The sequence below is a fragment of the Helianthus annuus genome, chromosome 6, assembly GCF_002127325.2.
Source record: "Helianthus annuus cultivar XRQ/B chromosome 6, HanXRQr2.0-SUNRISE, whole genome shotgun sequence".
NCBI classification, from domain to species: domain Eukaryota; kingdom Viridiplantae; phylum Streptophyta; class Magnoliopsida; order Asterales; family Asteraceae; genus Helianthus; species Helianthus annuus.
In genome coordinates this window covers 140,926,106-140,998,194 of record NC_035438.2, presented here as the reverse complement: position 1 = coordinate 140,998,194, position 72,089 = coordinate 140,926,106, and the positions used below count along the sequence as shown (strand labels likewise).

Below are 72,089 nucleotides of genomic sequence, written 5' to 3'. Positions count from 1 at the left end.
TTGAAACCATTTGAGAGTAGAAAGTTGGAAAGAGTTTCATACCAGGCCCTTGGTGCTTGTTTCAGGCCATACAAGGCTTTGTTTAGCATGTAGACATGATCAGGATAAAATGGATCCTCAAAGCCTGGAGGTTGACATACATACACCTCTTCTTGCAATGTACCATAGAGGAAAGCACTTTTGATATCCATCTGAAACACCTTCATGTTGTGTTTGACAGCAAAGGCCAGGAACAGTCTGATAGCTTCCAATCTTGCAACAGGGGCGAATGTTTCATCATAATCAATCCCCTCTTCCTGTCTGTAACCTTGAACCACAAGCCTGGCTTTGTTCTTGACAACAATGCCCCTTTCATCTGTTTTGTTCTTGAAGACCCACTTTGTGCCAATGGGACTAACCTCTTTTGGTAGTGGTACAAGCTCCCATACTTGTTGTCTTTTAAACTGTTGGAGCTCCTCTTGCATGGCTTCTACCCAGCTGTTGTCTTTTAGTGCCTCTTGGTACTTGACTGGTTGATGGAGAGATAGAAAGCCAGCAAAAAGACAAATGTTTTGGGTTTGGCTTCTTGTGAGCACCCCTTCATTGATGTTGCCAATGATTTGATCAGGTGGATGAGATCTCAAGAAGATTAAATCTCCTTGGTATGGTATGATGGCATTGGTTGGTGAAGGATGCAAATGTGTATCATCTGAGCTAACCACTGCTGGTGACTTTGATGACCCAGCAGTGGCTTCAAAAGGTGGTGGAATGGGTGGTAATGAAGTGAACCACTGCTGACTTTTATCCACTGTTTGAGGACTTTTGTCAGCAGTGTTTGAGGATGTGAAAGCAGTGGTAGATGGGCTACTTTGGTCAACAACTGTTGAGGTAGCAGTGGTTGAGCTTTGGCAGCTGTTTTGAACAACTGGTGCTTTTCCCTTTGTTGCAGACCTTTGAGGGATGATGATTTCATACCCATAGTCTGGTGATGTATCCTCTGATGGACCTGCACTGTTAGTCTTGATAGCAGTATTTTCAAAAGTGAATTTTTCAAGATCAAACAGATCAGCAGGATTTGCTGGGATTTTCATTGATGAAAGTTCATTGAACTTTACATCCAAAGTCTCCTCCACTACCTTGGTCCGTGCATTGAACACTTTGTAGGCCTTGGCAGTGGTTGAGTATCCCAGAAAATAACCACAATCAATTTTGGCTGCAAATTTTGAAATGGAATCTTTTAAGTTCAAATAAAGCATGGGCAGCCAAACACCTTGAAGTATGAGATCAGTGGTTTGATTTTATACAGAATTTCATAGGCAGTCTTTTTGTGCCTGGGGTTTATTAAAACTCTGTTCTGGACATAGCAAGCAGTGTTTACTGCCTCTGCCCAGAAAGTTAATGGCAAACCTGAATTTGCAAGCATAGTTCTGGCAGCCTCAATCAAAGTTCTGTTCTTTCTTTCAACAACCCCATTTTGCTCTGGTGTTCTAGGGATGTTGTACTGCCTTACAATCCCTTTCTTCACACAGAAGGCATCCAACTCCTTATTTTTAAATTATGTGCCCTTGTCACTCCTAAAGCTTTTTACTGGAAGATCAAATTGCTTTTCAACCTGTGTCACAAAGTCTTGCAAAATGCCTGCAATTTCATCTTTAGAGTGCAAAAAGAAAGTCCATGTAAACCTAGAAAAGTCATCAACTATAACCAAACAATATTTTTTCTTTTTGAGGCTCATGACTTGAACTGGGCCAAACAAATCCATGTGTAGCATTTGCAAACACTGGGTTGTTTTGGACTATTCAATGGACTTGTAAGAACTTTTATGTTGTTTTCCTTTTAAACAGGAAATGCAATGTTCAGGACATGAAAACAATTTTTGTGGTAAGCCTCTCACCAAACCATTTTTTGAAATTTCTGTTATTGTCTTAAGATTTGTGTGCCCCAGTCTTCTGTGCCAAAGTTCTGTCTCTTTGTTAGAGGCAGCTGAGAACAGACAGGCATCAGCTCTGGGATACTCTTTAGACATGTCAACAACATAAACATTGCCACTTCTTTGAGCAACAAGTTTAGTTTGACCATTTTTGATTATTGCTTCAATCTTTTTGACCATTTCTGGTCCAACAATCCTACAACAGTCTTTTGTGAAGAATGACCCAAACCCTTTGTCACTCATTTGAGATACACTCAGAAGGTTGAATTTCAGATTGTCTATTAGATTGACATTTTCAAATTTTACATTACCAGATTGCACTGTTCCAGACCCCAGAACTTTCCCTTTACTATTATTTCCAAAGGATATATCACCCCCTCCATGGATTTTAAAGTCTTTGAGGAGGGCTTTACATCCTGTCATGTGCCTGGAGCCTCCACTATCTACATACCAAAGGCTATCAAAGCATGCAGAAGCTCCCTGCACATGAAGTAAAAGGATTAGTTCATTAAGGACTCCAAAGCCAACAGGGCTTTGGATGGAGTCTCAACAGTGTCTGGTATGGATGCAGTGTGATGGGCAGTGGTTAAGTCAGGGGTTTGGACAGTTTTAGTACTGTTTCTTGCTAACCACTGTTGAGGGTCTTGCCCAATCACCTGCTGATACCCAAAAGGATGCCTATTCACTCTGGGTTTAGAGGGCTTTTGTAGACCTCATAAACGTGTGGAATCCTTTGGTAAGACTGTTTTTCCTTGCCTTTTCTGAACTGATTGGCAGGAGGTGCATCAGTAACCTGAACATCTCTTTTGACAGATGTTTGGTTCAGCTATTTTGTGACAGCTGTTTGAACTGGTACACACAGTGGTTGTTTCTTTGTGAATTTGACAGATGGTGATGATGCTGATGAACTCAACGATGTTTTAGCCATGTACTCATTCTTCTTCTCATTAAAGTTTTTGAGATACACACATGCCTGAGTTTTATGGTTTGTTTTACCACAAACACTGCAACTTTCAGCTGAAGTAGTGACACTTGTTTTAGTTAAATCATAAGCTTTTAGGTGGAAGCAATCTTTTGTTAGATGGTTCCTCTTCTCACAGAATTCACAAAACAAGTTATCAATTTTTTCTTTCTTCTTCCTCTTTTTAGACTCCTTTGCAGCAGAGGTTTTGACCACTGCTGGGATGTCCTTAAGAGGAATGACTTTAGCTTTTGGAGCTTTAACACCATCAGTTGATGTAAAGTCCATTGGCTTGAAATTTTCAAGGATATCACACTCATCAGACCATTTTGGTTTAAATTGATGATTTTCAATCTCCTCAAAAGCAGAGGGGCCCATTGGTCTATCAAGTGTGATTTTGTTACCAAGTTTGTCAGTGATTTTCACTTCTTGGCCATTCTTGTTTGTGGGGATGAACTCAGCAGTTACATCAGTGGTCGAAACAGATTTTTCAAAAGCAGTGTATTCATCATCATGTTTTCTATAACCAACCCCAAATTTCACATTGCTTTTTATCTGTTTCTCAAGCATAACTTCATACCCTTTGCATGATTCACCCATCTCTCACATGTGATCTGGGTGGATTCTAACTCCTTTTTGCAACCTTGGTATTTTTCTACCAGGGTTTGAAGTTGGGTTTTGGTTATGCTTTGCTCCTCTTTCATGCTGCAAATCTCTTTCTCTTTTTCAGCCAATTTGTTTTTAAGTTCTTTTAGAGACCTTTCAAATATGACTTCATCAGATAAGATTTTATCACGAAGGTTTTCATTCACCTCTTTGATGTTAGCAAACGCAATAATGCAATTGTCAGAACACAGTTTTTCAAGAATTTGAGGTGATACCTTTGCAACAGCCATCATTGCACAATCACATTTAGGATTTTCCTCATCTTCAGCTCTCTCTTCTATCTCACCTGTCTTTTCTTCTTCGGACCATGGATCTGTCAGTGGTTCAATCAGAGTGCCTGAACTTTCTTCCAACAGTACTTCATTAGCCACAGCAGTAACCACTTCTTCAATCACCTCATCCACTGTTTCAGAGACCAGTTGTTCCTCTTCAGATTCAACACCCTCCTGTATTGACTCTAATTGCCATCAAACAAAATTCATCATGAGAAGAAATATTAGATGCATAGAGTGCAAAATTTTCATCACTGAGGTCTTCAGGCATACTGCTCCGGTCAACAAATTCTTGAGTAAAGAAACTTTGTTGATCTGGTTGTGTTGCTACTGGAGCAGTGGTTTGTGGTGCAGGTTGCACTTGTGCCTGGGGAGCAGGGGTTTGAACATATTGGATCTGTGGAGCAGCTGTTTGGACATAATGCACTGGCACAGGAGCAACAGCATAGTGAGCAGTGTTCACATGTGCTGCTGGGGCATATTGGGCATAGTGCACAATGTTTTGATTTTGAGGTCTAGGATTTGAACTAGGGTGAGTGATTATGGGACCAGTTGTTTGACTCCTACACTCTCTAGCAAAATGTCCTAACCTGTTACACTTATAACACTTGATTTTCGATTTATCCAACCCAACCCTTAGATTCCGATGCAACCCTGGGAATTTTCGCCCTATTCTTTTATAAAACTTGCTAGTTCTAACACTTAGCAAGGCCAGTTGGTGCAGGATGTCCATTTCCTCTAGATCAGTGGGGTCAAAATGCTGTAGATCATTGAGTTCAAAGCTTAAATTGTCTGACATCTGGTTTTCATTTGCAGTGAATGCATAACATGTAGAGTGAGGATCAGGGTTGTTAAAATTTGCACCAGCAGTTATGTCAATGAAGTGATCATAACCCTGATCCTTACCACTACCACCAGATTCTTCTTGACCCAGAAGAGCAGTGTTACCGAATGAATAATCATCAACGATTTTCCCTGACTCTTCTAACGTCCTTTTCTGGTTCAACTCCCTTTCGTAGGTCAGGAGTCGACCATGGAGTTGGGTCAAGGTCAGATCCTTGAACTCAGGTGAATTTCGGGTGACAAAAGCTATTGTGTCCCATTTTTCTGGCAGTGACCTGAGGAACCTGCTGTTTTGAGTTGAGTTTGTAAAAGTGGTTTTAACAAGCCTCAGTTCACTGATGAGACAACTGAAACATGACAAAATGAAACGCTCAAATTGTTGGGTCAGTGATTCACCTTTAACATGACAAAATGTTTCATACTGTTGGTTCAGGATTTCCCTATTGTTTTCTATGACTTATTCGGTACCTCCAAACTGTTCCTTAAGCGCGTCCCACAACTCTTTGGCATTGTCACAATGTAACAATCCAGCATATATTTCGTTGGGCAGCGCTGATGCTATGATACTAAACGCTTTAGCATCTAGTTCAAAATTTTCAACAGGTTTCGGAACTTGTTTTTTAGCATCTTCAGTGCTTGGCACTGTAGGAACATGAGGACCAAAGATGATAGACTTCCAACAACCTGTGCTTTGTTGAGCGAGGATGTGACCCATCCTCCTCTGCCAGATGTTGTACTCATTTCTTTTTAGCATAGGTGGTTTAAAAAGAGAACCAATGTTGTTTTTATCGTCCTGAGATTGTGACGTCATTCTTGTTGTTTTACAGGTATTGAGAAATCAACTTTAATGGTGATTAATCCTTACTCTGTTTTTCAACGACGAACAAACGAATTTGCACCGAGAACGCTGAAACCGAAGGCGAATTAATATATATCATTACCACTATACAAACCATAATGCATAAGTTACAACAACCATTGTATCAAGATGTTTTTAAAGTACATACCAATTGCACGCAGGTGTAAAATTGACGCCCAGGATTAATATCCGTCCAAGATGTTTTTATCCCAGCTTGCCTTCCACATCTACACATAACCATTGTGAATGTAAAAAATGGATATGGATTACACTTTCTCGTACGTAATATTAGAAAAAAAAGAATCAATACGCCACTCATAGCACAATGAGATGCGTATAAAGTACAAAATCCAACCACTTTTTCAGAAAAAGTAAATACATATGCCTCACATAGTGCTATGAGGTCCGTATAAAAAAGTTAGGTGGTGTATATGCCTCACATTGACCTATACGGTCGTATACACTGCCTTTTCAGAAAAAGTAACCGGTTACCCTTTCTTTAACTAATTTACGGAGGTTAAGGCTCATGCTTAGTCAGATATTCACCCAACTAGATCCCCAAAAAGTTCTTGGACCACACGAGACCAACGTTGGACCACACGATGAAGATCCGGAAGTACACACACACGCACAGATTCTTTGTCTCTCATATTGTTATTGCTCTCGTATCGCTCCATACGCTCGGAGTATTTAAGGTTTGTTCGTATTCTGTATTTTTATGTTTAATTTTCATTTTTTCTCTGATTTTGGTGGGTTTTTGTGGTTGACGGTTGTGTTGTTTTGTGGGTGGTGGGCTGTGGTGGTTTTGGGTGGTTAGGTGGTGGTTGACAGTGGTGGTGGTGGTGGTGCTGTGTAGTCAGTGGTGGCTGTTGTGGTGTTGTGGGTGGTAGGCTGTGGTGTTTGTGGTGAGGTGGTGGGATGTGGTGGTTGAGGTGGTGGGTTGTGGTGGTTGAGGGTGGTAGGTTGTGGTGGTTGACGGTGGTGAGGTGGTGTTGTGTTGTGGGTGGTAGGCTGTAGTGGTTGAGGGTGGTAGGTTGTGGTGGTGGTGGTGTGTTGTGGTAGTTGGGATGGTGGTTTTGGTGGTGGTTAGGTTGTGGGTGGTCGGCTATGGTGGTGGGTGGTCGGTTGTGGTGGTAGTGGGTGGTCGGCTATGGTGGTAGTGGGTGGTCGGCTATGGTGGTAGTGGGTGGTCGGCTATGGTGGTGGTGGGTGGTCGGCTGTGGTGGTGGTGGTGGTGTTGGTGGTGATGGTGGTGTTGTTTGTTTATTATATTTTACAATATAATTTCTAATATCGAGTCTAACACTATAATTCTATGTTTTTTAACAGGATATCGAAAGTCGGTGTTTTGACGGTGGTGGAAACGTAATTTTTATGCAGAAGTGCACTGCGTTCATATTTCAGATTCATGCGCCGGGACGTCGGTCTAGGGTGAGGTGCTTGGCGGTGGGGGATGCATCATCCGACATCAATAGCCAAGTCACCCGGTGTAGTCTTGATAGCATCTACCGACGCGCGGCAGTTCCGTCACCGGCATCTACCGACGCCTTGTAGTTCCGTGACCACCATATACCATTACGCGTCTGAACCGGCTTTTAAACCGGACGAAATCTACGAAGAAGCTGTTCGATTTCACGGTTTGTTTGAGAACCTGATTCAGATACACAACGGTCTCTTTGCTTCGTCCACTAGAACTATTTGTGTATGCATTCTTTTGGTAGTTAACAACCAAAAGAATGCATACACAAATAGTTCTAGTGGACGAAGCAAAGAGACCGTTGTGTATCTAAATCAGGTTCTCAAACAAACCGTGAAATCGAACAGTTTCTTCGTAGATTCCGTCCGGTTTAAAAGTCGGTTCAGACGCGCGATGAAATAACCGATTCTATTCCCAACTCACGACATTGCCTTGTATTTAAAATCTCAATTGATGAAGGGTTTGTCATAAGAACAGGTTCATCAAATCGAGAATCAACTTCTTCATCATATTTTTCATGCATTTCCATTAGCCACAGTTGTACGAAGAAACTGTTCGATTTCACGGTTTGATTGAGAACCTGATTCAGATACACAACGGGTTCGTGTGAATCTAAGTAATAATATGTAATAGTTAGCGATTTAGGGTTTCGGCTATGTATTGTATTAAATTTTGTATGAAAGTGTTGTGTTTTGTGTTATTTTATCAAACAATGTTCACTTACATTTGCGTTTTGGATTATAGAGAATTTTACGTTTTATAATAACACTTGATAAAAAAATTGTAGGTCCCTTTTCGTGGAGGATAACGAACCTAAACCTTGTTATACTAACCCACTAGCAAGTGCGGAATCCAAGCTAGTAGGCAAACCGAGATGAAGCAAGAAAAGAAACAAACACACAAGAGTTCACCGATTAACACCACTGTATTAATACGTATGAAGGTTCCAGTTACAAGCACAATGTTTACAAATAGTTTGCAAACTCTCAAAGTGTGTGTGTGTGAGTTTCGGACAGAAGGCTCTCAACTCTATCTTTCTGTCTCTGTGGGAGTGTCTCTACCTTTCACACTACACTGCATGGGTATATATATACCCAGCACAGGTTGTCTATCCCGAAGGATCCGATAGATGGTCCGAAGGATCATCTATCGAGGACAAGTCATTCGAAGGATGAGCAGGGACCTCGAAGGATGATCCTTCGAGGTCTAACAGTCGAACCATATCTATCGACCATCTCGAAGGATCAACAGTATCCTTCGAGTCTATCCTTCGAGCCTATCCTTCGAGACAGACTAACATATTACAACTTATTGGCCAAGTCAAACTAGGAGGATAGTTGACTTGGTCAACTTACAGACTAACTTAGGACATCGTTTACATACAGACCCAATACAGACAAAGTACAGACACAAGTGCACCAACAAACTCCCCCTTGGCTGTAGCTTTGTCTTTATCTTCTATAGTTGTAGACTCGTCTCGAACTTCGACGGTCTTTGGTCTTCGAGTTACCAAAACTCTGATGTCCTTACAAGTCTTCAATGTCGGAGGATCTTCAAAGTCTTCACGTCTTGAAAGCAGAGAGTGTATCAACAAACTACCCGTATCATGTAGGAAGTGCGTTGACAAACTCCCCCTTAACATAAGCTCCCCCTTGAGTTATGCTCGTGAAATACTTTAACTTTATGAAGTGAGATCCTTGTGGTGTTGATGATTGTCAGCGGCTACTCGATCATCTTCATCTCTTGAGCGCCTTCTCGTCGTGTCTTCATTCCAAAGTTTGTCATCGACCATGTTCTCCTAGCCTTTAGAATCTGCACATGCAAGAAATCTAAACGCGTAATGAGAACAACTGCTTGGAATATAGTATAAACAAATGACACACGAATGACCATGTCACAATCAAACACCGTCCGACAGTTTGAAAGTTTAATAAATTTCTCAACTTTAGACTTAACTTTCAAAACTTGCAAATTTCGACCGTTTATGAAGATTTAGTCAGTTCGGTTTTCAGTCAGGTTTCAGGTAACGAAGACTCGAGCTCCAACATCGTACGATCGAAAATAAAGAAGAAATAAAATCTTTTTGGTTTTTTTATAAAGTTTATATTAAAACACGGATTTTAGGCGTGTTTTTGAAATTAAAAGACAATAAGTTAAAATCCTTTGAGTGTTATCAAACGACATCACCGCTAATGTCGTGCTGATATGCACCAAACGACGAAACTGTTTAAAAGAAAAACAATAAAAGTTAAGCAGTAAATAAATAAATATATACAAACATTCTTTTTGCGAGTTTCGAGGGTAAGAGAATCATATCAGTGTACGGTCATGCCAAAACACTCTTGTTGTTCAGTTAGTTAACATTAAGATAAGCATCCTATAACAATTATCGGTATTGTTGTCCACTTAAGCTCAACTTATCAGATGTAATCATGGCGAGGGGATACGTTAAGGTATGATTTATACTTACCGACCGGTGTTCATCCACATCACGACACATTCCCGTATCAAGGTATGCACGAGGGTTCATCTTACCGGTGAGTATACCGATTATCATCTGTTTGACCGTATAAATTGTGAGATACTCACTTATTTTGATTTGAAAACAAGCCCTATGTGATATAATCACTTATTGATGAGGAACTTGATTTTCATATGCATGAGGGCACAGGTGCAAGTCCGTGAACAGGTCAGTACTTCCGTACAGCAGAGAGACGAACTTGACACCCGGATAAATGTGATATTTTTATCACTTATTTGTTTTGGACATGTGATTGTTTATCACTTATTGAGGTCGATGCAGTATGTAATATGTACACGTATGTATAGTATCATGGAAGATCTAGACTTGCGTCCCCGTTATTTTTCGGTAAAAGATACAACCATGATACCCAGATGATAAGCAGCATAAAGACCGAATATCTCAGAACCTCGGCAATCTATCAAACGAAATTTCGGTACTAAGACCATATGCCAATGAATGGTTCCCACCTGGTCTTCAGTCGATTAAGATTTATATCACCCTGCACACTTTAAAATGATTGTGAGCCTACCGATACATCTTATATAGAGCTGCTTATCGTTTTTCATTTAAGGTTTAAAGAGGTTTGGATAGACCACTGATGTACTATCATTTTCTCTTTTGCTCTCCAGGAAACTCATTTTTGTTTTTCTATTGTTTTTGTGTTTTTGAAATTTTTTGATGTTTTTGGATTTTCCAATTTTAGGATTTACTCCCCCTAAAATCAATAAACTAAGATAAATTTAAAAAAAACACACAAAGATATTTACAAAAATGATTTTCCGATGTTGGTTTACTCTTGCTTGACCTTAATGCCATTTACCAATAATAAGAAGTCAAATCTAGATTTGTCAAAAGCTTTGGTAAATAAGTCGGCACGTTGGTCATCGGTGTGGACCTTAACAACATCGATTAGCCTTTTCTCAAAGCAATCACGTATGAAGTGATATTTGATTTCGATGTGTTTGGTCTTTGAATGCTGCACAGGATTTTTAGTGATATCTAAAGCAGCAGAATTATCAACGTAAATAGGAGTAGTTAGGAATTCAAAACCGTAGTCCCGCAATTGTTGTTGGATCCAAAGAACTTGGGAGCAACAACTTGAGGCAGCAATGTATTCAGCTTCGCATGTTGATGTAGCGACACACGTCTGCTTCTTGCACTGCCATGTGACTAGGTGATTTCCTAAAAACTGACATCCAGCCGTTGTGGATTTGCCGTCGATTTTACATCCGCCAAAATCAGAATCACTGAATGCGACCAAGTCAAAGTTATTATCCCTAGGATACCACAGACTGGTGTCGGGGTAAGCCTTCAAATAACGAAAAATCCTTTTGACAGCTGCAAGATGTGAGGCCTTCGGGTTAACTTGATATCTGGCAAGCAGGCACGTTGGGTACATTATATCTGGCCTTGATGCTGTGAGGTACATAAGGGATCCGATCATCGCGCGATAGTATGAAGGGCTAACAGGTTCACCCTTCAAGTCAGGAGTTATTCCGTGATTAGTTGGCAGTGGGGTACCAATGGGCGTTGCATCGGACATCTGGAACCGGCTCAAGATGTCTCCAACATATTTAGTCTGATGGATGAATATCCCAGACTCTGTTTGTTGAACTTGTAGGCCCAAGAAGAAAGTCATTTCCCCCATAGCACTCATCTCGAATTTATCCTGCATAATGCGCTCGAATTCCCTACACAAGACATCATTAGTAGAACCAAAAATAATATCATCAACATATACCTGTACCAGAAGAAGATCTCCATCTTGTTCTTTGATGAAGAGAGTACAATCGATAAGACCTCTTCGAAAACCGTTCTCCAACAGATATGTAGATAAGGTTGCATACCAAGCTCGTGGCGCTTGATGAAGACCATAGAGAGCTTTGTTGAGCAACCAAACCCGATCGGGATGGACAGGATCTTCAAAACCTGGAGGCTGTTCGACATATACCTGTTCTTCAACCACACCATGTAGAAATGCACTTTTGACGTCCATCTGGTAAACCTTGAATCCTTTGAATGAGGCATAAGCCAGAAAGATCCGAATAGCTTCCAGACGTGCAACTGGTGCATAGACTTCGTTGTAGTCGATCCCCTCTATCTGACGAAAACCTTGAACGACTAAACGAGCTTTGTTCCGAATAACCACTCCACGGTCATCTTTCTTGCATTTGAAGACCCATCGAGTGCCAATCTTCTTGTAGTTCTCAGGCTTTTCAACGAGCTTCCAAACTCCAAGCTTGTGAAATTGCTGTAATTCTTCCTGCATGGCTTCAACCCAAGCACTATCTTTCAATGCTTCTTTCCACGACTTTGGTTCTTCTTGTGACACGTAACACGCGAAGGACCAGTCATTCTGTTGGCCAGATTCTCTTATAGCTGAATACAAACCAGCATTCCGGTTGTTTCTCAGCTGATTACGCGTCTGCACACCGCGATGGACATCTCCTATGATATTCTGCTAGGGATGGGTATCGTGAATCCTCATTTCAGGATTATCCGGTACACGAGCATTGATACCCAAATTATTCAGATTAAGATCAACAACCAACTCCACACCAGGAATGTGGGTAGAGGTGGATGCATTCCCTTCAGCAGTATCTATATTCTGCGTATGAGGTGTATCACCAGAGGCACCTTGAACAGGAGCAGCTGGAGCTGAAGATCCTTCGGCTGCATCATGATATTCATCATCTTCAGAAGAGTCATTATAATCAGCAGCATCTTCATAAACTTCATTTTGAACCATATTGTTGACTGACGAAGAAGCTTGAGGGTCAACAACAATAGGTCTAACCAATGGCGAGACAGCAGCGTTGTCACTTTCCAATAACATCCGAGCCGCTGCTGATTCTTCATCAAAGGTTGGCAGATTGAAGGAGTCAAATAGCCCATCATAATCGAACATCCACGGATCACCCGGAGCCCTAACAGGACTCGTGTACCTTTGAACCCTAACTTCACTCCATAGCTCAATCTTTTTGGTAGCTAGATTCCAAACACGAAAATTCGGAGTAGCATATCCAAGGAAGAAACCCTCGATAGCTCTTGCACCAAACTTTCCATCTGGCTCAATCATAGTACACGGAGCACCAAACGGTTCAAGGTAAGAAAGATCCGGTTTCCTTTTCTGAAGGAGTTCGAAGCAAGTCTTGCCATGTCTCTTAACTGTAAGAACTCTGTTCAACGTGTAGCAAGCAGCCGATACAGCCTCTCCCCAGAATTGAATAGGGAGTTCCGACTCTACTAGCATTGTTCTTGCAGTTTCTATGATCGTCCGATTCTTCCTCTCAGCGACACCATTTTGTTGTGGAGTATAACGAGAACTGTACTCATGAAGAATGCCTTTAGAAGTACAAAACTCATCCATAACTTGATTCTTGAATTCAGTTCCATTGTCGCTTCGGATCCTTTTCACTTTCAACGTATAGAGATTTTCCAACATTGTAAGAAGATCCTTGAGGATGCCAGGAGTTTCACTCTTGTGTGCCATAAAAGATACCCAAGAAAATCTAGAGTAGTCATCAGTAACTACTAAACAATAAGCATCACCAAACGTTGTCTTGTGCTTCATAGGTCCAAATAGGTCCATATGAAGACGTTCGAGAGGCATGCTGACAGTGTTGATTTTCTTCAAAGGGTGAGACTTCTTTGTTTGCTTCCCTTTTTGGCACGAGACACAGATATCTTGTAGATGAAAACTTCTAACAGGCACACCATTCACAAGATTATTTTTCACCAAATGGTTCATCTTTCTCAAGTGAATGTGTCCCATTCTTCTGTGCTAAGATATAGACTCCTTTTCTGTGGCTTTTGAGACAAAACAAGTGACTTGTGCAGATGTAGTAATCGCCTGGCTCATATCAAGAATATAAAGATCATTAACTCTCGGAGCCGATAAGAGAATCCATTCTTGTGGAATTTTGAATCCAGGTTTCAGCACATAGCAGCCAGCATCATCAAAAATCACTGAGAACTTTTTATCGCAGATTTGCGACACACTCAGAAGATTGTGATCAATTTGCTTCACATAATTGATCTTATCAAAGCACACGATACCATTGGAGATACTTCCTTCTCCAGTGATGTACCCACCTTTATCACCCGCAAAAGCAACATACCCTCCTCTAATATTTCTCATGTCGTATAGGAGCCGTAAGTCGCCAGTCATGTGCCTGGATGCTCCACTATCAACAATCCAATGACTATTAATAGTTCCTCCTAGAACATCCTGCACATGTCAATTAAAACATCAGTTGAGAATGGGGACCCAAGCCTTAGTGGTCTTGGGTCGTCCCTTGGCATCACGAAACGTGAGCTCTATCTCTTGATGGTTTTCAAGAATAACTGCTCCCCCTGAATTGTCACCCGACTTAGGTAACCAAGTTTGTCTGTGCCTACCAGTTTTTGAAGATTCTGGTTTTACAGGTTGTGACATTCTTGGTTCCTTCTGAACTGTTTTAACTTCAGATTTTAAAGCTTTTTCAACAGTTTTTATGTTCTTACGTCGTTGTTTAGTTTCTTGTTCTTTTACAGTTCGTTTATCTTGTTTAGGTGAAACTGACCGACGTTGAGGGTGAACTGTTTCAGGTGGAGTTTTCTCAACAAATTTCTTCTTTGGAGCATTTGGGCAATTTCTGATAATGTGCCCAATTTCTCCACATTTGAAACAAGTTCTCCTTTCAACAGACTTAGGAGAACTTGATCGACTACCAGATGTTGAGCCTGTAGAACCTGAGGTACTTGCTCTTTCATCACACCCGTTTGTGTGTTGGGTGTAATTGTTGTCACTGTTACGTTTCAAAATCTTGACTTGTTGTACAAAATCAGTGTTTGATTTGTTTTCAAAAGTCTCAATTTTATCTGTACCTTTTGATGCTACAAACTTAACATCTTTTCCTTTCTTCACGTAACGAGCTCCTTTTGATTCAACCTTAGCCTTTGGCTTTGGAGCTCGTTGTTGTTGTTTACCCTTAGAAGCAGTCGGTTGTTGAGTGGTTGGAGATTTTTGATTACCAAATTGTTTCCTAATCTCAGCCTTAGGAATTGGATCACATTGTGTTACCACAATTCCCGGAAGTGTTTTTCCCAAAAATTTGTTAGTATTATCTTCAAAGACTTTATCAATCAAAGATTTATTTACATTTTTAATTGGAAAAACATGATCTGAGTAGATTTTATTATCTCCAACCAAAGTGTACAACACATTACTGCTTTTAACAGTAGACACATCTTTCTTATCAACCTTGACAGGATCAATCACTTGCTTTTTGACAGATGGAACCTCAGGAGTATCAGGATCACAAAGGATGTGATTCTCTCGTGGAATATCTACTCCTTTCATCTTGCTAAGTGATTTATCCTGATCACTTGCAGCCACTTCTGATTCATCATCCGATGTCTCATAGTCCTCGATAATTGGAGGACTTTGCTTCATGGATGGTGAAGTTTCTTGTTCCTTAGAGGCTGTGTTTGAAGAATTGTCCGGTTTGAACACAAGGCCAGTAGTAAACTCCTCAACATCAAGAGGCACACTGGGTTCATACCGAGGCATTTCTTCCTCATCAGGCATCTTGGTATAGTTGTTCATCAAAGGGGGCGGACATTTGTTATACCCTATGCCTTTCTGATTTCCTTTTAGTTGTTGAACATCGATGATGTGATCAAGCACAAATTTGGAGTTAGAATAACTATCCAATTTCTGTTTGATCGCATCATGTTCGCATTGGGCAATGGCTAATTGCTTTTTAGTTTCTTCCACAAGGTTAATATATTCATTTATACTTACTTGCTTGTGGTAAACTACTTTGTTAACCTCGGATACATTTTTCTTTAAAGTTTCTATTACAGATTTAAATTCTTTTTCATTCCGGGTTAAAGCCATGTTTGCCTCTTTGCATTTCGATAGTTCAATAACCAAATTCTGGTTATGACTATGAAGCTTTTCTGATTCAAGCTTCATCTCAGCACATGAGCTACAAATACTAGGGGCAGGAGATTCAGAATTTACCTGACTAGTAGAGGCTGAACCATTTGCCATAAAGGCAGTTTGAAAAGAAAAAGCTCCATCTTCAGAAAATAGTTTTTCCATTTCCGTTGATGTAGCAGCAGCCTTCCTAATCAGAATTGATTTCTGACATTTAAGCTCATCAGCTTCATTCAGTAGCTCCTGTATATCATCATCTCCTTCTTCATTCACATCAGGCTCTGAGTGATTATCCCCAGAAACAGAGCCTTCTTCATCCGAACTTCCAGAATAACCAGAACTGTCATCGCTTCCAGAAGATTCTTCTTTTTGAACCTGCTCGATGACCTTAGCATACAAAGCAGTTCCATTTCCCTGATCACCTTCACCAAACTGCACTGACCAGTCACATCCTTCATCAGCTTGAACAGCCAAAGCCCGATTGTGATTGGTAGTTCCAGGCTGTCCCTGATTGTTATTCACTGCCACCATCCTCCGTTCACGGTTTTCTTGTTGGGCATTCACATTTGTCTGGTTTCTGAAAGGGTTGTGATTGCCGTGTTTTGTTGGTCGAGTGCACTCACGTTTAAAGTGCCCTTTTTCGCCACAATTAAAGCACGTGACAGCATTAATATCAAACCCATACTTCGTGTTTTTCTTTCCTTCCAACGAAGTTCTTCCAGTTCGTGCCATGAAATCTTTTGCCCTTCTAACCGCACTAGCAAAAGCCCATTTAATATCCATCAACTCCATTTCTTCCTTGTCGATCTGATCATAATCTTCATTGGTCATGTTGATGTTTCCAAGCTGACCTGCTACCAAACCACAGTATGCACTGACCATGGTGTTGATAATTTCCATATGTTCCTTAGCAACTTCAATGCTAAGGTGTGAAAGATTTGAGTTGTCGACTCGGATTGTGTGATGACTTTGGGGTTGAGGTTGAGGATTGCTTGTATAGTGAGCTTGCTGTTGTTGTTGTTGAGGTTGTGGTTGTGGCTGAGTTGGAACAGGAATATAGGACCTCGGATCGAATTGAGGTTGTGGTGGAGTAGCTGTTGACTGAGGAAACAGAAAGGAACTTGAACTTGTATTGGACACAAATGCAGTCTGCAGCTTAGGTTGCTGTTGCTGAGCTGCAGCGGATCTTGCCAAAACATCGAATCCTGGAAGATACATTTCGGTATTCTGAGGAGCTGGAGCACGCCTCGCTTTCCTAATTTCTTCATCATTTTTATGTTCCAGCTTTTGAATGAACTCATAGATGTTGACTTGATCTAGAGTTCCAGTATGTTTCAACAGTTCAATGAAAGAACTCCACTTTGGAGGTAAGGCGTCAGCAAATCTACTCACCATTTCTTGTTGAGTAGCGACAACTCCATAAGCACACATCTCACTAATCAAATGATAGAAACGTGTGATCATATCATTCAGAGTCTCGTTTTCCAAAAACTGAAAGGATTCAAACTCTTTCTTCAACAAATCATGCCGAGATTTTCGAGCAGCTGCATTGCCTTCTCCTCTAGCAACTAAGGCATCCCACAATGCTTTCGTGGTCTTGCAATATGAGAACTGATGGTAGATGTCTTTGTTGAGTGCTTGAGTAAGTGTGGCAAAGGCCTTTTTCTCCAATTCATAAGCCTTCTTGTCATTTTCAAGCATATTTGCATAACCTTCTGAAGTTGACGCAGCAGTTTCAAGATTAGTATTGAACGCATTGATGAAACACGTCCAAAGATCAGTGCTTTGCCCTTGAACATATGTGTGAAAACGGTTTTTCCATGATGGAAAATCGTTCATATGGTTCAACTTAGGTGGACGATTGTTGCTGCCAGTTTCACTCTCACTAATCAGAAGGTTCTGAAGACTTTGACTTTGATTGGATACCAAAGCCCATTGACTTGGACTGATTGATGGCTGTGGAATCATACTCTTTGCCCAATCTGCAGCAGTCACTAACTCTTGATTGGTTCGTGAGTCCAAACTCCAATCCCATGGACTTGTACAACTCATTTTGATCAGATATTAATTGAGATCCTTCACAAACACAAACTGTTAAGTTTGAACAGACAAGAATTGAAAGATAAAAACCTGTTCGAAAGATCAAGACTAGTTCGAATGATCAACAGTGATCGAAAGATTACTGTTGAGTTTCGAGCAAAGTCTTCGAAAGATTCACAATGAAAGATCCTTATCTTTCGACCAAATATCACGAAAGATTCACAGTTCGAAAGATATTTATCTTTCGAATACTGATCTCGAAAGATTCACAATGAAAGATCCTTATCTTTCGAGATGAATCCTTATCTTTCGGACTACTATCTTTCGAAAAGATTCCAGAAACGAAGGATGATCCTTAGACTTCGAAAGACTACTCGAAAGATGCTAATCTTTCGAGCTGTCCCTAATCGAAAGATGAACTTTCGATATCGAAGGATATCTTTCGGAAGATTCTGACACAACTGACACAAGGTTGACGGGTAGGTGGGAAAGGTGATGGGTTGGTGCACAACTTTCGGCAGAAGGTATGTGCAGACCTGACTTTTCACCAACTTTTTGGACTTTCAAAAAGTTTACCCAAAATAGACACAATCTTATCCAAACCAGTCACCGGAATATATGATCGGAAAATGACCGGAAAAATCAAAGTCTCTTAAAAACAAGTTTTCAAGTTACCCAACCCAACCTTGAACACTCCCGAAGGTTTAGAAACCGTTTTTCAGTTTAGAAAAGCAAGAAAAACCACCAAAACGGGTGCTAAACCTAGTGTCCAAACACACCAAGAACTCGAACAACCCGGTTTTAAACAAGGTAAAGAGCCAAGCTCTGATACCACTTGTAGGTCCCTTTTCGTGGAGGATAACGAACCTAAACCTTGTTATACTAACCCACTAGCAAGTGCGGAATCCAAGCTAGTAGGCAAACCGAGATGAAGCAAGAAAAGAAACAAACACACAAGAGTTCACCGATTAACACCACTGTATTAATACGTATGAAGGTTCCAGTTACAAGCACAATGTTTACAAATAGTTTGCAAACTCTCAAAGTGTGTGTGTGAGTTTCGGACAGAAGGCTCTCAACTCTATCTTTCTGTCTCTGTGGGAGTGTCTCTACCTTTCACACTACACTGCATGGGTATATATATACCCAGCACAGGTTGTCTATCCCGAAGGATCCGATAGATGGTCCGAAGGATCATCTATCGAGGACAAGTCATTCGAAGGATGAGCAGGGACCTCGAAGGATGATCCTTCGAGGTCTAACAGTCGAACCATATCTATCGACCATCTCGAAGGATCAACAGTATCCTTCGAGTCTATCCTTCGAGCCTATCCTTCGAGACAGACTAACATATTACAACTTATTGGCCAAGTCAAACTAGGAGGATAGTTGACTTGGTCAACTTACAGACTAACTTAGGACATCGTTTACATACAGACCGAATACAGACAAAGTACAGACACAAGTGCACCAACAAAAATGTAGAAGTTTTATAATACTAATTAAAAAATGGTGACGTTTTATAATAACACTTGATAAAAAAATGTAGAAGTTTTATAATACTAATTAAAAAAAATGGTGACGTTTTATAATAACACTTGATAAAAAAAAATGTAGAAGTTTTATAATACTAATTAAAAAAAATGGTGACGTTTTATACTAAGAGTTGATAAAAAATGTAGAAGTTTTATAATACTAATTTAAAAAAGTTGACGTTTTATACTAACACTTGATAAAAAATGTAGAAGTTTTATAATATTAATTATAAAAAATATTGACGTTTTATAATAATAATTAACTAATAAAAATGTTGCCATTTTTCTAAATATATTAAATAAAAAATGACATTCACATACCTTCCTTTTATAACAATAAATAATAATAAATATAAATGTTTATATTTTTTTTATTTTAACAACAATTTAAAAAAAATATATATAAAGTTTTTCTAAATAATATTTCATCCCAATGAAAACCCACACATCCCCCCCAATTTTATTCCACACAAAAGAGCCAATGATTGGGCAATCATTGGCTGACACCCAATCATTGACAATTAATAGGATGTGTGAAAAAGTAACCAAAAAGTAAACGTATAGGGCAATGAGGGGCTTATCAGGTGGGTCCATTTTCAGGCGTATAGGGCAATGAGGGGTGTATAGGGTTAGGGGATGTGTGGATAAATTTAGGGGATGTGTGGATAACCAGAACTGAACACACCATCCATAGTATTCCTTTCAATAACAAGCAAATACATAAACCCATCTACAGCTACTGTAAAATAGTTAAATTCAATTGACTTATTAAAAGGGAGATTGGTGCTATATGGAGTTCTCCAAGCCCCTGTGCTTGATGTAAAAATCTCCACTTGCCAAGGGATGCAACTTATACTTTCCATGTCGCTAAACCTTTTAATATGAGTAACCTTGACAATCTTAGGCTCAATAGTCTCACGACAAACCCCAAAACCTAGAACTGTTTCATACATACCACATCCAACATTAGGCACAGCAACAGCAACAACCTTTCTAATTGAAAGATTCCATAGAAAAGCTATGTCTATTCCAGAGTAGGGACCACCAAGGCCCTCTTGATAATTATAGTATAAACACAACAAGCCATGAGAGATGCCGATTATGCTAGCATAATTAAGCATGTTCATCGGTGGAGGAATGGTGGGGGAAACTTTTTGTTCAGGGAAAGTATGATCATCAACAACGGGAACATATTTTTGCTCAAATTTATGACTATACCATACAAGTAGATGTTGTTCCTGTGTGTGTCGACCGCTATATTCAACAATAAACTGAGAGCTATCGATCAGAGATTTCCATGCTTTTGAGACAGTTCTGAATTGAACCAACGATTTCGCAGGAAGCTTTTTCATGATTTCCGCTTGGATTTCGAATGGTATGTTGTCTGACATTTTGATTTTGATCTCGAAGATCGTATGAATTTCTAGGGTTGACGAGAGATGGAATGAAAGATTTGGGGCAGCTATTTTTGGAGGAATTTAATATTTTTAGATGTGATAAGATTTGTCATTATTTGTAGTAAATTTTAGAATCGTTTCAAGCGAAAAATTGCTTGAAAGCAACAAGTTTGGGCCTGTGTTGTAGTAAACCCATGTTACCTTATTGGGCCATGCTCAGGAATATTAATGAAATCTGATAATCTTGACTCGAAAAGGAAAATGCCACCCTTTTTTTCAGATTTATTTAACTTAATAATGTGAATATTGATTTTAAATTACTTTCATTTTGTCCTAAACCAGTATTGACCCAACCCAAACCATCATTCATTTATCAACCTATATTTGTAGCTATTATGGTGTAGTAAACAGATTTGAAATCAAAATCTAAAAGCACAAGTGCATCAAGACACCTATCAACTGATATGAAGAATCATAATATACACCCAGGAACTAAGATTCCTAAGTTTCTATTATCATTTGTAATTGGACCAGCAGAAGTTCTACCATCAGTTTAGGTGTGCATAAATTGATGGAATGGTTAGCTAGGTGATGACTTGATTTTAATACACATTGTCATCTTACGATCCTTTGTCTGTTATAATATTTCTTGAAACATGCGCTTGAAACACCATAAGACACTTGAATATTTGTAAGATATAAAAGACTACATTCCCAAGTTCTTCACCCGCAATATCAAATAGCATAACAGTTCATCAATCAAACATTTGTTGAGGAAAAGTGTGATCAAACACAACGCTTACAAGTTACAAGGAAAAGACCTAGAGTTGAATTGGAATTCAAATTCAAATATAAAATATAGAATAACTAAAATCCAGTTCTTGCTCTCCACTTTCAAATGTCATTAGTTGTAAGATCTGGTTGATCAAGCAGAAGTAATGTTTCCATGTAAGAATACACAGAAAACGAACACAACCATCCACTAATACCAAGATCACTGATGAGTTTTGAGCGGGGTTCACAAACAGAAAGTGAAGTAACATATTCATGTGCGCCACAAGAATCATCTACAGTTTGAATTATAGGTTCACCACTCTTCCTAAATTCCGGTACTGATAGAACTTTTGTACCTGGTGTGCAAACAGTGAATATCTTTGTAAACGATTTTGGAACGCCATCCTCCATCATCCATACACGGAAAACACCATCATTGATCTCTCCACAGCTTTGAACCACAACAAGAGACTCCTTTAGTTTAGATATGGACAACTTATAAGGTTGGTGGTGTGCTAAAGCATCCGGGAGGTTGATTTCTCTAAATTTTTCACTTGTTATATCAAATGAAATAATCACATTGTATGACTGAATTCCACCATCTATAGTAACCCTATCAGTAGCACACCAGTAAAGAAACTGATCAACAAATACCTGCTCCAAGCGAAATTCAATTGATTTACGTGGGAGATTGCTGCTATATGGACTTCTCCAAGCCCTGGTGCTTAATGTAAACACCTCAACTTGCCAAGGGATGCTATCGGATGTACTTTCAATATCCCTCTGACTATTAATATATATAATCTTGACGATCTTAGGATCACAAGTCTCATCACAAACCCCAAAACCTAGAATTGTTCTATATTTCTGATATGCAACATTAGGCACATCAATGGCAACAGCTTTTCTAAGTGAAACATTCCAAAGAACAGCCATTTCATCACGATCATAATAACCGAACAAACACAATAAGCCATGAGAGCTGCTAATTATGCTAGAAAGCTCAAGCCTGCTAACTAGTAAGGGAATAGTGGGAGAAACTTTCTGTCTCGGGAAAGTATCATCGTCAACGAGTGAAACATATTCTGGCTCATCATAAAGATAATCACGGTCATACCTTACAAGTAGATGTTGGTGTCCGCTATCAGTGTTGTAAAAGTCGGATTACTCGGCCGAGTACTCGGCGAGTACTCGGTCCTCGGACCCCCTCCGAGGCGACTTCCTCCTAGGCGGTCTCAATTAGTCGGCCTCGGGATTACTCGGGAGTACTCGGTGCCTAGTCGGCCTAGTCGGTGCCTAGTCGGACGTAGTCGGACGTAGTCGGCCTAGTCGGTCTAGGCGGTCAACATGGTTTGTTGACTTTTAATCGGTCAAACTCGGTCAAAATCGGCCTACTCGGCCTTGTACTCGGACTACTCGGCCTTGTACTCAGACTAGTCGGACTTGTATTCAGAATATTTGAACTTTAAACATGTTTCATTTTAAATTATACTCAGTTGACATAAATTATGCTTATTTTAACACATAAATAATATATAACAATTAATTTTCTTTATATTTACCATGCCCGCGTACTCCCCGAGTACTCTCCGACTACTCCGATTACTCCCAACTCCCCAGTCGGCCGACTAGGGACCGCCTAGCGACTTTTACAACACTGTCCGCTATAATGCTTAATAAAATCAGGGCTATCGATGAGAGACATCCATGGTTTGGAGACCGAGCGGAATTGAATCAACGATTTCACAGGAAGCCTTTTCATTATTTCCTCTTGGATTTCGAGTGGAAGGTAATCAGACATTTTGGTTTTGAATAAGGGATGCTTGCTGACGATATGAATTTTCTAGGGTTTTTTACAACAAGAGAGGCTCCAATTTGGGCCGTCTACTTGCACCGATTCCAACACATTCAGATCCCAGCATCATTAAACAATTCTGTGCCGGACTAAAGTAAAATAAAAAATACCACATGATCTGATAAAATAACACATTTTGCATTTGGTGACAATATATTTTTGACAAATTTTCGTTGGAAATTATTTGTTTAAAAAGGAAAAAAATGCTAATCTAATAAAATAACACATTTTATTTTAGATTATTTTTTATCACTTTTGCCTTTAATACTTTTGGCTCCCTAGCGCCAGAAGCCATTAACTTCTTGACGAGGGTTCAACGGGTTATCCATAGCAATTGTTCGACCCCAAGGGGGCAGGGGTTTGTGTTCGGGAGGTTGGGGTTTGCAATTCAGAAAGGGTTGGCGGCGCAGCTTGTTGCCCGTCTACCTTCTGTTTTGATGTAACTTAACAAGTTTTCTGGTTATATCAATCGTTAATTACTACTTAAAAAAAAAAAATTTACAAAACAAAAAAAAATTACAAAACAAAAAAAAAAAAAAAAAACATTTTGTTTGCACTTTTAGGATATATATTTTGTTTTCGGATTATTTATAACTAATTTGTTATAAAAAGTGGAACTAAAGTTGTAAAAGACTATATAATTTGGTGTAATGTAATACACGTGTAACATCTTATAATGAATTTTGATTGTTGTTTTTTACTCTAAACTCATGAAAAGAGACATGATTCCTTATAACAAAAAAAGGATAGAGACAATTGTAGACATTCTTAGGGTGTGTTTGTTCGACTTAAAGAGAGTGACATTAATCTTAATCTTATTAATCTTTTTGAAGAGATATTCACTGGACACGAACATGATGTGATGCCTCAACACTTGTTATTAGTGTTGTGACATCGACAATTGTTTAAAGTTATAAATTTAACACTCTAAATTATTTGGAGGTCTACATTATTTCTTTTAACTTTTATATTGAGACACAACTTACTATGCCTTTATAAAGGGTGAGGGTATTGGTACATCCTCCAAAAGTAATGACACCCCCCCCCCTCCCCCAGCAGCCCCGTATAAGGCAATGAGGGTTGTATAGGGTTTGAGTGCATTAATTATGTCAGAAAAAGTAAAGTTATACGACCCTCATTGCCCTATGAGCGCTGTATTAGAAAGGTGGTAGTTGGAGCATTAAACCCTATACGCCTCTCATTGCATTATACACTGCTCATTGGTACTATAATCTCTGAATTTAAGGTATATTGCTGACAAGACAGCTGAGTTCAGACTGAAAAGGCTGAAAAGGTGATCCGCATATACGCGCTCATGGCCCTATACGCTGCGTATTGTTTCGAATTTTTTCCTTTAACCCCAAGCTTACGGGATTTATGTAATACAAATGTTCACAAATCCCAAAAAAGGGATGAAAATGATAAAAATTTTCAAATAAACGGTCTGGTTAAATTAGATTCGAATCACGATGTCAAATTGGGACTTTGGATATTTTTTTGGTGAAATTTCGAAAGAGTCATATGTCTCCGAAAGCGTTTGGTTACCCGGCGTTGATCGAGGTGAGGAGGAGGTGGTTTCCGTGCGTCCGCAACACGCCGGAACTTACCATTCGCATCAGGAAGGGAGTGTGCGGTCCGTGGTGCCTGATTTGAACCAGGTAAAAAAATCATATTGTCGTTTTGGTTATTTTAGTATAACCATTAAGTTGTTTCAGGTCGTAGAGGAGGCGGGACCATCTTACGTGGCTCAAAGCTATCCGCAACAGGAAAAACATGCATACGGGACTTACCATTCCCATCAGGAAAAACAACGCAAGCTGAAAAAGTCCGAGGAAGGTGCTTTTGACATCGAGGAAGACGAGAACGAAATCGAGAAAGGTGTTACACACTTCGAGGAAAGTGATCAAGACGAGGAAGATGGTGGTGGCTGGGACGATGGTGGTGGCTGGGACGATGGTGGTGGCGGGACGATGGTGGTGAAAAGGACGATGGTGCTAATGACCCGAAAAAACAAGGAAAGGTATAACATTACCGTCACTTACGTGTTATTCGTTATGTATAATGTTTATTAAATTTTCGACAATTTTGATTTTGTATACGTGTTATTCGTTATGTATAGGTTTATTAGAAGGGTGCCTATTAGAATTTAGAAAAAGTTGATTTTGTTTACGTGTTATTCGTTATGTATAAGGTTTATTAGATTTTAAACAAATATAATTTTAAACATAGTTTTAAATTACCGTTGTTTCAGGTATTTACGACACTTCACGAGTTAAAGAATTGGGCTTATAAAACAGAAATTGCGAAAGGTTACGTCATTGTGACCCAACGAACGGTAACAAAAGGTGAAGATTCGTCAGCAAGGACAGTGAAGATATGGTTGCAATGCGACCGTGGAGGCACATGCAAAAGTAAAGCAATAGTTGGGCGTTCTGGTAGCAAGAAGATTGGGTGTCCTTTTAAAATGAGAGGGAAACTAGACGCAAGTAGTGGCAATTGGAGCTTAGTGGTGAAGCAAAAGGATCATAACCATGAGCCTGCGGTATTTCTCGAGGGTCACGCGTTTGCAAGAAGGTTGACCCCAGACGAAGAATTATTGGTAGAGAGACTTTATATTCAAAACATGGAGCCTACGAACATACATTTAACCATAAGAAAACAAAACCCACAGAGCGTGTGCATTCTACGAGACATACAAAACGTGATAAAAAAGATTAAAGTCAAAATGTACGGTGATCGGACTCCAATGCAGATATTGGAGCAAATGTTGCATGAAGGAAGGTATGTTTACCACACCCGTGTGAATCCCGAAACAAATGCGGTCGAGGAGGTTTTTTTTGTTCATCGGTACTCGTACGATATGTGGTGTGCTTTCCCACACGTGTTGATGATTGATACCACTTACAAAACTAATGAGTATAGACTTCCGTTTGTTCAAATTGTGGGTGTGACATCGACACACAAGTCGTTTTGTGTCGCTCATGCTTTTATCTCTAAAGAAAAACAGGATAACTTCTTGTGGGTCCTACAGAACCTCAAAGGATTGTTGGAAGAGGGTATGGAACCGCGCGTGATAGTAACAGATTGCGATAAAGCTTTGATGAATGCTTGCGATAAACTATTCCCAAAAGCATCCAAATTGCTATGTCGGTGGCACATCTCACAAAATATTCTGAAACACACCAAGGCAAAATTTGCAACGGCTGAAGAATGGAAAATATTCAAGCTTTCTTGGTCTCGATTGTGTAATTCTCCCACTAAGACGCTATACAATTATAACTTTGAGCGGCTATTTACGCGACTGACTGACGACCATAGATCAGGTACGTATTATATTACAAACTATAGGGTCCTATTTTGACATTTTATGAAACTATAAGTTGAGGGACTTGTTTGTCATTGTTTGAAACTTGCTTAAAAATGGTTAAAACCAAGTCCAGGGACTAAACTGTCATTTATTGAAAGTTATAGTCTAGGGGTTATTTGACATTATTTAAAAGTACAAAGTATTGGGCATAAAATGTAATTATTGAAATCTAAAGTAAAAGGGTTGAAATAGCCTTGTTTGAAACTTATTTTAACTCTAAAATCTTAACCAAGTTAAATGTTGAATAAGAAATCCTTAAAAAAAATTAACTTAGTTAACTATGTTAATTAGAATAACAAAAATGGTTAAAACCAAGTCCAGGGACTAAACTGTCATTTATTGAAAGTTATAGTCTAGGGGTTATTTTGACATTATTTAAAACTACAAAGTATTTGGGCATAAAATGTAATTATTGAAATCTATAGTATAAGGGTTGAAATTGCCTTGTTTGAAACTTATTTTAACTCTAAAATATTAACCAAGTTAAATGTTGAATAAGAAATCCTTTAAAAAAAATTAACTTAGTTAACTATGTTAGTTAGAATAACAAAAAAGGGGGGTTTCTTGTATAACCCGCCCCTTAGCAAGGATCGAACCCGGACCACTCGTGTAAAAGCACCCCTTCTTTACCAGTTTATCCTCCTGTCCAGGAGCTAATATATACCCTAACATTAGTTGTTTTATACTTTAAAAAAGAAGTTAACTTAGTTAACAACGTTAATTAGAATAACAAAAAAGGGGGGGTTTCTTGTATAACCCGCCCCTTAGCAAGGATCGAACCCGGACTACTCGTGTAAAAGCACCCCTTCTTTACCAGTTTATCCTCCTGTCCAGGAGCTGATATATACCCTAACATTAGTTATTTTATACACTTCTTAAAATCCAACCGGGCACACACCTTTTATTTTATTTTGTACGTTTTTTATCGCTTTTATAAAAACTAACATTTTTATAAACTCATATACATCAAACCTGTTTTACTAAAAATATAAACTATAATTATTTCCGGTTTTATCTAATTATTATGAATTAAGTTAGTTTTAATCTTATTAAATTCAATAAAAATAGTAAACTAATTTTATAAAACCTGAAAATTTTTATATAATTATTTTAACATCAGAACGATGTTCGAAAATATAAAATTGATATTTTTCCCAAAATTCGATTTTTAACCAATTTAATCCAATAATTACATAGTTGTATTTGTTTAATTAATTATTTAAAAATAGTTAATTTATCAGAAAAATTTTGTTTCAGCCTTTGGTTGGGGTGTTACAATACAAACATTACAAATCGTTATATTCTGTTTTTTTTTTCAGGAGTTTTGGACTATTTGTATACTGTCTGGCTACTACCCTATAAAGAAAAGTTTGTTACAGCCTGGACTAACACAAGCCCTAACTTTGGTCAACATACAACCAACAGAGTTGAAAGCCAACATGCTAAGTTTAAGAGATACCTTAAGGGGCCAAACAGCTCGCTCCATAGACTTGTGTGGCTTGTTGACAAAGTTGTAGAGTCACAACGCATACAAATAAACCTCACTTTTCAGGATAGCCGGTCCTTGAAAATGGGGGACCACATGATATCATTCTTTGATAACCTACGTGGTAATGTTTCCCTTAAAGCACTAGATTTGTTGCTTGTGGAGAAGAAAAAGATACGTACGTTGCTCGCAGCAGGGGGGACTTGTGGTCATGTGCTTTTTACGAGTTGTGGGTTGCCATGTGCTTGTCGGATGGAGTGGTGGGAAAATACAAGTAATAAAAACAGGCTTCAACCGCTTATTCTACTTCATATGAATACCCACCCCCCGCCCTCATTTCTAACTATTGTTTTTGAAATACAGATTGCAAAATTCCTCTTGCCGCCGTAGACAAATTCTGGACAAAACTAGATTTCAATGCTGAAGAACTTAAGGAAGACGATAATAATCTTCGGGAGGAAATGGACAGAGTCATGCAACAACTGAAGGCGCAACCACCGATAGTGTTAAAAAGTATGTTGTCGAAGATAAAGGAGGTGGTGAATCCAAGTATGACTGACCATCAACCGCCTGAGGTACAACAAGATACTCGGGGGCGCCCAACCTCTAAAGCACAACAAAAAAAGAAGGAGGAGGTTGCGAGACGTAAAGATACCCGGTCCGAAGCAAAAGGCAAAAGCCAAAAGAAGGACGAGGACGCTCAAAAGCCAGCAGTGCAACGCAGTCGTTCAAAGAAAAATAAGGCTAAAAAGACAGTTGAAATTATAGATGAAGATTTTCCACTGTTGGTGGGGGATAGGTACGTCAACAATCATTGACCTATATAATATATTACGTACTTCCATACATACATTTTCCCTGATAAAGATTTTCCACAATATATTTTACAATTACAGGTACAAAAACATGATCGATCGTTTTAAGGACTGGCTTCCATCTATGTATCGAAGATACATAACACATATGGAAGATGCCCAGCCTGACGGTAACTGTGGGTTTCGATCGGTGGCTATGGGTTTGGGGTTGGACCAGAATGCTTGGATGTGGGTCCGCCAAGAGCTACTGGATGAGATGTTCATTAACAAAGCCCGGTGGATGCCTCTTCTTGACTCTTTTGATCCGGGATTTTACACTACAGTATATCGATCAATAAACTGGTTGCACGTGGAACCTGCACCAATGGCATGCTGGATGTTCTTGCCATACGCCGGATTGTTGGTGGCTCAAAAATTTGGTGTGGTTGTTCAACATTTAAGCAATGGTGTTTGTCAAACATACTTTCCAATGTTTGATGGTCCGGCGGTGGGCCATTCTGTTCTTTCGATTGCCTATGTGGAAAATGGCCATTTCATCATGGTTAAGTTAACGGATGATGGTCCGATGCCTCCACCGAATGGACTATGGAATATGTATCGAAATACTGAAGCTATGGAGTGGGAGACAATGTACATGTCTCGTCTTTCAGAGGGTAAGAAGTTACTTCGTAGTAATAGAAGTGTACGAAGAGACTTTATTAACTTGTTGTAGGTTCTCGTTGTAACACGTAAAACTGTTTAATCGTATTATTATGTTTTATTTTTTTTATTTTACATTCTATTATCTTTTGAATATAGTGTAAGCAACATTTATTTTATAAAAAATGTTAATTACATTGTTTTATAATGTAAAAACACTTATTTACATCACTATTTTTATTAAAAGAAAGGCATCATATGAAGCATATTGGGCAATGAGAGGTGTATACCAGCCTCTATATGCCGCTCATAGCACAATAAGCGGCTGCTGGTAAGCAATCTATAAGCCACGTATTGGCCAATGAGGAGTGTATACCAACACAAACAACATTTCAGCTCACTAAAGAGGGAAAACTAGATCAAAATCAATTCAAACACACACACACCAAAAACACACACAACTCTCTCCCGTATACCATTTCTATCCCGTATCGAACCATACGGTGCGAATTTCCACAAGAGGTTAGTAACATCTTCATCTTTCCTTTTTGTTATTATTTTTTTACGGTTTTTTTTTTGTTTATTCTGAAATATTTTGGTTGTGGTGTTTGGCGGTAGAGGTGTTTGACGGTGGTGGTTGTTAGAGTGGTTTAGGTTAGGACGGTGGTGGTTGTTAGAGTGGTTGAGGTTAGGACGGTGGTGGTTGTATCTATGGGTTAGGGTTTGACGGTGGTTGTGGGTGGGCTGTGGTGGTTGTGGGTTGGCTGTGGTGTTTGTGGGTTGTCGTAATTTTATTAATATTCTGACAAAATATTAACTTTTAATTGTTGCAGATATGTCGTCAGATGAGGAACAACAGGCACCAAATGGTGGTCCGGTATTCAATCCGATGGCCGGGGGTAATTGTGAGCAGTACGATTTTTTAGACTTCCCCCAGCGCAGTATGGAATACAGACGTTTTGCCAAGTTCCGGGGTATGAGAGTGAGGCAGCAGAGGGCGTTGTGTTGGGACGCGTTACGGGAGTGTGACGAGGAGCAGAGGGCCCGGGGTATAATCGGGGAAAATAACCCGTGGGATCGTATGTTTTTTTATGCGGCTGGGCCTTCTTATAGGCCTATGGTGGTGGAGTTCCTCTCCACGTTTATCTATCGACCACGGCCTGCTGAGCAGCCTAACTCAGATATGGACGATCCGATGGTGGAACCACCCCCTGCCGAGGTAACTTTCTGTTTATTCGGGGAGCGACAGAATATGTCGCTGCGTCAGTTTGCTTTGGCCACCGGATTCTACACTGATGAGGAGTTGGTTCAGGATATTTATACCACCGCGATCACATCTATGCCTGATGATCAGTTGCTTGCTTGGTGGCCCACCCTCTGTGATGTACCCTTCGGTCATAAGGCCCGTGTCTCGTTGATTACTGACCCACTCGTTCGCTACATACACCGTTGCATTGCCACGTCGATATCTGGGCGTGGCAAAAGCAACGAGTGGGTCACGAAAAACGACCTGTTCTATCTTTACTGTTTATTCACGGGGACGCCGTGCGCCCTCCATCGCTGCCTGGCGGAGTATTTCGCCTCATTTTCCCGACGTCAGAAGCGTGGCGGATTGCACGGAGGGGCGTTCATCACGCGTATTTCCCAGCATTGCGGTCGGTATTTTCCATTCATCGGTGAGTTGCCACCGCCTGCCCCTTTCGAGTATTTGGGTATTAGGACGATGAGAGGGATGAACTTGGCGGTGAACTTTCCGGGCATTGGTTATCGGTTTGTCGGTGAGAACGATCAGATTTTCGTAGCCCAGCCGTTAGTACATCAACATCTGTTGGACGCTGCGGAGGTGGATATGCCTCATGTTGTTGATGAGCCTGTTGGAGAGGGTGACGTCGAGCCTGAGGTTGAGCAGGGGCATCCGCAGGAGCCGCCACAGCATCCTCGGCGCGTCTATCATGCGGTGAGGTTGCCTCAGTCCACTCAGCGTCTCCTCGAGAGGCTTGTGGCGGGTCAGACGGCTGTGATGGGGAGGTTAGCGCTGCAGGATCGGCGGATGGACCGGATGGAGGATATGATGGAGTGGATGATGGCTAGCGAGACTGATAGGCGTAGTGAGGCGGGGTTGCCGGTTCGAGACCCGCCACAACCACGAGTGTATCCGGGGTCCGACTCGGAAGCCGGCCTGTCCCGCACGCAGGCAGGCCCTTCCGGCACGCAGGAAAGCCCGTCCGGCACGCAGGCAGGTCCGTCTGACACGCAGATGCAGTTGATACGTTATGAGGATAGTGGTTCTGATGACGGTGACGAGGAAATGGCTTAGGAGTAGTATTTATCTGTTTCGTTTGGTTGTATTTTGACGTTTAATGTGGTTGTACGAACAAATATTTATTGGTCTTTTGTTATTTATGTTTAGTTGTATGCCCGGTTGTTTTTGTATAAACCTTTAATCTTTTATCGCATGTATGGATGGTAACATGTTTAATATTTTATCAGCATCTATGTTGTATTTTGGGTTTAATGTGGTTGTACGAACAAATAGGTATTGGGATTCTTATAACGAAGGGGTATATTGGTCTTTTTTAAAGGTATTGGGATTCTTATAACGAAGGGGTATATTGGTCTTTTTTAAAAATGCTAAGCATGTGCAGAAGGGGTATAAACGGTTATAAGAATTTCAGGGACTGAATTTGAAAAATTAGAATTACAGTTAGTTTTTAATAACTGTGCAGGGACTGTTCTTGTGCAAAACAAACCTCAGGGACTGGATTTGAAAAATTATAATTACACAAAAAAAGGGAGGGGTCCTTCTGTATCGGACCGGCCTCCCATGGGATTCGAACTCATACACCTCGCATAGAACACACAAGCCTTAACCAGTTTATCCTCCTGTACAGGAGCTGATAAATTGGTTATAGTATTTCATTTATACACTTCATACACTTTAAGGTGCTCATTGAACCATACGACTCTCATTGAACACAAACACTTTCCCAACTTCAATAAAGGGGTAAACTAGATCTAAAATTTGAAAACTTACCCTAAAACACCAAGAACACACACAAACGCTCTGGACCACACGATTTTCACAAGACAAACTCTGGACCACACGATGAAGGTTAGTTTATATTTCAAATTTTATTGCTTAATCTTCAAACTTTTTTATATTTTGGTTTTATTTCCGCCGTTTGTGGTGGTGTAGGGGTTCACGGTGGTGGGGGATTGGTGGCGGTGGGGATTGACGATGGTGGGGGATTGACTGTGGTAGGGAATGGTCGTGGTTGTGGTGGTGGTGGTGGTGGTTGACGGTTGTGGTGGTGGTGATGGTTGTGGTGGTGGTGGTGGTAGTGGTTATGGTTGTGGTGGTGGTGGTTGTGGTGGTGGTGGTAGTGGTAGTGGTTATGGTTGTGGTGGTGGTGGTTGTGGTGGTGCTGGTGGTGGTTGTGGTGATTGACGGCTGTAGTGGTGGTGGTGATGATGGTTGTGGTAGTGGTTATGGTTGTTGTGGTGGTAGTTGTGGTGGTGGTGGTAGTGGTAGTGGTTATGGTTGTGGTGGTGGTGGTTGTGGTAGTGGTTATGGTTGTGGTGGTGGTGGTTGTGGTGGTGGTGGTGGTTGTGGTGGTGGTGGTGGTTGTGGTGATTGACGGCTGTGGTGGTGGTGGTGGTGATTGACGGCTGTGGTGGTGGTGGTGGTTGTGGTGGTGGTGGTGGTGATGGACGGCTATGGTGGTGGTGGTGGTGGTTGTGGTGGTAGCGTAACCCTACCCAACTCCCAGCCCGACACGTTTGTCGGGTCTAGACTTATATCATCGTTTTTTTTAAATGTGCATATGTTATTTTTATTATTATATTTATTATTTTTAACAATATATTTTCGGATGTCGGGTCTAATGCTATAATTGTATGTTTTATTAACAGGATATCGAAAGTCGGTGTTTTGACGGTGGTGGTAACGTAATTCTTATGAAGAAGTACACTGCGTTCATATTTCAGATTCAAACGCTTAACTGCGTTCGTATTCCAGATTCATGCACCGGAACGTCCACCAACGACAATGCTTCTGCACCCACAGTCTGTGACGGTGGAAGTAGATATTTACCGGTGACTGTGAGGGTGAACTGAAATGTTCTTCCACCTCTACCAATGACAATGCTTCTGCATCAGCAACCTCGAGGGGTTCTTCATGTTCTGGAACCGGTTACTGAGAATTCTTCAGCAACAACGAGGGAGTGCCAGATCAGGTCGAAGGTTTACCATGGAACACATCATTAAACTTGATAGTAGCAATATGGTGACCGAATAGAGATCTGAATAACCGATACAGTTTGCAAGAATTTAATAATATGTAACAGTTAGCGATTTAGGGTTTAGGGTTTAGGGTTTAGGGTTCAGGGTTTAGTCGTTACATTTTGTATTAAAATGACATGTTTTGTGTATTAATATAAAACGGTGTTTCGTGTTTTGTGTACCCAATAATTAAAGACATTATAATAATTGGTAAATAAAAATTTGACATTTTATAATACACAAAATTCATTTCATAAGATATAACATCGTTTTTTTAAATGTGCATATGTTTTATTTTTATAAGTTGCATAAACTCTCAAGACATAACATTCCGCTAAATAACCAAAATACGAGAGTCATTACATTCGTTTACATAAGTTGCATAAACTTAAATACGGCAAACGACAAATACAAATACGGACAAAAAAAACAAAATCCAACAGATTATCAAACAGGTGTCCCTATTAAGAACGAACCTTGGATTTTTATTTTCCATTTCTGCTACTTGCTCTTTATACACTCGAACCTCCTCTCTCAAAAACTTGACTTCGTTTTCAAGTAATGCTTTCGTATCCATCAAACCTCGGATGACTTGAACTGACCGAGGACACATGGGAGGGTCGATCCACGCAAAGAATTTGCACCGAGAACGCTGAAACCGAAGGCGAATTAATATATATCATTACCACTATACAAACCATAATGCATAAGTTACAACAACCATTGTGTCAAGATGTTTTTAAAGTACATACCAATTGCACGCAGGTGTAAAATTGACGCCCAGGATTAATATCCGTCCAAGATGTTTTTATCCCAGCTTGCCTTCCACATCTACACATAACCATTGTGAATGTAAAAATGGATATGGATTACACTTTCTCGTACGTAATATTAGAAAAAAAAAGAATCAATACGCCACTCATAGCACAATGAGATGCGTATAAAGTACAAAATCCAACCACTTTTTCAGAAAAAGTAAATACATATGCCTCACATAGTGCTATGAGGTCCGTATAAAAAAGTTAGGTGGTGTATATGCCTCACATTGACCTATACGGTCGTATACACTGCCTTTTCAGAAAAAGTAACCGGTTACCCTTTCTTTAACTAATTTACGGAGGTTAAGGCTCATGCTTAGTCAGATATTCACCCAACTAGATCCCCAAAAAGTTCTTGGACCACACGAGACCAACGTTGGACCACACGATGAAGATCCGGAAGTACACACACACGCACAGATTATTTGTCTCTCATATTGTTATTGCTCTCGTATCGCTCCATACGCTCGGAGTATTTAAGGTTTGTTCGTATTCTGTATTTTTATGTTTAATTTTCATTTTTTCTCTGATTTTGGTGGGTTTTTGTGGTTGACGGTTGTGTTGTTTTGTGGGTGGTGGGCTGTGGTGGTTTTGGGTGGTTAGGTGGTGGTTGACAGTGGTGGTGGTGGTGGTGTTGTGTAGTCAGTGGTGGCTGTTGTGGTGTTGTGGGTGGTAGGCTGTGGTGTTTGTGGTGAGGTGGTGGGATGTGGTGGTTGAGGTGGTGGGTTGTGGTGGTTGAGGGTGGTAGGTTGTGGTGGTTGACGGTGGTGAGGTGGTGTTGTGTTGTGGGTGGTAGGCTGTGGTGGTTGAGGGTGGTAGGTTGTGGTGGTGGTGGTGGTGTGTTGTGGTAGTTGGGATGGTGGTTTTGGTGGTGGTTAGGTTGTGGGTGGTCGGCTATGGTGGTGGGTGGTCGGTTGTGGTGGTAGTGGGTGGTCGGCTATGGTGGTAGTGGGTGGTCGGCTATGGTGGTGGTGGGTGGTCGGCTGTGGTGGTGGTGGTGGTGTTGGTGGTGATGGTGGTGTTGTTTGTTTATTATATTTTACAATATAATTTCTAATATCGAGTCTAACACTATAATTCTATGTTTTTTAACAGGATATCGAAAGTCGGTGTTTTGACGGTGGTGGAAACGTAATTTTTATGGAGAAGTGCACTGCGTTCATATTTCAGATTCATGAGCCGGGACGTCGGTCTAGGGTGAGGTGCTTGGCGGTGGGGGATGCATCATCCGACATCAATAGCCAAGTCACCCGGTGTAGTCTTGATAGCATCTACCGACGCGCGGCAGTTCCGTCACCGGCATCTACCGACGCCTTGTAGTTCCGTGACCACCATATACCATTACGCGTCTGAACCGGCTTTTAAACCGGACGAAATCTACGAAGAAGCTGTTCGATTTCACGGTTTGTTTGAGAACCTGATTCAGATACACAACGGTCTCTTTGCTTCGTCCACTAGAACTATTTGTGTATGCATTCTTTTGGTAGTTAACAACCAAAAGAATGCATACACAAATAGTTCTAGTGGACGAAGCAAAGAGACCGTTGTGTATCTAAATCAGGTTCTCAAACAAACCGTGAAATCGAACAGTTTCTTCGTAGATTCCGTCCGGTTTAAAAGTCGGTTCAGACGCGCGATGAAATAACCGATTCTATTCCCAACTCACGACATTGCCTTGTATTTAAAATCTCAATTGATGAAGGGTTTGTCATAAGAACAGGTTCATCAAATCGAGAATCAACTTCTTCATCATATTTTTCATGCATTTCCATTAGCCACAGTTGTACGAAGAAACTGTTCGATTTCACGGTTTGATTGAGAACCTGATTCAGATACACAACGGGTTCGTGTGAATCTAAGTAATAATATGTAATAGTTAGCGATTTAGGGTTTCGGCTATGTATTGTATTAAATTTTGTATGAAAGTGTTGTGTTTTGTGTTATTTTATCAAACAATGTTCACTTACATTTGCGTTTTGGATTATAGAGAATTTTACGTTTTATAATAACACTTGATAAAAAAATGTAGAAGTTTTATAATACTAATTAAAAAAATGGTGACGTTTTATAATAACACTTGATAAAAAAATGTAGAAGTTTTATAATACTAATTAAAAAAAATGGTGACGTTTTATAATAATACTTGATAAAAAAATGTAGAAGTTTTATAATACTAATTAAAAAAAATGGTGACGTTTTATACTAAGAGTTGATAAAAAATGTAGAAGTTTTATAATACTAATTTAAAAAAGTTGACGTTTTATACTAACACTTGATAAAAATGTAGAAGTTTTATAATATTAATTATAAAAAATATTGACGTTTTATAATAATAATTAACTAATAAAAATGTTGCCATTTTTCTAAGTATATTAAATAAAAAATGACATTCATATACCTTCCTTTTATAACAATAAATAATAATAAATATAAATGTTTATATTTTTTTTATTTTAACAACAATTTAAAAAAAAATATATATAAAGTTTTTCTAAATAATATTTCATCAATGAAAACCCACACATCCCCCCCCCCCAATTTTATTCCACACAAAAGAGCCAATGATTGGGCAATCATTGGCTGACACCCAATCATTGACAATTAATAGGATGTGTGAAAAAGTAACCAAAAAGTAAACGTATAGGGCAATGAGGGGCTTATCAGGTGGGTCCATTTTCAGGCGTATAGGGCAATGAGGGGTGTATAGGGTTAGGGGATGTGTGGATAAATTTAGGGGATGTGTGGATAACCAGAACTGAACACACCATCCATAGTATTCCTTTCAATAACAAGCAAATACATAAACCCATCTACAGCTACTGTAAAACAGTTAAATTCAATTGACTTATTAAAAGGGAGATTGGTGCTATATGGAGTTCTCCAAGCCCCTGTGCTTGATGTAAAAATCTCCACTTGCCAAGGGATGCAACTTATACTTTCCATGTCGCTAAACCTTTTAATATGAGTAACCTTGACAATCTTAGGCTCAATAGTCTCACGACAAACCCCAAAACCTAGAACTGTTTCATACATACCACATCCAACATTAGGCACAGCAACAGCAACAACCTTTCTAATTGAAAGATTCCATAGAAAAGCTATGTCTGTTCCAGAGTAGGGACCACCAAGGCCCTCTTGATAATTATAGTATAAACACAACAAGCCATGAGAGATGCCGATTATGCTAGCATAATTAAGCATGTTCATCGGTGGAGGAATGGTGGGGGAAACTTTTTGTTCAGGGAAAGTATGATCATCAACAATTGGAACATATTTTTGCTCAAATTTATGACTATACCATACAAGTAGATGTTGTTCCTGTGTGTGTCGACCGCTATATTCAACAATAAACTGAGAGCTATCGATCAGAGATTTCCATGCTTTTGAGACAGTTCTGAATTGAACCAACGATTTCGCAGGAAGCTTTTTCATGATTTCCGCTTGGATTTCGAATGGTATGTTGTCTGACATTTTGATTTTGATCTCGAAGATCGTATGAATTTCTAGGGTTGACGAGAGATGGAATGAAAGATTTGGGGCAGCTATTTTTGGAGGAATTTAATATTTTTAGATGTGATAAGATTTGTCATTATTTGTAGTAAATTTTAGAATCGTTTCAAGAAAGCAACAAGTTTGGGCCTGTGTTGTAGTAAACCCATGTTACCTTATTGGGCCATGCTCAGGAATATTAATGAAATCTGATAATCTTGACTCGAAAAGGAAAATGCCACCCTTTTTTTCAGATTTATTTAACTTAATAATGTGAATATTGATTTTAAATTACTTTCATTTTGTCCTAAACCAGTATTGACCCAACCCAAACCATCATTCATTTATCAACCTATATTTGTAGCTATTATGGTGTAGTAAACAGATTTGAAATCAAAATCTAAAAGCACAAGTGCATCAAGACACCTATCAACTGATATGAAGAATCATAATATACACCCAGGAACTAAGATTCCTAAGTTTCTATTATCATTTGTAATTGGACCGGCAGAAGTTCTACCATCAGTTTAGGTGTGCATAAATTGATGGAATGGTTAGCTAGGTGATGACTTGATTTTAATACACATTGTCATCTTACGATCCTTTGTCTGTTATAATATTTCTTGAAACATGCGCTTGAAACACCATAAGACACTTGAATATTTGTAAGATATAAAAGACTACATTCCCAAGTTCTTCACCCGCAATATCAAATAGCATAACAGTTCATCAATCAAACATTTGTTGAGGAAAAGTGTGATCAAACACAACGCTTACAAGTTACAAGGAAAAGACCTAGAGTTGAATTGGAATTCAAATTCAAATATAAAATATAGAATAACTAAAATCCAGTTCTTGCTCTCCACTTTCAAATGTCATTAGTTGTAAGATCTGGTTGATCAAGCAGAAGTAATGTTTCCATGTAAGAATACACAGAAAACGAACACAACCATCCACTAATACCAAGATCACTGATGAGTTTTGAGCGGGGTTCACAAACAGAAAGTGAAGTAACATATTCATGTGCGCCACAAGAATCATCTACAGTTTGAATTATAGGTTCACCACTCTTTCTAAATTCCGGTACTGATAGAACTTTTGTACCTGGTGTGCAAACAGTGAATATCTTTGTAAACGATTTTGGAACGCCATCCTCCATCATCCATACACGGAAAACACCATCATTGATCTCTCCACAGCTTTGAACCACAACAAGAGACTCCTTTAGTTTAGATATGGACAACTTATAAGGTTGGTGGTGTGCTAAAGCATCCGGGAGGTTGATTTCTCTAAATTTTTCACTTGTTATATCAAATGAAATAATCACATTGTAAGACTGAATTCCACCATCTATAGTAACCCTATCAGTAGCACACCAGTAAAGAAACTGATCAACAAATACCTGCTCCAAGCGAAATTCAATTGATTTACGTGGGAGATTGCTGCTATATGGACTTCTCCAAGCCCTGGTGCTTAATGTAAACACCTCAACTTGCCAAGGGATGCTATCGGATGTACTTTCAATATCCCTCTGACTATTAATATATATAATCTTGACGATCTTAGGATCACAAGTCTCATCACAAACCCCAAAACCTAGAATTGTTCTATATTTCTGATATGCAACATTAGGCACATCAATGGCAACAGCTTTTCTAAGTGAAACATTCCAAAGAACAGCCATTTCATCACGATCATAATAACCGAACAAACACAATAAGCCATGAGAGCTGCTAATTATGCTAGAAAGCTCAAGCCTGCTAACTAGTAAGGGAATAGTGGGAGAAACTTTCTGTCTCGGGAAAGTATCATCGTCAACGAATGAAACATATTCTGGCTCATCATAAAGATAATCACGGTCATACCTTACAAGTAGATGTTGGTGTCCGCTATAATGCTTAATAAAATCAGGGCTATCGATGAGAGACATCCATGGTTTGGAGACCGAGCGGAATTGAATCAACGATTTCACAGGAAGCCTTTTCATTATTTCCTCTTGGATTTCGAGTGGAAGGTAATCAGACATTTTGGTTTTGAATAAGGGATGCTTGCTGACGATATGATTTTTCTAGGGTTTTTTACAACAAGAGAGGCTCCAATTTGGGCCGTCTACTTGCACCGATTCCAACACATTCAGATCCCAGCATCATTAAACAATTCTGTGCCGGACTAAAGTAAAATAAAAAATACCACATGATCTGATAAAATAACACATTTTGCATTTGGTGACAATATATTTTTGACAAATTTTCGTTGGAAATTATTTGTTTAAAAAGGAAAAAAATGCTAATCTAATAAAATAACACATTTTATTTTAGATTATTTTTTACATTTACAAAACAAAAAAAAAAAAAACATTTTGTTTGCACTTTTAGGATATATATTTTGTTTTCGGATTATTTATAACTAATTTGTTATAAAAAGTGGAACTAAAGTTGTAAAAGACTATATAATTAGGTGTAATGTAATACACATGTAACATCTTATAATGAATTTTGATTGTTGTTATTTACTCTAAACTCATGAAAAGAGACATGATTCCTTATAACAAAAAAGGATAGAGACAATTGTAGACATTCTTAGGGTGTGTTTGTTCGACTTAAAGAGAGTGACATTAATCTTAATCTTATTAATCTTTTTGAAGAGATATTCACTGGACACGAACATGATGTGATGCCTCAACACTTGTTATTAGTGTTGTGACATCGACAATTGTTTAAAGTTATAAATTTAACACTCTAAATTATTTGGAGGTCTACATTATTTCTTTTAACTTTTATATTGAGACACAACTTACTATGCCTTTATAAAATATGACTAATTAACTATGAAAATGTTAGCTTAGAGAAACAATGAATTGTGAAAGTCTTAATTTGTTTTGCGAGTTATGAACGGTTGTAATACTCAACTTTAATGAGTATGTATATTCGCTATCCCTATGTGGTGCATAAGATGCATGATGAGGAAGGGTAGATGAATCTTGATAGGACATAAACATTGCTATGACGTCATGGGCTGTAGCATGAATCACCTAAAGCAAGACCCATTTTTTAGCTCCAAGCTTTTCTTATGTCCTTGACTTTAGAGGGATATACAATAACCCATTTTCTAAATATTATTTGATAATGCAACATTTTCGGTTTCTAGAGAGAAAAGAAGAAAACTTTGATATAGTGAACATCATTTTATGAGTTGCTATGTTTTTCTTTTCTATGTTGAGAAGTTGATTGCTCAGAAGCAATCCTTACCTCCCTCATCAAAGAACTATCCATGTTGACATATCCAAATATTGGTAGGATTATGTCCTAAATCCACCATCTCCAAAAGTTGTCATATAAAGAGATTAATTTAGGCTCAATCTATTCACACACCCTAACTACCTATTTGTACATTTTTGGTGCCCTAGACGCCTTGTATAGGCTTAGACGGGGGCGTCTAGGCACTGAAATTAAGGGGCTCTGATTTGGATATGGTAACATGGATAGTTCTTTGATGAGGGAGGTAAGGATTGCTTCTGAGCAATCAACTTCTCAACATAGAAAAGAAAAACATAGCAACTCATAAAATGATGTTCACTATATCAAAGTTTTCTTCTTTTCTCTCTAGAAATCGTAAATGTTGCATTATCAAATAATATTTAGAAAATGGGTTATTGTATATCCCTCTAAAGTCAAGGACAAGGAGAAGATGCGAATAGTCGCGAGGGAGGTGGATTATCTTGCTTGCATGGGGAAGCCTAGAAGGCGGCGCCTGAAACATTTGGGGCTTGGGGAGTTGAAGTTGAGTGGTCCCTGTGTGTTCACTTTTTCGTCACCCCAGAAAGAAAGATGGTGAAATTAGTGCGCCAGTAGGTCCCTCCTTTAAGGAAGCATGGGCTAAAAATATACACCAGGCTCCAGGAGTGAAGACCCATTTCAATGGGATGATATCTTGGACTTAGGGGGGGGGGGGGGGGGGGCAGGTAAGGTGTTGGGCTTTAATGAAGGGTTTAATGGGTGTTAAGCCTACAGAGCCCAATGGAATGGATTTAAACAATTCACCTGAGGCTTCTAGTAATATGTTGATAATTGGGGCTTATCGACGGGACTTGTGTGGAGATATCGATATAGATTCTGTGGAGACGGATACTACTGTTCTTGGTATAATTGTAAGAACAAATTTGCTGACCATTCAAGAAGAGGTGAAAGCAACGATTATAGAAGAAGGCACAAATGGGTTATCTGTGAATATCCATTCGATTAAAGTTAGGGGTTTCGGGGTGGAGAAAAAAGTTGCGTGGATTAGTGAGATTTAGGCTATGGAGAAGGTTTCTTTCATCTCGTTTCAGGAAACAAACAACTCTAAATAGAAGGAGGTCGTCAATCCTGATGGTCGATTGGAGGCATTCTCTGCGTTTGGGACCCTGGGGGGGGGGGGGTAAGGTGTTGGGCTTTAATGAAGGGTTTAATGGGTGTTAAGCCTACAGAGCCCAGTGGAATGGATTTAAACAATTCACCTGAGGCTTCTAGTAATATGTTGATTATTGGGGCTTATCGACGGGACTTGTGTGGAGATATCGATATAGATTCAGTGGAGACGGATACTACTGATCTTGGTATAATTGTAAGAACAAATTTGGAGACCATTCAAGAAGAGGTGAAAGCAACGATTATAGAGAAGGCACTAATGGGTTATCAGTGAATATCCATTCGATTAACGTTAGGGGTTTCGGGGTGGAGAAAAAAGTTGCGTGGATTAGTGAGATTTAGGCTATGGAGAAGGTTTCTTTCATCTCGTTTCAGGAAACAAACAACTCTAAATAGAAGGAGGTCGTCAATCCTGATGGTCGATTGGAGGCATTCTCTGCGTTTGGGACCCTGGTTCGGTTTCTCTTAATTCGTGTGTGAAAGACTCCACCTTCTTGTTACTTTGCAGGTCAATTAAGGGAAGCGAAGTGGGTGTCAATATCCTTAGCGTGTATGCTCCGCAGAAGGTGGTTGACAAACGAAGTTTATGGTCCCGCATTCTGGCAGCGATGGAGGGGGTTCAGGAGTTATGGGTGGTTGTTGGTGATTTTAACATGGTCAGGGCTCCGTATGAGCGAAAGAATTCTAAATCTAAAACGCGTTGTGCAAGGAATTTTAACGAGTTCATTTATGCTACTGGCCTTAATGAGTACACTATGAAGGACAGTAAATTCACGTTCATGGTCGATTCGAAGAAAGGTAAAAAAATCAGTAAGATTGACAGGTTATTTGTGTTTGATGAGTTCCTTAATCGACGGCCAGAAGTGTCCTTTCAGGCTCTCCTGTGAAGGCATTTGGACCATAACCCCATTAGCCGCTCCTACTTTCTGTGGCGGACATTAAATTTGGTCCGAACCTTTTCAGTTCTTTAGTTCGTGGCTTGATCGGCCAGAGCTGGAGAAGCTGGTGGTTAATGCTTTGTCATCAGCTGGCTGACTTCGAAGGACCGCCTGACATGGTGCTCATGTTGAAATTCAAGCGTCTGAGGCAGTTTATCAAAGTTAAATATCACATCATGCAAGCAATAAAAACCACTGCAATATAATTAAAACCATATTGCTTGAAACACAAGTTGATAGTTCATCTACACAATTAAGTTACAACCATGTTCTTAACAGAAATAAATAAAGCATATCAGCTACATCTCTAAACTTGAGTAATAGTCTTCTAGAGTTCTCCTGACTGCATTATAAAAAAGAAAGTTGGTTATTAGAAAAAAACTATAGGAGAGTCAAAACACCCCATATAAATTAACATCTACTACTCCAAATTGACACATTCATATGTTGTTTCATCACTAAAGTCTTAATCACATCGTTTATATGAGTCATCCGTCTTGGTTCAAATACAAAGATTCCATGATTTTTCCAGATTATTTTGGCTAAATGATGTGAACCAGCGTTTTCCCGGCCTAAACAACCATTTTGCATCCTCCTGTTACAGAATACATGCCCTACAATACCTCCCACTTCAATAGCAATGTAATGTTTGCCTCTATTACTTGAATCTATTTATACCGTTAATCGAAGTTGGTATGCAAAGAATAATAATTAATATTTAAAAGCACATGTGCATCAAGACGAGATCAAGAATCATGTACTAAACATATCTTGAACACAAGATGGATCATAAATTTAGGACATTTTTTTTTGTTTCATGGCTTAACTTGGACCCATAGATGAATATTGAATGCACAACATAATCATAAAAACCACTATACAAGGTTTCTTCTTTCATTTTCTTTTTGTATCAAAATCCAGAACGTATTTTTTGATATGTATTTTAACTTACATAAGATTAAAGAAGGGTCTACATATTCCCACACCTTAATGCCTATTTCCACACCCTTGAAGACGCCTCGTATAGACCTATACGAGGCGTATAGGGTTTCTTTTCCCGACCAGCTTCTGCACCTCGTACAACGTCACATCAATCACATCAGACGGGGAGTCTAGGCCTGTACGAGGGACCAATACGAGGGTACTTAGACGCCTCGTATAGTTCTATACGAGGCGTCTTGCTGACTGATTTGACTATGATGAGACTATGTCTCTCACGTGACTTAAAGGCATACGGGGAGTAAAGAGCTATACGAGGCGTCTATATCTCCCATAAAATGCAACATACAGTGCATTCTTGGTCCACACCCGAGCATTCAACAAACACTCACATTCACACATTCTGTTCGGTCCACACTCGAGCATTCAACAAACACTCACATTCACACATTCTGTTTCTTCTTGTATTTATTCGAAAGACACTCTTGTTGTTTGTATTTGCGTTCTTATCATCCCGGAGTGTTGAAATGTCATCATATTGGGACGACAACTATATCTTCCGGCAGTATTCTAGCGAAAACTGGGGGCACGAAAGCGTTCCGGTAACAGTTATTAGCTTAAATGTTTTAATTACTTGTTGTTTTAGTTTATTATTTACTAATGATGATACGGTTGTCTATTTTGGAGGAGTCTGTCGTTCCCGATTCTTTTGAGCAAGATGAGGTTGTGTCTAGTGTACAAGGAAAACAAAACAACCCGTTTCTAGATTTGAACAAGCATCCTCCTGTTGATGAAACAGCCCCTGTAGATGACTCATACCATGCTAGTGGATACGGAGGACACGGTGGATACGGAGGAGACAGTGGATACGGAGGAGACGGTGGATACGGAGGAGACGGTGGATATGGTGGATACGGTGGATACGGTGATCATCAGCAATTCATTTCCCCGGGCACTCCTTACGTTCATCAAAACAATCCGGACGTTGGAGGATATGGTGGTTATGGTGGATATGGTAGATATGGTGGTGAGGCACCTCCCATCCTGGACAGTCTATACTTAAAAAAGCAGGTATAAATTACTATTTTATTATTATTATTATTATTTTATTATTATTATTATTATTATTATTATTATTATTTTATTATTAATATTATTATTATTATTATTATTATTATTATTATTATTAATATTGTCGATGTTACAGGTTTTCAACACTTTAGATGAACTAAAGAAACGGATACAAGAAATAGCAAACGCGGATGGTTTCGTTATTGTCACCCGTCGATCAAAGAAAATCGGGGGAAGAACCGGGAAGGTATGGCTTGAATGTGATCGTGGTGGTGAGCACCAGGGTACAGCAACACTTAGAAAAGCTGGAAGCAAAAAAACCGGTTGCCCGTTTTACCTGCTGGCTGTCCGAAACCACCCGTATGAAACCTGGGAGATAAAAGACGGAACAATTGAACATAACCACGAACTTTGTGAGGACCTGTCGGCCCACGCGTTTGTGCGAAAGTTTACTCCAAGCGAAATGAAACTGATCGAGCAGCTGACAGCTCAAAACATGGAGCCGCGCAAAATATTTCAAACGATAAGGAAGCAGGACCCCGACAGGTTTCATGTTCAGAAAGACGTTCAAAACGTTGTAGCGAAGATTAGAGCCGAACAAAGACAAGGATTGAGTCCCATGCGGTCACTAGAAAACGTGCTGATAAACAACGACTTTATTTACGAGGCACGGGAGGAACCCGAAACAGAGCTCGTAACAGAGATCGTCTTTCTTCATCGGGACTCGAGAGTCATGTGGCGTGCATTCCCCCACGTCATGCTGATCGATGCGACGTACAAGACAAACATATACAATATGCCCTTTATCCAGATTGTTGGTATGACGCCTACCAACAAATCGTTTATTATCGTGCATGCCGTTGTTAGTAAAGAACGGGGTGATAACTTTGTGTGGGTGCTTGAGAGGGTTAAGTCAATGTTGGATGAATGTATGGAGGCACGTGTGATTTTAACGGATAGAGACCTAGCCCTTATGGGCGCGTGTGCTAAAGTATTTCCGGACGCCTCCAGGCTTCTTTGCAGGTGGCACATACAACAGAATGTTATGAAGCACTGCAAGGGTGCCTTCACAGACGAAGACTGGAAGAAATTTTTGTCATTCTGGGGGACATTGATTGAGTCTCCATCCATATCCATCTACTAGTACCACTTGCGCAACATGCGAAAGCGACTTGTGGAGTGCAAACGTTCTAGTAAGTTTTTCTAATAACATACGACTCACCTATGCAAATTTTATTAAATTATTTTTACTTTTTAGGAGTCTTCAAATATGTGTACGATAACTGGCTAAAAGACTATAAGGAGATGTTCGTCTTTGCGTGGACTGATAAGAGGCGCAACTTTGGTAATCGTACCACAAACAGAGTTGAGAGCCAACACGCCAACTTAAAGAGATACGTCCTAGATAGGAGCTCGCTGGACCGTGTAGTTGGTTGTGTCCGGGATATAGTTGAGACACAGTTCGGTGAAATAAGGAAGACTTTTCGAGAAAGCATCGAAAAAACAATGAAACACCACAAACACCCGATGTTTCAACACCTACTTGGAAAAGTATCCCATACAGCCCTTGACTTGTTGCATGGAGAGGCAATTAGGAAGCTAGATGTCTTGGAGCGCTTTCATTCATCATGTGGTTGCCAAATGTGGCACCGCTGTGGGTTGCTCTATGCTTGTAGGATAGAAAAGTACATGCGTGAAGGTAATAATTGTTAAACGTACAACACTTGTGTGATATATTTCCTTTTTTTCATTTTACGTAAACAATGTTGTTTTTAACCGTGCAGAGCGTCCGATTCAACTCGAAGACATAGACGTCTTCTGGCGGAAACTTAACTTCCAAAGTTGTAAATTGATAGACGATGATGTTGACGTGGTCGAAGAGCTAAATATTGTTAGACAACAATTAGAGTCGCACCCCCCAGCTCAGCAAAAAAGCCTGATGTCAAAGATTAAAGTTGTGTTGACTCCAAAGAAATCTACCAAGAAACCACCGTTTGTCCAACAAAATACTCGTGGCCGACCAACAACAAAGCAGGTACAAGAAAGGTTGGATGAGGCCTCTCGTATAGATGAAGAATTGAGGAGAAGCTCCTTCGGTGATGCAAACACGTGCTTTGAAGGTTCACGACAAAGTAAGTACGATAAACCTCGCCACAGCTCGTACATTCCGTCACATGCCTCTCAACAGTCGGTTATAAGGTCCCAAAAACCCAAAGCGAGCCTAAGCCGTTCAAAGAGTTCTAAGAAGAAAGAGATACGAGATGATCACGGTTTTCCTTTAATCATTGGGGACGAGTACGTGGGAATCATCGAACGGTTTAAGTTTGCCATTTCGCCAGTGTTCCATCCGTACGTCTCGTGCATATGAGATGTGATGTCGGACGGTCATTTAGCCCCTGATATGCCCCCAATCTAGGCTTATTTCAGGGGCTAAAAAGTCATTCTACTTTCTCCAGACGCCTCGTATAGAGCTATACACGTCGTCTATTTGAGCGGGTTTTTGAAAATTTGAATTTTGAATATTTGAATATTAGAATTTGAATTTTTTGAAAAAGGACGATTCGTATAGACCTATACGTGTCGTCTATTGGGGCGGCAACAATTCTTTTTTTTTTAAATTTGAATTTTGAAAATATTTTATGTTCATTACTAATATACCCCTGAAAGTCCCCAGTATAGCCCTTTAACAGGGGCTTAAAGTTAATTTAACAACTTGGACGACTCGTATAGGTCTGTACGACCCATACATCTGAGGCGGCAACTTTTACACTTTTTCCTTTTTTAATTATTAATAAATGTTTATTAATGACCATTTTGCCCCTGTAAAGCCCCCAGTATAGGCATTATTCAGGGGCAAAATGGTAATTAACCACTCCAGAAATATCTTTTTGGTTTGTTTAATTACCATTTTGCCCCTGAAAAATGCCTATACTGTGGGCTATACAGGGGCAAAATAGTCATTTAATAAAAAGAAAAGACGACTCGTATAGGTCTGTACGAGTCGTTTATGCCTCGTATAAGATTGGGGGGCCTAGACGACACTGGTTGTCACCCCCAAACAAACAAAACACACATATACGGAGCAGACGATTCTATACGCCTCGTACGTATTTCGACCGTATTTTTGAAGATTTGAAGAATCACTGGTACGTATTTCATCCCGTAGTTTAGTATTTTTGCCTCGTTTTTGCCTTTAGACCGTAGGTTTGCCCAGAAATTTGGTTTTTGTTGGGTTTTGGGGGTTTGAATGAAAGGTTGAAGATGAAGCACTAGAACAGGACGCCGAGTATAGCCCTATACGAGGGCTATACGAGGCTCTGAATTTTTTTTTTAGTAATGTTATTATTATTGTTATTATTATTCTTTTTATTATTATTATTATTATTATTATTATTATTATTATTATTATTATTATTATTATTATTATTATTATTATTATTATTATTATTATTATTATTATTATTATTATTATTGTTAATAATATTATTATTATTATTAATATTGTTATTATTATTATTGTTAATAATATTATTATTATTATTAATATTATTATTATTATTATTATTATTTATTATTGTTATTAATATTATCATTATTAATATTATTATTATTATTGTTATTATTATTATTATTGTTATTATTATTATTATTATTATTATTATTATCATTATTATTTATTATTGTTATTAATATTATCATTATTAATATTATTATTATTTTTATTATTATTATTGTTATTATTATTATTGTTAATATTATTATTATTATTATTTATTAATTTTTATTATTATAAATATTATTATTATTTATTAATTATTATTATTGTTATTATTATTATTGTTAATATTATTATTATTATTATTATTAATATTTTTATTATTATTATTGTTAATATTATTATTATTATTATTGTTATTAATATTATCATTATTAATATTATTATTACTAATATTGTTATTATTATTATTGTTAATATTATTATTATTATTAATATTATTATTATTTATAATTGTTATTAATATTATCATTATTAATATTATTGTTATTTTTATTATTATTGTTATTATTATTATTATTGTTAATATTATTATTATTATTAATATTATTATTATTAATGTTATTATTATTGTTGTTTTTATACGTATACAGTATTTATTTGCAGATTGATTATGGAGGACGATCTGCTTCAGGTCGATGACATTCACGTAGAGCCGGTTCAGCAGGGTCCACGACGGAAACGGCGGCCGCATGTGGATTCGCTGCAGGGGCATCCGTATCTAGAGTTTCCCGACGGCACCGATGCCGCCCGTCATTGCCAGAAGCTTAGGAGGATGTACATTGGATCGCATGCAGCGATCGACTGGGATGCGATAGATGGGATTGCTGAGACGCCGACAGTGCGTCGGTTTATACCTGTCGATTCGCCGTGGCATCGTCTTTTTGATTTGGCGCACACGACGACCTACAGGGAGCTGCTGGTCGAGTTCCTTTCGTCATTCACATTGCACCCTCCTGGGTCCAGTGCCGCTTCCGCACCCAGGTGCTCCCCCTCCGCCTGAGGTATCTTTCAGGCTTGCTAGCGTTATGCGTTTGATGACGCTAGCAGAGTTTGCGGTGCATTGTGGTTTATACATGCAGGGGGAGATCGAGACTGAGATTTACACAGCGGGGCTAGTGGTGGTTGAAAAACCCACTCTTGTAGGGTTTTGGTAGGTGATTGCGGGGGCGAATCATTGGGAGCACGACAAGTCGAAGGGGAGGGTGTCGTTTGTTAGGGACCCACTGTACAGGTATGTACGTTTATTATGGCAATTATTGTGATTATATGCATTGTTTATTAATCTTTGTTTTTGTATTTCGCTAACACTATCTGCAGGTATCTGCACCATTTGCTCGCTACTTCTATTTCAGCGCGCGGCTACAGCCGTGAGTGGTGTACGACCACAGATCTTTTTTTCCTTTATTGTTTGTTGTATAGGAGGCCGTACGCGCTAGCACACGGTCTAGCCCAGTACTACGCCTCCGCCCATCACCGGCAGGAGCGCGGATTTTTGTTTGGCGGGGCGTACGTGACCGTCATTGCCCGTTCATTGGGCCTCGTACCACACCAGGACCCACATCTACGGACGCCGGCAATCATGCCGACGCGGATGGTTTTCAGTCGCTGTGGGGGATGAAGGTAATCAAGAGGTTCCCCGTTGGCCCGCGGTTTAAAAACCGCGAAGGGGGCGTATGGACAGAGGAGCCCCTACCAGAGCATTTCAAGGCCGTTCATCCTCCTGCAGATCCTACTGATGCAGTGCCCGTGGAGGACCCTCCGGAGGATGTAGACGGTGCAGCGGTGCCACAGCCACCGCCACTTGCCGAGGCACCTCAGTTTCCATGTCACATTATTCCAGGTCATGCCCCAGGAGCTGCGCTACATCCGGATGTACGAGCCGAGCTTGACAGGCTCAACGATTTGGTAGGTTGGCTGGTACGGGCCGAGCATGATAGACGAGAGAGAGATAGGGATTACCCCTGATACCGCTTCCACCGGCTCGAGCACCACATCAGCAGCAGCAGCCGCAGCAGCAGCATCAGGATTCGGATTCAGATTTGGATTTGGATGCATAGACCTGTTGTTGTTTTTATTTTTATTATGGATGTACAAACTTATCTTATATATTTTTGTTATGGATGTAAAAAGTTATCTTATATATGTCATATTTATGTTTGTTTTCAGTTATTCGGTTACTTAATGATTGTTGTCTTAAATTTAGATAATACGGGAACAAAATATGTTTTGAATATAATACGGAAACAATATATCCCCTGAAACAATATATCCCCTGAATATAATACGCAAACAATATTTGAAAGAGATAAAATTTTAATCGAAAGAATAATATTTAAAAAAGTAAAATGTTAAAAAACAATATAATATTTAATCGATATAATATATTTAAAGTGCCCATTTTTAAAATAGTTGATTTTTAAAAAACAAAAACTTTTTATAGTGTAAAAAACCTAAAAAAAAACAAAACTTTTTTTAAAACCAAAAAAAATTTCAACAAAAAAACACATCTTCAAAAACTATCCAAAAAACCATACCAAAACCCACCAAACCCCCCCTCATTTCAGCCAAAAAAAAAACCCAAGCTTAGACGCCTCGTATAGGGCTGTACCCTTCGTATAGGGTTCCTTAAACGTTGTGCCTGACACCCTCTGAGACCCCCTTGAATTCAGTGTATATACGCCTCGTGTAGCTCTATACGAGGCGTCTAGGGCACAAAAAGTGTGAAAATAGGCGCAGAGGGTGTCCAAATAGATCCAGCCTTAAACAAAATGAATAAGATAATATATGTACCTTGCATGTATGCTTCAAAAGCCTTATGTCTCACCTCTTCACTTTGAATGTAGCGTTTACCTTTGTCAAAAGTAATAAAATTTGGTTGATCAAGAAGAAGAAGTGTTTCCATGTAGGGATACACAAAACATGAACAACCCATTCCATTAATCCCAAGATTATTGAGGGACTTTGAGTAGGGTTCATAAACAGCAAGTTGTCCATTGGAGTCATTCTGATTTTGTAAGCTTTCAACTATGGGTTCACCTGTCTTCCTGAATCCCCTTACTAAACATCCGAATCCATCTGGTGTTTGAAAATCAATAGTGAATAGCTTTGTAAAAAAATTTGAAACACCATCCTCCATCATCCATACATAGTAAACTAGTTGATTCGGGTCTCCACCGAATTCCAGCACAACAAGGGACTCGTTTCGTTTAGACATAGACAGATTAATATAAAACTGGTGGGCTATACTATCGGGAAGGTTTACTTCTCTAAACTCTTCACTTGTCATATCGAATGAAATAATCAAATTACAAGAACTGAACACACTATCCATGGTATTTCTTTCAATAACAAGCCAATAGATAAACCCATCTACAGTTACTGTAAAATAGTTAAATTCAATTGACTTATTAAAAGGGAGATTGGTGCTATATGGAGTTCTCCAAGCCCCTGTGTTTAATGTAAAAATCTCAACTTGCCAAGGGATGCAACTTATACTTTCCATATCGCTAAACCTTTTAATATGAGTAACCTTGACAATCTTAGGCTCAATAGTCTCACGACAAACCCCAAAACCTAGAACTGTTTCATACATACCACATCCCACATTAGGCACAGCAACAGCAACAACCTTTCCAATTGAAAGATTCCAAAGAAAAGCCATGTTCGTTATAGAGTAGGGACCACCAAGGCCCTCTTGATAATTATAGTATAAACACAACAAGCCGTGAGAGATGCCGATTATGCTAGCATAATTAAGCATGTTCACCGGTGGAGGAATGGTGGGGGAAACTTTTTGTTCAGGGAAAGTATGATCATCAACAATTGAAACATATTTTTGCTCAAATTTATGACTATACCTTACAAGTAGATGCTCCTGTGTGTGTCGACCGCTATACTCAACAATAAATTGAGAGGTATCGATCAGAGACTTCCATGCTTTGGAGACAGTTCTGAATTGAACCAACAATTTTGCAGGAAGCTTTTTCATGATTTCCGCTTGGATTTCGAATGGTATGTTGTCTGACATTTTGATTTTGATCTTGAAGATCGTATGAATTTCTAGGGTTGACGAGAGATGAAATGAATGATTTGGGGCAGTTATTTTTGGAGGAAATTAATATTTTTAGATGTGATAAGATTTGTCATCATTTGTAGTAAATTTTAGAATTTTTTCAAGCGAAAAACTGTTTGAAAGCAACAAGTTTGGGCCTGTGTTATAGTAAACCCATGTTACCTTATTGGGCCAAGCGTAGGAATATTAATGAAATCTGATAATATTAGAGCTTCTAAACTTATTTGTAACGCAATTGCTCAGTTAATTAATTTGTGAAAAGTTAGAACCTATTTGATTATCTAAATTTAGAGTATTTCATATCAGAAATATATATGTTGATTCTCAAGCACTTGTAATTGAAGATTATAATAATTAAACCAAAATCTCCGAACTTGATAAGCATGATAGAGCTATATTGAGAATTCCTTGCGGAAAGACCTAGCCTTGTACTGCAGCCCCTTTCTGGATCTGGGTCCTTTTCCCGAGACTTACGGAACCAAAGCCAAAGGAATACCAAAATTGATAACTGGTCTGGTTCCATATTCCGCCCCTTTATCGGTTTCGTCCCTCAGGTCAGTTCGGTCTTCTGCAGGTTCATCTATTCTGCTCAGCCCTATTACCAGGGAAAGTTCTATAGTGTAATCAAAACATTTAAAAAGTATAGACAACATCAACAGCCATTAAGGAGAGATCAAAACGCACCTTCTAACATACACCATAAAGCGGTCATTGATTTTGTTTTATCCTAACATGGATAAAATCAGCAGAACACTTTTAGTCACCATCTTGACTCGAAAAGGAAAATGCCACCCTTTTTTTCAAATTCATTTAAGTTAATAATGTGAATATTGATTTTAAATGACTTTCATTTTGACCTGAACCAGTATTGACCCAACCCAAACCATCATTCATTTATCAACCTATATTTGTAGCTATTATGGTATAGTGAAATATAGTAAATAGATATGAAATCAAAATCTAAAAGCAACCTACCAACTGATATGAAGAATCATGAACTAAGATTCAGCAGCAGTATATAATTCACCAAAAAAGACAGAATTACTCTTATTTTACGTATATGTTAGTAAGTAAAACCTCTTAAAGGAAGGAAGAGTATAAATTGTCAAAGCATTCTCAGGTATCAGTCTATTATATATGGTTTGATGAAAATATTCCATTTAGTGAATTCATCTTCTGAAACAGGAAGAATGACTAGGATCGTATGAATAGGAGGGAATAGTCAGATATAAATATATGAGCTTCATCTTCATGAATAACAAACATCTCAGAAGTGTTGAGTTTGCGTATTCAAATACAATAATGATAGAAGAGCAATACCTGATGACTTGAATCTGAAAATTGAAATTCAATCTCTATATACCAAATAACTAGGATCGTATCAATAGGGAATAGTCAGAGAAGAATCGGATCATCATCAAACCTATTGCAAGTTGATGTTCAGATGGAGACGGATCGGAGAGAAAGGAAGCCGTTATCGCTTGGATTTCCAAAGCTAATGTTGCCTCGTATTTTGATTTTTATTTCAAATGAATTTCTAGGGTTTAAAAAAGGGAAGAATTCGAGGAGATATCACTTTTGGGGCGATTTAATAAAACCAACCAAAACTAAGGCCGTTCAAACCGCTCGTCGCTCGTCGCTCACTCTACGGTCGTTCGGAAATTGCTTGGAAAATGCTCGTTTGGTTTGATTTGACGCTCGGTTGTAAACGAGCCGTTCTGCTCAGTTCGGTTTGTAAACGAGCCAAGCTTGAGCAAAGGTCCGCTAAGCTCGGTTCGGCTCGAATTATTAATTTTTAATTAGTATACATATACACATACATATATAAACATGTATATACACACACCTATATATGCACACAGGGTTAGGTTCATTTATGGACAACCCCCTTGATTGTGAACACTAATGAACTAATCCTAGCCTTTAATTATCAATACACAAGTGTAAATCAATGGCCAGAATTTGTTTACTCAGTTCACAAATACACTAGTGTTAACTCTAGAACTCCACCCTATACACACGTACCTATATGCTTATAAATTAAGGGTATGAGTTCGCTACAATGCCATTTTTTCCTACAAAGTGTAGGAAGTCACATACATGTGACATGTGGCAATTGGAGTTTTTAATCAAAAGGGTATTAAGGTAATTTAATTATAATTGTAATTATGGATTATATTAATAGATTAACAAACTAAGAAGATAATTAAGGAAAGTAGATATCTCATTGAAATCAAATCAATAGTTTCGTTTAAATTATACAATTGATACAACATATTCCCAGAGCATCCATATTGCATCTGGTTCTTCATAACATCTTTACTAATCAAAATCATGGTGTCAAATGTTATGGTTGATTGTGGTGATGGTAAATTTTTATGATATTACATAACTTGAATTTTTGTTTGATGTGTTGTAGCAATTGTATGATTTATCTAACAATTATTACGGTATTGAATTAATGTTGAAGGATTTCTTGACAGTGTGTTTTAACAACAAGCGGACTAATATCGTTGTGCTTTAGGAGTTTATAATTGGATTAATTAGAGGATTTGTTGTCGGTGTGTTTTAAACATTCACAATGTAACATGTGTTTTACCAGCTGCAATCCTTTATGAACAATTTCTTGACGGTGTGTTTTACCAGCTGCAATCCTTCATGAATAATTTCTTGATGATGTGTTTTACCAATTACAAGTTAATTCACAGTGTGTTATAGCAGTTTATGTTTTAGGAAGGAGATGTATTTTGTAATTATTAACGTGTTTTTAGGAAGGAGATGTATTTATAATTTCTTGACGTTGTGTTTTACTAGTTACAGGTTAATTCACAACGTGTTATACCAGTTATGATTCACAAATGACATGTTTTTTGTGGTTTCTTGATCTTGTGTTATATAATTTTTAGGTTCTTCACGATGTGTTATATTGTCTAACACACCATACAAGTTAAATGACGTTGTGTTATATTGTATGATTCACGATATATTTTCTTGGGTTTCTTCACGATGTGTGATGTTGTATGATTCATGATGTGTTTTCTTAGCGTTGTGTTTCTTCACGAAGGAGAGAAAGAAAGAGAGAGAGAGAGAGAGAGAGTGAGAGAGAGAGAAAGAGAGAGAATCGCTAGAAATGTGGAGTGATTTATGAGATGACTATTATTTCCATGTTTAAAACAAGCTAAATGACACATCTACCCCTAATTAATTAAATCATCCTATTTTAAGACACACATATTACCAAAATGCCACCAAGATGATCTCAACCATCAAACACACTCATCCAATGGTCAAGATAGCTTCCTACACTTTGTAGGAAAAACACACTTTGTAGAGGAACCTCACCCTATAAATTAAACTTATAGATTTATATATACCACTCTACTATTAGATTTTGGTCCACTATATACAAATTACAATTATATCTATACGTACTAGCCCAATTACGCTAATAAAAATTAATATCAAACTACACCAATAAATGACAGTCTGCTCATCGCCTCAATGTTTCATGACGTTACCTTGAGTCGATCGTCTCCTGCTCTCAAGTCTCAACGTCATTATTCATGCAATATAATCATCGCCTCGTCGGCCACAAGATTGTTATTCATAAGAAAAATATTATGTTATGAAATGTGTCTGTTTTTTAAAACATAAAAACTTGAGACACGATTGTCCAAATCGCTCGAACTTCGCTCGACGCTCGCTCAAAATATTTACTGCTTGGAAAATGCTCGCTTGATTTGAGGCTCGGTTTTAAATGAGCTGCTCCGCTCAGTTCGATTTTTAAACGAGCAAAGGTCTGCTCAGTTCGGCTCAGCTCATGAACAGCCCTAACAAAAACGATGCCACAAGCATGTAAAATTAAAGGTATTGGTCTCTTCTTTCAGGTGCCGTAAACGGAGTACATGGCACTATATCTCTATATATCTCTTCTGACATCATCATCATCATCATCGTGTTCGTTATGCTCATCGTTCAGGTGCCGTAAACGGAGTACGTCACGCCGGTCTCTTCTGACGTCATCATCTCCGTTTTCATTATGTTCATCGATCCGATTCTCGATCTGATTATCAATTTTTTCTTCGATCCGATTCTCGATCTGATTATCAATCTGTTCTACGTTTCGATTCTTGATCCGTTCGTTCGTTATAACGTCATCATCATCATCTTCATCGTAGTACCAGCGTGACCTAACTTGATCTCAAAACTCCTGATCTTCATCAGTGACGATATAGTTACCGTTATCCCAACCGTCGAGCTCAATATGGAGATAATTGTTATCACCCCAATCGTCTGTCGTACGATCGAAATCAGGCGAAGGTGGAGGCGGCTCGTCGTCTTCACGCACCGCTTGATCAATCACCGGAGAACTTGAACAAACTCATTACCGAATGAATGCTGGAGTCTCTTTATTGCTAACTAAAACTGAGATCGATTCACCGAATCCGTTTTTGCACTCGAAACAGACAACGTTGGGGTTGTTAGGTACGGTCGCCGGTGGTGGTAGTGGTGAATCTGGAGTGTTGGATACGGTCGCCGATGGTGGTGGGATTACATGGATGTTTTGAAGAAAACAAATCCAACATCAACATTTGTTACGAGACAATGCAGGTTTTTATATATACATATAATGCCACGCATGTTTTCATATATACATATAGTGCAACGTAATCGCCATGTAATCATGTCCATGTAAGCTAGGTGGTGACACGTAGGATTAGAAACTAACATTGTTAGTAATTTGTTAACAGAGTGGTGCCAGCACAAACTAAAAGTCAAGTTGGGGGTGTCGGGTGTCAAGGTGTTAGTTGAGGGTGGCAACGGCCAAAGGTCGATAGTTGGGGGTGATAAAATCCAATAACCCTTTTTATTAGTCATAATCCACAAGCTACTTAGCAAGCACATTTTCCACAAACTCCATGGGTTCGACACCCGTTACCACTATCTAATTAGTGTATTTGGTTTATTTTTTAGTGAAACTTCAACTTCGCGTCAGGAAGCTGGCGCACGTTGAATGGATCCACGTGTCCTGACGACTGTCCTTGTTGCCTAGTCTGTCATCAGCAGCTAATTGGAGATCATGGAGAATTGGTCGGCGCATACTGATTGGTGCCACGTATACGTCCTTGTGTACCTTTTTGTCTCATGTACGATTGTCCATCATGCAGCACGATCGGATACAGCCCGTTGAGCGTTTATTGGCCCACTGCTCTGCCACTTGTACCTTTCATACTTGTCTGATGTTTACCTGCGCTTCTTGCCTCTGCGAGACCCCGGGTAAATCCCGTGCAGTCGGCGCAAGGTCAAGGAAGCCAGGGGTTTTATCCAAGGAGTTAAGTGTCAAATCTGATCTTGTGTTGGTCCTGACCTTGCGTGCGACTTGGAACACATCTGATTAGTCGATGCAAGGTTGGGAAAAGTTACCATTTAGGTTTAATATGGGTATGGTCTCGTGTGCAACTTGAGGCTGACTCGTATGGTCGGCGCAAGATTTAGGACCATACCCCTTCAATTATATATATAATTTAACAAGTTGTTAGCTACGCTGCTACTAAAGAAATTTACAAAAAGGACCTCAACACACAGAAGCCTTAGTTTTATATTTATTTGTTAGAATGCCATTAACTCAATTCATCATACAGGTTACATTTGTCTTTTTTTCCCTTCTGCCTTACATTCATGGACACATCTGTAGGTCGATTACATCCCTTTGCTCATCGGGGATCTCAATCATCAGGTGGGTGAAACATCGAGTAAGTCACCGTATTGCTACTTATGTACTTAATATCAGTGCTATATCAGTCATATCGGTTGTCACACCTCAACCGATGGTGGAATCATCGGGGCGCGGCACTAGGCGAATCAGATTGCTCAAGAGAATCCATAACAACTATATTACGATAATATTTATTACATTTGTTATCCCATACTAACAAACAATACAGTCAGATAAGTTATCACAGATTTCTTGTCCTCTCGAACAATTCAAATCCGACAACCTAGCTTTTAGGTGAGTTTCTAGACTTCCTAGCTTGATTTGATGTAGACTTCGACTAAACCTGCAACATACGTTAAAATATTGTCAATACAAAAGTATTGGCGAGTATACAGGTTTGATATGTAATAGTATAGTAGATTAGAAGTGCTGCGAATTTCCACATGCATAAACGTAATACACGAGATATATACTCACAAAACTGATACTACCAGCTAAGTCCTCGATGCTCGATTCTTCGATGGCATAACTAGACCCCGTCGGGCGCAATAGTACTATACTAGTCGTGGTGGGACATCACGAGTATAAGTCCTAGCATACATGCAAATAGCATCACGTATATCTATGCAAATAGTTATCCGCAAGTGAAAAGTTTACTAATTAAATCATTCGTTTGATAGGTTCGATTTATAAGGAACGTATGTTACACCCAAAATTCGATAAAAAGGGGTCAAGTATACTCACAATGCATATTCGGTTGGATTGACGGGATAATGCCTGAGAATGCCCTGATTTCAGACCAATTTCATGAGTATTGGATAGCGCGTCAAATGATAACGGAATACACGAAAACGGATGGTAATTAGATCAAAGGCTGGCCCGTTCGAAGGGGCTTTCCGATCTGCTAGCCTGTCCGATCGGCTGGCCTTTCCGATCGGCTAATCTGTCCGATCGGCTGGCCTGTCCTGTCCGATAGGCTGGCCTATTCGATAGGCTGGCCTGTCCTGTCCGATAGGCTGGCCTGTCCTGTCCGATAGGTTGGCCTGTTCGATAGGCTGGCCTGTCCTGTCCGATAAGCTGGCATGTTCTGTCCGATAGGCTGGCCTGTTCGATAGGCAGGGCTGTCCTGTCCGATAGGCTGGGCTGTTCTGTCCGATAGGCTGGCCTGTTCAATAGGCTGGTATGTCCTGTCCGATAGGCTGGCCTGTTCTATCCGATAGGCTGGCCTGTTCGTCCAATAGGCTGGCCTGTCCAGCTGTATTCGACAATTTGCAAGTTTTTCGGTGGTTTTGGTCGAGGCGTTTGCTGGGACGCGTTAAACAACTGAAGTTCCACGAAAACCGGCTTGTTCTATCGGCCGGAATCACCCCGTTCCATCAGAACTCGCCGTTCTTGGCGGTTTTCCCTTGTTTAACCTGAAATTGGTTGTTTCATCGCTAGGAATCAGATCTTTGACCAACACGGCACTAAGAATGAGTAGAAGGTCGGTTTAAGCTCCGATTCCACCGTTTTTGAATACTCTGAGAGTAAAAGAGTTGAAAGAAACTTGGAAAACCATCCTTCAATCCTTTTATTCGTGTTTAGGTGTAGATCTGATGTGAAAATCTTGTTGATTCTTGTGGAAATCCTTTAGATCTGAGTTGTTCTTGGTGGAATGAGGCCAACACTTGAAGTTCATAAGAACTCCCTGATGACATCATCCTAGAACACCTCAAATCCGTTGATTTCACGGTTAAAAGTTGGAATTTGAAAGATAGAAAGGTGGAGGAATGCATAAAGATCAAGGAAGTACAAGATTTGAGTTGAAAACTTACAAGAATCGCGAGAAATCGAGAGATAAAGGGGTTGGAACTTCTGGTCGAGCAACAACAGTGACACAAGTGTGTTGGAGGTGAATGAGGGGTATTTATAGGCAAGGAGGAAGGAAAGGAGGGCTGGCTGGCCTGTCCGATCGGTTGACCCAGCCGTTCGGCTGGCCTGTCCGATCGGTTGGCCCAGTCGTTCGGCTGGCCCATTCGATCGGTTGGCCCAGCCGTTCGGCTGGCCCATCCGTACGGAGGCCTTTCGATCCTCGTTTTTTTTTGGGTGCGTTGCGATAGTTTGGTTACACATTTTCATATACTTATATTATTATTTATTTATTTATGATAATTAATCACAAAAGGGTCGTATATACGTATCTATATATCCAATATTCGGTGCGATGATCGAGTTACGCGTGCCTTCGAGTGCGTTCTTCGATGTGATGTGCCACAAGGATTATCGGGGCATTACTTGCTCGTATTGCCGTCATCGTCACGATAGCTGGAGTCATGGTACTCGCCCGAAAGTCCTTGTTAGCGTTGATTGTTTACGTTTTGAAACCTCACATCGAGGAGGGTAGATTAAGCCCTCACTCAACATCATCGTGAGTGTTATGATTTATGAAAATAGCTTTGTAATAGTGGTAGAACATGCGTGATTATTCGATTATACTTTGATTTAGCGATATATCTGATATAGTTACATTATGATCCGAATCTCTGGTGCTAGGCGTAACGAGTGTATCGAGTAGTAACAACGCACGAAGGTGCGGGTTGTTACAGTCTCCCCTGCTTTAGGAAATTTCGTCCCGAAATTAATCCATTAGTAGGGTCGTAAGAGTTGATGCGAATGAAGGTAGCGATTAAAAGTGTCTAGATGAGCGAGCGATCGTTTAAGACTCGACGAGCGAGAGCGGTGAAAAGATACAATTCGAACAACCAAAAGCGATAACACACACAAAAGCGATTCCATAGCGTCTTAAACTTACCGATAATCGATTAATCTTCAAAGATATTTAGGAAAATCCCCTCATGGCGCGGCGCTAACTGCATCGATATCCACACCAGCGCTATGGGAAGGGTTTTTGTTAGTTTGACAACAGATTTTGAGTCATACATTTTAAAAGAATTCGGTGGCAAAATAAGTTTTAAGAAAGCTTTCCTACAACGTGGGTTCGAGCTGAAACTCGATTGTCGAACCATCGTTTTCGGGAAGATTTCTTTTTGTCATTGCAAAAGTTTTAAGGAAATACTAGACTTATGAAACTTCCATTGGGCACAGAGCTGAACTGATTTGATGTTCCCTCCATGTCATAAGAAAATTTCACTTGTCCAACGGTTTCAATCAAAATTTTATAAAAATTGGTTTTCTTTAACAGTACAGAAAAATAATTTACATCGAGCCCCTACGTGGCACTTTCCCACGAAAGTTTGTTAATATGATTAAAACACTTATATATAGGAAGTACCAGCGGCGTATCCACCATGTTTTGCCCATATTACCTCTGTTTCGTGAGGCGGTGTCACGCATGCCGATAAGACACAGATATAATTTTGTTCCCTCGGTCCAAGCGATAGGATGCTAGACCGAGTCGTGAATAGATGCGGGTCGAATGCAAACAAAGCATAGATAGCGGTGCGAGTAGTTCGATCATATGAAACATTGATATGGCACACTGGGTTAGACGGCGATTAATAAGCGATGCCGAATGACGCGATTTTTTATTCGATTCCACATAAAACCCACATGGCATGTTTCCACGAGAGTTGCTAATACGGCAAACACCACGTTTCCCATATTAGTTTTGTCTCGTGAAGCGATGTCATGTACCCTAATACTACACAACTGCTACGACTCCCAAGCGATGAGCGATGATTTGTATAGCGATAAGCAATTCGACCCCAAATAATTGATAAGTGACGATTGTTGCGTTGCGAGTGATATGCGATTCGATTGAGTTGAATACACCACAACCATTAACTAATATTAGCCCGCATGGCCTTTTTCCACGAAAGTCTGCCAATATGGTTAAAACATCACCATGTTTCAGCCCTATTAGTTTTGTCTCGTGAAGCGAGGTCGTGCGTGCTAACATAACACAGAAAACACGTACATCGATAAGTGGTAGCGACATGCGATAAGAGTGTCGAGTTGATGAAATAGGCGCGAAATGTGTTTAAGCGAAAAGTGGCGAGTGATTTTCGATACTCGTCTAGCGATCCACAATAAGCGATCCACACCAGGCGGTAGGAGTTCACACAACGGTTGATAACCAGCGGTAGAGATTGCGAGATAAACACAAGATGCGATTCCGATTTCGAGCCACATATCGAGTGATTTTGATTGCGAGATAGATCTAGCAAAACTGCGATTTGAGTTACGATGTAGACTTACAACCAGTCTTGCGTTGCTCCAATTGCTCTTCGGGGTGAACTTACCCAAGTCCATTGATGTGGCAATTGCGTTGCGTACGCAGACTTGCGTGAAGTCTCGCAGTGATGCGACTTAGTTTTGTTACGCCTTGCGATCGATTTGTATTGTGTCGAAAATAACCGTTATAATATAATAGGTCTAATAACGTCCAACTCCACATGGCACTTTCTTCACGAAGCTTCGGTAGTATGGTAAAGCACACCTTGCGTTACCCCTACTACTTATGCCCCGTGCTTTGGTGTCACACTTTGTTGACATGGCCAAGACCCTTGACCATGCTTTTAAACGTTATGGCACCATTAGAACTTCACTACGATCTCCGTGCACTGACCAAAATAATCCCGTGTGCACCCGCGATTAGTTATTCCTTGCACGTACATCATACCTCATTCTAAGAGTGTTGTAAGGGTAAAATACATTATATAGTACATAGTGCCAGCGTTTAGATGGTGCTCGAGTATAAGAGAAATAGAGTCCACATGCGACGATCGATGAATAAGTTCCACACATAAAAGAAAACGATAGCGATAAGTTGTATTATTACAACAACATTAGAAGCAAAATAACGTTGCTGTGGAGGGCACTTGCGGAGACTGTGGTTGTTGCTGACTTCCTTCAAAGTTGTGGTCCTGCGCGGCAGCGCTGTGTATGATGACCATACCAGTTGCAATTTGTGCAATTGCGACAATTTGCTTCTGGCGGGTGATGATACGTGCACGTGAAACACAGGGGATGAGGCCCATTGTAAGCACGTTTCGGTTGAACTGGGACTGATCGGAGAGGTTCGGGTTGCGGGAGCCCAGTTGTTGAAGAGTCTGGGCTCACGGTCTTTCATTTGCGGCTAGGTTGGGCTTCCTGAGATGATGCAGTGTCGTTGTCGGATTCGCCTGATGATTTGACGGAGACATTGTCGGAGCAATCCTTAGAAGAACCTTCAGAGGAGCTGTCAGATGAACAATCGACCGATTCTCCAGAGGAATCGTCAGATGAGTTGATGATGATTGCTTGATGAGCTTGTTTGATAGGCTTCTTGGAGAAGAACCCGTCCAAGACTCGTTTGCTGTTGATCTCTGCGGCTAAACGGTAGGCTTCTTCGATGGTAGCAGGTCTTGCAGCTTCGACAAAATCACCCACACACTCGGGCAAGCCGCGAATGTATTTTGCGATGGCTTTCCTTGGAGTGTCAACTTGACTTGGGCAGATTGCACTACGCTGCTTGAACCTTGCTGTATAGCCAGCATTGTCACCTTCGGTTTGCTTGGTTTCCCAAAATTCATTTTCTAGCTTCTGGACTTCGTGAGGAGGACAATATTCTTCCTTCATGAGTTCCTTCAACTCGTCCCATGAGAGGGCGTAAGCTGCGGAGATCCCACGTTTGTTGCGTTCGGTGGTCCACCAGTCGAGTGCTCGCGATTGAAATACTCCGGTAGCGCAAGTAGTATGGAAGCTATCGGGACACCCACTTTGACGAAGGGTGACTTCGATAGAATCGAACCACTGGAGTAGTTGGGGAACACCTCCTTCACCCGTGAATTCCATCGGGTCACAGACTTTGAAGTGCTTGTAGAGGAAAGTAGATTGCGGCGCTTTCGTCTTAGAGCCCTTCGCGGCTCGAGCATTGCTGAGAGAGTGCACTTGAGCGACAATTTGAGGAATGAGCTTGACCACTTCCTTGGTCACAAGCGAGGCAATCCTCTTATCGGCGCTTCGTTTGGCTCTTCTCCTAGCTATTCGTCTCGAGATAGAGTTGTTGCAAGGCATCTAGACAGAGAGAGAGAGATTTGGGATGAGATTCGATCATAATGATTTCGAGTTTACGATACGATTGAGCGCGGTCGAAACTTTTAACGTGCAATATAAATAGACTTCACATAGGAGCCACATAGGAGACACGAAACTTCCTAGATTTTGTTGGGATTGAACCCTATCAGAGGAACAGATAATTAAAGCCAAAACTGGATCAGAACAGTGGATTCTGAATAAGCAGATGCTGATATACAAATCTCTCCCCTTGAAAGTGATTACAACTACTGATGACCTCCTATCTGCTGATCTTGTTAAACTGCTGACCCATAACTGCTGCTCAACTAAAGATCTGATGGAAGACTAAAGTCCTGCTGATTCAATCTACTGCCTTGAGTCAAGCACTGCTAATCCGGACAAGTGCTGCTTGGTTCACAGCAGTAGAAGGTTGCAGCAGCTGTTCTAAAGTCTGTTTTGTAATAGAATGTATTAGCAGTAGTTAACACAAGCAGTGTCTGTATAGATCAGAGGTTAGAGTTTGTTAGGAGGTTAGATGTCACTTTCATGGTGACGTCAGCTAAGATGCTCAGTAGTTTGCAAGTGCCTATAAATAGTTCAGTACTTGGTACTGTTCTATTAGCTCTTTGCATCATTCGTCTTCTTTGCACGAACAAACTACTGAGCTCTGGCTGAGGGGGAGTTTGCATTCTTACATCAATCATTGTAATCGTAGTTGAAATAAATTCAATCTTTCGGTTCTTTGTGTAAAGATGTTTGATGAAAGTATTACTCTCGTTTGATTGTATGCAAAGTTTGTTTTCATTATAATTTCCGCTGCACACTCATCCATCTTCATCTTATTTTCAAACATAAAATATAATCAAAAACAAACTCAGATCCAACAATTGGTATCAGAGCTTGGACAGTCAAATTTGATTTAACAATCATTTTGACGTAAATAGTTCAGCTCAATACAGTTGATACTGATCGTTTGTTCGTCGTTGAAAAACAGAGTAAGGATTAATCACCATTAAAGTTGATTTCTCAGTACCTGTAAAACAACAAGAATGACGTCACAATCTCAGGACGATAAAAACAACATTGGTTCTCTTTTTAAACCACCTATGCTAAAAAGAAATGAGTACAACATCTGGCAGAGGAGGATGGGTCACATCCTCGCTCAACAAAGCACAGGTTGTTGGAAGTCTGTCATCTTTGGTCCTCATGTTCCTACAGTGCCAAGCGCTGAAGATGCTAAAAAACAAGTTCCAAAACCTGTTGAAAATTATACTGAAACGGATTATCAAAAATTTGAACTAGATGCTAAAGCGTTTAGTATCATAGCATCAGCGCTGCCCAATGAAATATATACTGGATTGTTACATTGTGACAATGCCAAAGAGTTGTGGGACGCGCTTAAGGAATAGTTTGGAGGTACCGAAGAAGTCATAGAAAACAATAGGGAAATCCTGAACCAACAGTATGAAACATTAAGTCATGTTAAAGGTGAATCACTGACGCAACAATTTGAGCGTTTCAGTTGTCTCATCAGTGAACTGAGGCTTGTTAAAACCACTTTTACAAACTCAACTCAAAACAGCAGGTTCCTCAGGTCACTGCCAGACAAATGGGACACAATAGCTTTTGTCACCCGAAATTCACCTGAGTTCAAGGATCTGACCTTGACCCAACTCCATGGTCGACTCCTGACCTACGAAAGGGAGTTGAACCAGAAAAGGAAGTTACAAGAGTCAGGGAAAACCGTTGATGATTATTCATTCGGTAACACTGCTCTTCTGGGTCAAGAAGAATCTGGTGGTAGTGGTAAGGATCAGGGTTAGGATCACTTCATTGACATAACTGCTGTGCAAATTTTAACAACCCTGATCCTCACTCTACAGGTTATGCATTCACTGCAAATGGAAACCAGATGTCAGACAATTTAAGCTTTGAACTCAATGATCTACAGCATTTCGACCCCACTGATCTAGAGGAAATGGACATCCTGCACCAACTGGCCTTGCTAAGTGTTAGAACTAGCAAGTTTTATAAAAGAATAGGGCGAAAATTCCCAGGGTTGCATGGGAATCTAAGGGTTGGGTTGGATAAATCGAAAATCAAGTGTTATAAGTGTAACAGGTTAGGACATTTTGCTAGAGAGTGTAGGAGTCAAACAACTGGTCCCATAATCACTCACCCTAGTTCAACTCCTAGACCTCAAAATCAAAACACTGTGCACTATGCCCAATATGCCCCAGCAGCACATGTGAACACTACTCACTATGTTGTTGCTCCTGTGCCAGTGCATTATGTCCAAACAGCTACTCCACAGATCCAATATGTTCAAACCCCTACTCCCCAGGCACAAGTGCAACCTGCACCACAAACCACTACTCCAGTAGCAAAACAACCAGATCAACAAAGTTTCTTTACTCAAGAATTTGTTGACTGGAGCAGTATGCCTGAAGACCTCAGTGATGAAAATTTTGCACTCTATGCTTCTAATGTTTCTTCTCATGATGAATTTTGTTTGATGGCATTAGAGTCAATACAGGAGGGGGTTGAATCTGAAGAGGAACAGCTGGCCTCTGAAACAGTGGATGAGGTGATTGAAGAAGTGGTTACTGCTGTGGCAAATGAAGTACTGTTGGAAGAAAGTTCAGGCACCCTGATTGAACCACTGACAGATCCATGGTCCGAAGAAGAAAAGATAGGTGAGATAGAAGAGAGAGCTGAAGATGAAGAAAATCCTAAATGTGATTGTGCAATGATGGCTGCTGCAAAGGTATCACCTCAAGTTCCTGAAAAACTGTGTTCTGACAATTGCATTATTGCTTTTGCTAACATCAAAGAGGTGAATGAAAACCTTCGTGATAAAATCTTATCTGATGAAGTCATATTTGAAAGGTCTCTAAAAGAACTTAAAAACAAATTGGCTGAAAAAGAGAAAGAGATTTGCAGCATGAAAGAAGAGCAAAGCATAACCAAAACCCAACTCAAAACCTTGATAGAAAAATACCAAGGTTGCAAAAAGGAGTTAGAGTCCACCCAGATCACATGTGAGAGATGGGTGGAATCATGCAAAGGGTATGAGGTTATGCTTGAGAAACAGATAAAAAGCAATGTGAAATTTGGGGTTGGTTATAGAAAACATGATGATGAAAACACTGCTTTTGAAAAATCTGTTTCAACCACTGATGTAACTACTGAGTTCATCCCCACAAACAAGAATGGCCAAGAAGTGAAAATCACTGACAAACTTGGTAACAAAATCACACTTGACAGACCAATGGGTCCCTCTGCTTTTGAGGAGATTGAAAATCATCAATTTAAACCAAAATGGTCTGATGAGTGTGATATTCTTGAAAATTTCAAGCCAATGGACTTTACATCAACTGATGGTGTTAAAGCTCCAAAAGCTAAAGTCATTCCTCTTAAGGACATCCCAGCAGTGGTTAAAACCTCTGCTGCAAAGGAGTCTGAATAGAGGAAGAAGAAAGAAAAAATTGATAACTTGTTTTGTGAATTCTGTGAGAAAAGGAACCATCTAACAAAAGATTGTTTCCACTTAAAAGCTTATGATATAAACAAAACAAGTGTCATAGTTTCAGCTGAAAGCTGCATTGTTTGTGGTAAAACAAACCACAAAACTCAAGCATGTGTGTATCTCAAAAACTTTGATATCAAAAAGAAAGAGTACCTTGCTAAAACATCCTTGAGTCCATCAGCATCACCATCGGTCAAATTCACAAAGAAACAACCACTGTTTGTGCCAGTTCAAACAGTTGTCACAAAACAGCTGAACCAAACATCTGTCAAAAGAGATGTTCAGGTTACTGATGCACCTCCTGCCAATCAGTTCAGAAAAGGCAAGGAAAAACAGTCTTACCAAAGGATTCCACGTTTATGAGGTCTACAAAAAGCCCTCTAAACCCAGAGTGAATAGGCATCCTTTTGGGTATCAGCAGGTGATTGGGCAAGATCCTCAACAGTGGTTAGCAAGAAACAGTATTAAAACTGTCCAAACCCCTGACTTAACCACTGCTCATCACTCTGCATCCATACCAGACACTGCTGAATCCCCATCCAAAGCCCTGTTGGCTTTGGAGTCCTTAATGAACTAATCCTTTTACTTCATGTGCAGGGAGCTTCTGCATGCTTTGATAGTCTGTGGTATGTAGATAGTGGAGGCTCCAGGCACATGACAGGATGTAAAGCCCTCCTCAAAGACTTTAAAATCCATGGAGGGGGTGATATATCCTTTGGAAATAATAGTAAAGGGAAAGTTCTGGGGTCTGGAACAGTGCAATCTGGTAATGTAAAATTTGAAAATGTCAATCTAATAGACAATCTGAAATTCAATCTTCTGAGTGTATCTCAAATGAGTGACAAAGGGTTTGGGTCATTCTTCACAAAAGACTGTTGTAGGATTGTTGGACCAGAAATGGTCAAAAAGATTGAAGCAATAATCAAAAATGGTCAAACTAAACTTGTTGCTCAAAGAAGTGGCAATGTTTATGTTGTTGACATGTCTAAAGAGTGTCCCAGAGCTGATGCCTGTCTGTTCTCAGCTGCCTCTAACAAAGAGACAGAACTTTGGCACAAAAGACTGGGGCACACAAATCTTAAGACAATAACAGAAATTTCAAAAAATGGTTTGGTGAGAGGCCTACCACAAAATTGTTTTCATGTTCTGAACATTGCATTTCCTGTTTAAAAGGAAAACAGCATAAAAGTTCTTACAAGTCCATTGAAGAGTCCAAAACAACCCTGTGTTTGCAAATGCTACACATGGATTTGTTTGGCCCAGTTCAAGTCATGAGCCTCAAAAAGAAAAGATATTGTTTGGTTATAGTTGATGACTTTTCTAGGTTTACATGGACTTTCTTTTTGCACTCTAAAGATGAAACTGCAGGCATTTTGCAAGACTTTGTGACACGGGTTGAAAAGCAATTTGACCTTCCAGTGAAAAGCTTTAGGAGTGACAATGGCACAGAATTTAAAAATAAGGAGTTGGATGCCTTCTGTGTGAAGAAAGGGATTGTAAGGCAGTACAGCATCCCTAGAACACCAGAGCAAAATGGGGTGGTTGAAAGAAAGAACAGAACCTTGATTGAGGCTGCCAGAACTATGCTTGCAGATTCAGGTTTGCCATTAACTTTCTGGGCAGAGGCAGTAAACACTGCTTGTTATGTCCAGAACAGAGTTTTAATAAAACCCAGGCACAAAAAGACTGCCTATGAAATTCTGTATAAAATCAAACCACTGATCTCATACTTCAAAGTGTTTGGCTGCCCATGCTTTATTTTGAACTTAAAAGACTCCATTTCAAAATTTGCAGCCAAAATTGATTGTGGTTATTTTCTGGGATACTCAACCACTGCCAAGGCTTACAAAGTGTTCAATGCACGGACCAAGGTAGTGGAGGAGACTTTCGATGTAAAGTTCAATGAACTTTCATCAATGAAAATCCCAGCAAATCCTGCTGATCTGTTTGATCTTGAAAAATTCACCCTTGAAAATACTGCTATCAAGACTAACAGTGCAGGTCCATCAGAGGATACATCACCAGACTATGGGTATGAAATCATCATCCCTCAAAGGTCTGCCACAAAGGGAAAAGCACAAGTTGTTCAAAACAGCTGCCAAAGCTCAACCACTGCTACCTCAACAGTTGTTGACCAAAGTAGCCCATCTACCACTGCTTCCACATCCTCAGACACTGCTGACAAAAGTCCTCAAACAGTGGATAAAAGTCAGAAGTGGTCCACTCCATTACCACCCATTCCATCACCTTTTGAAGCCACTGCTGGGTCATCAAAGTCACCAGCAGTGGTTAGCTCAGATGATACACATTTGCAGCCTTCACCAACAAATGCCATCATACCATACCAAGGAGACTTAATCTTCTTGAGATCTCATCCACCTGATCAAATCATTGGCAACATCAATGAAGGGGTGCTCACAAGAAGCCAAACCCAAAACATTTGTCTTTTTGCTGGCTTTCTATCACTCCATCAGCCAGTCAAGTACCAAGAGGCACTAAAAGACAACAGCTGGGTAGAAGCCATGCAAGAGGAGCTCCAACAGTTTAAAAGACAACAAGTATGGGAGCTTGTACCACTGCCAAAAGAGGTTAGTCCCTTTGGCACAAAGTGGGTTTTCAAGAACAAAACAGATGAAAGGGGCATTGTTGTCAAGAACAAAGCCAGGCTTGTGGTTCAAGGTTACAGACAGGAAGAAGGGATTGATTATGATGAAACATTTGCCCCTGTTGCAAGATTGGAAGCTATCAGACTGTTCCTGGCCTTTGCTGTCAACCACAACATGAAGGTGTTTCAGATGGATATCAAAAGTGCTTTCCTCTATGGTACATTGCAAGAAGAGGTGTATGTATGTCAACCTCCAGGCTTTGAGGATCCATTTTATCCTGATCATGTCTACAGGCTAAACAAAGCCTTGTATGGCCTGAAACAAGCTCCAAGAGCCTGGTATGAAACTTTTTCCAACTTTCTACTCTCAAATGGTTTCAAAAGAGGTACCATTGATAAAACACTGTTTCTTAAATGGAGAGGGAAAGATTTAATGATTGTCTAAATTTATGTGGATGACATTATTTTTGGAAGCACATGTACCAAAATGTGTGAAGAGTTTAGAGAACTCATGACAACTGAGTTTGAAATGAGTGCAATGGGTGAGCTGCAATGCTTTCTCGGTCTCCAAGTACAGCAATTGCAAAATGGAACCTTCATTCATCAAAGCAAATATGCTAAAGAACTTTTAACCAAATTTGATATGAATGATTGTAAACCATGCAGCACACCCATGGCCACAAATAAGCTAGTCATGTCTCATGAAAAGGATGAGCTGATTGACCAAACACTTTATAGAAGCATGATTGGGTCCTTATTGTACCTAACTGCATCTAGACCAGACATCATGTTTGCAACATGTGTCTGTGCAAGAAGTCAATCAGCTCCCAGAAAATCAAATCTCATTGCTGTAAAAAGGATTCTCAGATACATAAAAGGTGCTCCCACACTTGGTATCTGGTATCCAGCTAATGGGAATATCAAGCTTTCAGGTTTTTCAGAAAGTGACTTTGCTGGATGTCACACCACAAGGAAGTCCACTTCAGGAGGGTGCCAGTTTCTAGGTGATTGCTTAGTCTCTTGGCAAAGCAAAAAGCAAGCAGCAGTTTCAACATCCACTGCTGAGGCTGAATACATTGCTGCTGCAAGCTGTACAGCCCAACTCCTGTGGCTTCAAAATCAGTTGCTGGATTTTGGTATCACTGCCTTAAAGACACCACTCATGTTGGACAGCCAGGCAGCAGAAAATATCATAAAATATCAAGTTTCCCACTCTACCACAAAGCACATCGACATCAGACATCACTTTGTGAGGGATTGCTATGAAAAAGGTTTGATTTCTCTGCATCATGTCCCAACTAAAGACCAGCTGGCAGATGTGCTC

The 72,089-nt window shown here is 39.6% G+C and overlaps 5 protein-coding genes and 1 long non-coding RNA gene across 6 annotated transcripts; 1 reads left to right on the top strand and 5 right to left on the bottom strand.

Annotated features, from left to right (window-relative positions):
* Positions 1–19,662: 19,662 nt before the first annotated feature.
* LOC110944074 (putative F-box protein At1g47790) lies at positions 19,663–20,403 on the bottom strand. The gene has a single exon (XM_022185794.1). The coding sequence runs from the start codon at positions 20,401–20,403 to the stop codon at positions 19,663–19,665; it is 741 nt and encodes a 246-aa protein (XP_022041486.1).
* Positions 20,404–21,303: 900 nt separating this feature from the next.
* On the bottom strand, positions 21,304–22,119 carry LOC110944075. The gene has a single exon (XM_022185795.1). It carries the CDS (start codon positions 22,117–22,119, stop codon positions 21,304–21,306), a length of 816 nt encoding a protein of 271 aa, XP_022041487.1.
* A 2,435-nt stretch (positions 22,120–24,554) lies between these two features.
* Positions 24,555–24,855, top strand: LOC118479804. Its single transcript, XR_004860863.1, has 2 exons — positions 24,555–24,696; positions 24,754–24,855. It is a non-coding gene; the product is annotated as an uncharacterized LOC118479804 (long non-coding RNA).
* A 12,319-nt stretch (positions 24,856–37,174) lies between these two features.
* LOC110944076 (putative F-box protein At1g47790) lies at positions 37,175–37,915 on the bottom strand. Its single transcript, XM_022185796.1, has one exon. The coding sequence runs from the start codon at positions 37,913–37,915 to the stop codon at positions 37,175–37,177; it is 741 nt and encodes a 246-aa protein (XP_022041488.1).
* Positions 37,916–38,801: 886 nt separating this feature from the next.
* LOC110944077 (F-box protein CPR1) lies at positions 38,802–39,959 on the bottom strand. Its single transcript, XM_022185797.1, has one exon. It carries the CDS (start codon positions 39,957–39,959, stop codon positions 38,802–38,804), a length of 1,158 nt encoding a protein of 385 aa, XP_022041489.1.
* Positions 39,960–51,550: 11,591 nt separating this feature from the next.
* On the bottom strand, positions 51,551–52,873 carry LOC110944079 (F-box protein At5g62510-like). Its single transcript, XM_022185798.1, has one exon. It carries the CDS (start codon positions 52,871–52,873, stop codon positions 51,551–51,553), a length of 1,323 nt encoding a protein of 440 aa, XP_022041490.1.
* Positions 52,874–72,089: the final 19,216 nt, after the last annotated feature.

Coding starts and splice junctions, on each gene's coding strand:
- LOC110944074 (XM_022185794.1), bottom strand. CDS start 20,403: ATGTCAGACAACATACCATTCGAAATCCAAGCGGAAATCATGAAAAAG.
- LOC110944076 (XM_022185796.1), bottom strand. CDS start 37,915: ATGTCAGACAACATACCATTCGAAATCCAAGCGGAAATCATGAAAAAG.
- LOC110944075 (XM_022185795.1), bottom strand. CDS start 22,119: ATGGCTGTTCTTTGGAATGTTTCACTTAGAAAAGCTGTTGCCATTGAT.
- LOC110944077 (XM_022185797.1), bottom strand. CDS start 39,959: ATGTCTGATTACCTTCCACTCGAAATCCAAGAGGAAATAATGAAAAGG.
- LOC110944079 (XM_022185798.1), bottom strand. CDS start 52,873: ATGTCAGACAACATACCATTCGAAATCCAAGCGGAAATCATGAAAAAG.